Below are 70100 nucleotides of genomic sequence, written 5' to 3' on the forward strand. Positions count from 1 at the left end.
GAAGTGACACCGCGGGGCAAAAGAACGATACCAAAAAAAGGACACTCTCTGAGACCGAACACGGCGCAACACAACGATGTGTATTTTGACTGAGAGACACTGAGAGAAAATACTTGGTATTCCACTTAAACGACGCAGAGTTTTGAGGCCGTGTTCACACTTGGCATTAAATTACATCTTGGCCACAGCTTTGAACACAGCTGTGACTGCATCCAAGATCGGAGACACAGTTGATTTAGCACTACCCAACAATTTGCTATGTGACTTTTTGAGTTTATTTTTTTCGGTAAGATGCAGTTGCAGTTTCCCAACGGACAAATGCAAATGGGAAGCAAAATTCTTGATTCCTTGAGAGATTTCAGATGCATTCTAATGCCAGGTGTGAACTTCAACCTATGTCATCTTGATCTCAACACAGTTTGGGTACATGTGGAAATTAGATATTTGGTCAAAACAGGGCTTGAAAGAGGTTGACCCAGCAGGGAACTGACCCCAAGGTAGTATAACACCACCTCATCCTCTCTACCCCTCTCGAGTCACGGCCCCATTGAACACCTCCACATGCCTATATCTGAGATGGAGGTGCCCCAAAAAGACTCTTTTTATACCAAATCCTCCTCCTTCTGTTAGCTCTGCCTTGTTTAAGGACAGGATAGGGGGACGACTGGGAACGGGGCACCCAGATCCTTCTGAATCCCTCTCTATGAGGAGTGTTTTTTTCTCGGCAAAGAGTACCTTTTCTTGTAAATCTCTTCTTGGTTCTGAGTGTAAACTCAGAAACTCGGTGAACAAGACTGACGTTTGCTCAATCGCCCATGTTGAATATTGCGAGGCATTATTTAAAGGCAAAGTTCAATAATTATAATGATTAAAAAGAACTCATATGCTGAATTTGTGCATGCATCCTCAAAGACTATGGAGACAGGAGAGAAAAAACTATGGAAAATCTGACAAAAAAAGAAATGTATAAGAAAGAAGCCGAGTTAGAAGGGTATGTTCTCCTTGTCCACCTCCTTTTTGTGTGGGAGTTTTTTAGCATGTCTCATGGTGAAGAAAGAGAAAAGAAACACTGTCATGAGATATGGTCACGAGAGGTCCCAAACGCAGTAGAGGCTCTGACATACAGTTTGGCCTCTGCTCCTATGCACACACACTCACGCACCCACACAAACACAAACTAACATGGTCACGCCCATCCACCCACACACACACACACACACACACACACACACACACACACACACACACACACACACACACACACACACACACAGGTAGAGTTGTAAGCTCAGCTGTAACCTAGCACACTCCTCTACAGGGAGGGGGCTGGCTGTTCTGACCTGATGGTCAGAATCCAAGATGAATGTTATCTCTCTAGGCACAAACAGTTGAGCTGTTAGCTTCATCGCTCCTCAGCCAACTCACCGATCACTCTTCAGAGAGAAATCCCTCTGCCACAGACATACACACTGTTTCCAGTGGCTGCAGTTAAAGCCATGGTGTGTGTGTGTGTGTGTGTGTGTGTGTGTGTGTGTGTGTCTGTTTGTGTTTGTATGTGTGTGTACATTGCGCGTAGGTCTCTGTATGTATGTGTGCGCATATATGGAAACTCCTCCGTGTGGGAGGAATAGGTCTTCTTTTATTCGCTCTCTTCCACTTGTTCTCTGCTTCTTTATCCCTTTTTTGTCCTCACAAATTGAAGCTAAGTCATGTTTAACAAATAAATGGCCTATATATATAAAATATAAATATGAATATAAATATATATATATATATCTTTTTTATGACAATTTCTAACGGGACTAAGTATGTAAAAATCAACATCTCCAAACAATATTCCATTGATTTCTTTGGGTAATATTGCAGTTTGGTTGTTGAATTTACTCACAATCCCATTTTATTGTTGTAAAACGAAGCAGAATGCTACATGGAAACAACTGAAGCATTCTCGTTGATGTAAAGCAGACCTCACAGTAGAGCTTTGAACTCACATGTGACACGTTCTCGTGTGCGTAGAAAACTAACTGAAACACATGTATACAATGATGCTGTGTGTGTGTGACTGTGTGCATGTGCACATGTGTGTGTTTGCGACTTGTGTGGGAAGCATAAATGATACTATAAGAGACTATCTAACCATCCTTTATGGCATCTACTGGTGGCGGCTGTGATGTAAAAGACAAATTGGTGGCGTGCGTATGTGTGTGTGCAAGAGCGAGAGAGTGAGACACGTACATGAAGACGTAGTGCAATACTGCTATGATGTTATGCAATCAAGATGGTTTTATGTATGTGTCTAATATTAAAACAGAATTTATTAAAGTTTGCACTGAGGCTGAGGCATTATATGCCACCGGTATCAGCAAGAAAGAGACGGTGAGGAAAAGGACTCCTAGATTTTATGAGCATGTGTTGTATTTACTTATAATTTGTTTCTGCATTATAAGAGTGAAGGTGGAAGTATTGATGGAAGTGACCATTCATATTTATCGTTTGTTTTTTTGCTCACTTCACTCGACCCAGGGTGGAAACAGCTGAGCCTTGTGAAAGTATCAATTTCTATTTTCATTTAAGATGTGTTATTTATTTAGAGCTGTCACTGGTTCCATTAGAATTCGGTATATTTTCGTTTTGGGTTTGTTTGTTTTTTGTTTGTTTTTTACAATCAGAGAGCTTTTGGGTCCTAGCCAGAAATTCTGTAAATATAATGGAGATGATGGAGTGCTGTGTGGCTTTAGTTTTGGCCATACACACTGCTGAATTGATGCACAGAGTGCAGATTCCATCAGAGCCATAGCCCAGTTTAACTGCTCCAACACACATAAATGTTGGCACACATTTAGGGTGGGCAACACAGACACACACCAATGCACACACAAGTATATCAGCACATTCACACATCCATTTACATTTACACATTGACAGAATCACAAAAAACACATGGCAACACATCAATGAATGGAAATAATTTGTTTTCAATTATTTTATTTGAGGGTTCAATGTATTTCTTAATATCTCTCTCAGCCATCGGTATCATAGTGTGATATTCCTTATAAAATATATGAATTTTTACAGAAAAAGACTGATTACAAAGTTACAACAAAGTCAACTGATGCAGAAAAATATATTTAACAATGACAATATCAAGCAAAATAAAAATGTTCAAGTTCAGTGAAGCGCTTGTTGTAAATTAGCTAAAAAATAATAAAAATTAATTTAAAAATGCTTTCTGAAAATTGGTTTCGGGCAGCCTTGTCTTTTTTTTGTTTGTCTGTGATTGATGATTAGAAAGCCTCAGTTCCACAGGTTGAAGGATGCAAGAAAAGAAGAGTGCCGCCAGGGGAGGGCGCTCATTGTCCATTTTGAGCTGCATATTGAAGGTCCTCAAAGCTGCATTGGCCATACATGCTAGGGCTCTTATTTGCCCCTCCTCCCCCTCATTCTCACCAAGGGAACCATTTTCTCTTTGGAAAAGCATGCAGTGAGGAGCTTTTTGGTTGATTTCATGTAATGCTAAAGTGTGTGTGTGTGTGTGTGTGTGTGTGTGTGTGTGTGTGTGTGTGTGTGTGTGTGTGTGTGTGTGTGTGTGTGTGTGTGTGTGTGTGCGTGCGTGCATGCGTGTGTGAGTGTGTGAGAGAGAAAGCAGAGGAGATCATTCACACTGCGTACATGGCTGTCCTTGTGCTTCCCTCTGGCTTTTAACATGTTTGTGTCATCTGTGCAGCTTTTAAAGGCACAATCTGTGACAGAATCCAACCACCTACACACCAAACATAAGATTTGATCTGTCTTTTAATGCCCACACACCTAAGTCTGACTTAACCATGTTTTCTGATGCTGTGTGGTTAACATCAGCATTGTATAATAACCAAGGGAGAAACAGAAATATGAATTATGGAATGTGATTGGTAAAGGAACACAAAAATCCCACATTTACTTTGTAACCCAAATGATTTGAGTTTCTGAATTAACTTTACATTGAAAGAGACTATAATTGCACTCTGCACCTTTAAAATGTCCACTCTAACACTAGAAAGGTGATTGATAAAGAATCCAATAAGCTGTTAAAATCTCTGAAACCTCAGTGACCTGCCATTGTGTAAGTCATTACAAGCTCAGGCTGTGCAGCCTTTAATTAAATGCTGGTATAGATCCAAAATGTTTCTAAGATCCTGAATATGTCTGGCTGACATTTGGCGGACGCGCTGACATTTGAGGCGGCAGTGGCAAAGTGGGTAGGGCGGTCGTCTTCTGGAGTGCAGGGCCAGAGATTCGATCCCCCGCCCTGTCGAAGTGTCCCTTGGCAAGACACTGAACCCCAAATTGCTCCTGATGGTTCAGAGAGCGCCTTGCATGGCAGCTACTGCCATGAGTGTGTGTATGAATGGGTGAATATGGTAAGAAATGTAAAGTGCTTTGGGGCTGAGAAGATCGGCTAAAAGCGCTATATAAGTCAAGTCCATTTAACATTTCATTTAAGAATGCACAAATTATCTGGTGCAGACTTAAGAAACATGGAGTATCACTATGTGCACCCATCATAAAGCTACAATGAAGAGCCTGGACATGTTCAGACAGTGTGCGCAAGGGATTCTTTTTTGCTATTTTTCAAAACTGTTTATGTGAGAAATGGGAAATGTGTATGTTCAGCGGTTTAAGTGGCCAAGGTAAGATATTCAACCACTTCAGGGCTGAGGGGGGCTGAGGTATTTCCACGTGTACACATCAATCACCTCGTTGACCAAAGCCTGGCCTCTGCTGTGTTATATCAACTGTAAGTTATAGAAAGGGCTTTACAGGGAGAGGGGAGAATATCCATCAAAGGTGTTCAACAGGATTTCAACCTGCAAACTGGTATGGGTCTGTAATCCTGTCAGCCTTCCTTGACAGGTGTCCACTCCACACACAGGGTATTGAATGCATTTACCCACAAGCTGGTGGAAGAATGCACAGTTGGATCCTTTAGCGAGACAGATGCCCGACAGATGGAGCGCTGAAAAGATTTTTTTTGCCAAAGTAATGTGGTTACTTCAAAATTGGAACTTGAAATTTCCTCCCAATTAGGCAACTGACTCTGTGGATAAAGTCTCTCTTTAATCAATAAAGTGATTCATATGTTTTGGAAAAATCTTGAAACCCTATATGTCTCAGATGTACACACACACTATCCATTGCAAGAGTTCCCATTTCTCTACTGCCGGAGCAGACAGTCGTTTTAAATGCTTCCACATGGACTAATTCAATCAAGCCAGTGATTAAAATCAGATTTCACTCCAAAGTGGGCGAGATGAGGAAGCTTGCCGATTGAAAATTAGCAGGATAATTGTCAGGCAGCTCGATCCCCACAGCTCTCACAGGGATCAAGGTGGCGGTCGCCGCTCCAATCACTGTATCAATATATTCAATATCAATATATCCGCAGCCTATTTCACAATACGCTGATAATGAAGTAATCTACTTTGGAGTAACCTCTTAATGCCTGCTGGTTTCTGGGGTCCAGAGCTGCAGGGAAAGGATGTGGATGAAAGAAGAGCTGACGTGTGTGCCTTGCAACTGTCACCCGAGAGTTATCTCAAAGCATTCAAAGCAACCTCAGAACTGCTCGCATGCATGTGGATTGGGAAACTGGTAAAGCATTTCGGTACACAACATCAGCTTTCACACTGCTCAAAGCCAATATTGTCAGGAGACCTGAAGGCATGCCAGCTAAAGGTGTTTGAAGCGTAGTCATCCCTGAACCGTTACTTTTAGTCTTTACTTGCAGTACACAACACGCCACAGGCTTCAAGATGATTGAAGCCAAAATCTCATTGCAGAGTTATTTTGGAAATATGTACTACGAATGGTAGTACACAGGAATACATGCAGTACAAAGGTCCACATGTGTTTTAATTAATTCCCTACATTTACAAAACCGCTGTACCTTTCCATAGCATGACTGAGCAATGGGTGTGCCTGGATTCTTCCACACAGATTTCCCTCTTTGGTCAAGGTAATCCTCTTAGATCCAGGATGATTATACAGCAGACATGTTTCTATCTGGGAATTTCAAATAGCTGCAACAGGAACTCTTACTCATAGACTTTACAGATACATTTCAATCAGGCTACCAAACTCGCACAGGACGTTGGCAGTCTCACTTGCTATCATCTTTACAACATGACAGCTACAACCTGGGGTAGTGGATCAAACACAGATCCTTTCCATGTTCATATTGTATTATTCATTTCAGCCCTGATGTGTGTTCTACTCACTGATTCTTCGTCCCCTCTTTTCTTTTTTTTTGCTTACCGGCACCCGTATGGTCCCAGCTGGCACCCATCAGACTCTCTATGTATAGGGTAACTTGAGTTCAACTCTTTTGTTTACATCTTGTGCGTTAAATGAATACATTTCTGCAAGATGTCACTCCGGTGGCTCCACTGCTCTTTATCCGTGTATCAGAGTGGCTGCGAAAAGATCAGATGATTCATCCTCAGCTTGGTGTACAGCAGGGTGTGGTGGTTCAGGGTTTTTTACTGAAGCGATGCTTCTTTGTGCTGTGTGAAAAGAGCTCCATTCTTAGGCTTAAAGACCAAGGTAATGCAGGCTCCAAAGGTTTTGTGCCAGAGCTTCTGACTGATGTTGTATTAAACCTTTTTGTTCTGATTCTTAAAGGCTTTTCATAATAAACAACACACCTCGCTGTAACCACAGAAAATATTTCATGCTGAAATTATGTGAGAATAAAATACGATGAAATGGATGTTGGGCAGTGTTTTGGCCTATTCACTTCTGTTGAAACATTCCAACGCCATGGGGCGCCCTTAGCTCAGTTGGTAGGTCCCCCCCCCCATGGGCCTCGGCCAGCAGCGGACCCGAGTTCGATTCCAGCCCGCGGTCGTTCTCTGCATGTCACTCCCCTCTCTGCCCCATTTCAACTCTGTCTCTACACTATCAATAAAGCATAAAAATGCCAAAAAAAAAAAAAAAACATTCCAACGCCATGCCCATTCCACTCAGTACAAAAGGAAAGCTACCTTCTGCACTTAATATTCAATGACCTTGAGATTATTTTTGAGCGCAGACGAATAACAAAGATTTTTGTTTTGCATAGTGAGGTTTTAGAAACCAAGAGACTTACAGCGATTTTAAGACACTGCCTTCTGGAGTCACATTATAAGCTGCATCTGCAATGGCAGAGCTTAACCCATGAAGGCTTATAAAGTCACCCTGGGCCAAATGCACACTTTCATTTTGTAGCAGCAAAGATGACATTTGGTCCCAAAAATTAGGATGATATATGCCAGCATTATAATTTTCGAGGACATTGGAGGCAGGGTATTCAGTAGTACATTGTTGCGCTTATCTAAAATAGGAGTCAAAATTGGCGCTCATGCATTGCAGCTTAGCAAAGAGAGTGTTAAGCTTTATTTTGACTAGTTGCTCCTGGTGAGCAAATGTACAAAAAAGTTCCAATTGTTTATCTCATTGCATGCGTTGTGCCATCGCACCATTATGAATATTCAAAGTTGATGTTGTACCCAAAAAGGACGCAAAAAAAAATCGTTTAACTTCTCATTGTGTTTCTACTTTTAAAGAGCCACCTTTTCTTCTCTTCTCTTTTACACTCAGAGCTCTTCACATTATAGACTTACTGTGAAGCAGAATAACAGAACCTCCCCAAGGACATTTCTCTGTCTCGTTTGTTTCACAATTATTCTTGTTGAAGCTCACTCTGCAGCTTGCCTGATCTGGAAGTGAGAGTCTGATTGAAGCTTATGAAGAAGAATTTCATGCACTGCATAGACTAGAGTATACCGTATGACGTATGAAGACCTTGAGCATCACCCTTGTGCATGCTGTGTTGAATTTTTCTCCACTTATGTAACATGCTAACACATGAACAAAGAAACTGAATGGAAAAGAGAAGACTTTTCTGTTGCAAAAGTGGCAAATGACATTGACTAATGTATTACAAGTCATGGCTTGTGTCATATAGATGACATCATGGTTTGATATCTTTGCACTTTGAAATTCCTTCCTTCAAGGTTGTGGGATATACAGCATTTAATTGTTTGGTAGCCTTTGATTCCAATGATTAGGATGGATACAGTGAAGGTAACACGGTATCTCACTCAAATGTTCTGCTATTTACAGAAGAAAAACCTAACAACACAAGTTGAATCCAGCGAACAAGAAACTCTAGCCTTGCCAAAATTAAACACTGGTCTGGTCTAGTTAGTGAGCTTGAATTGCAAATTTCTGATTTACATCAAGTCATTTAGACTAAAACATTTGCATATTCTCTTATTTATACCGCTGTCTCTCCCAGATCTTTTAAAAGCGATTCCATCCAGTGCCCCTTGAGGACAAACCCCCATTCATTAGATAAAGAAAATAGGCTGTGCTGCCACACTGATGAAATGAATCTCTAATGTTATGGTTGTCATTCAAAATATGCTGTTTTCAGATGGTTAGTTGCCGAAATGTAACAGAGAGAGATGTCATGAAGCATTAGCTTGAAGAAACAAATGCACAATGACAGTTCTTCTCATATCATAGTTATGCATGAACAATTTTTTCCATCAGACTGCAAGAAAACAGATAGATTTATCTGCAAAAGACCATGTGGCAGTAGGGATGCATCAAACAGATCATGTAACCTACTAAATTGCAACTATCAGACAGACCAACTTGAATCTATCTGTGAAATGCAGATAGACTCTATCCACATTTCTCAGACCTCAGCTTCTTTGACCGGCGACCAGAGAACTGAAATCCCCCGTGGCAGAAGTTATCAGGCCTGCTGAGATGTCCTTGAACGGCCTCCATCCTTGGGTTGTGCTGCTGTGTGGCTTTGAGTTGCCCTAAATGAGATGTCATTACATAGTATATAAAACATATTTCAGCAAGGAAGAAAGGTGATTTTGTTCAGCAAAGGAAATGGGTCTGAATGCTTTGCTTACTACCTGGCATAGGTTGGGCTGAGTTAGGGCCATATTTGACATACATTGGTACGTTTAATCCAACTCTGAAGGGCTAAACTGATGTTACCACCACATAGTTAAAGGTTTCATCAAGATGAGAGATTACTGAAACAGCATGTCAGTGCTTGTAGATTGGAAGAACCTCATTTTTGTTTTGGAGTCAGGACATTCAGAAAGTGTAAATAACACCAGAAGTCGTGTGAATCTTTTGTCAAAATAAAAGCATAGGTCTTTCTTGTGCCTGTGTTCTGTTTTAATCTAAATTGTGATTTATGATCAAAAGAAACAATAACGTTCCATTGGGGTTAGACTCCAGTGAGGAAAAGAATACCAGAAGAATACCAAAAGAATGCAGGCTAAGTCCAGTGGAATTGTAGCCTATAGTTTACTGTCTGGGCTGACGTGGAAGTGTAGGCCTACCACCTTGCTGATGTTGTTAGAAAACAGGTAATGGGATAAAGGACTTTCATACAGTGCAATCGGCCTACATGAGTGCATTTATGACCAAATTTAGATGCAGATTTGTGTCAGCAGAGCTTGCATGGAAAGATGATTTGACCAATGGGTTCATACTGCAGTTGAATTCTCACTGCATAGGCCTACTCAAGTCCACTAGTATATGACTTAGCACATTGGCTAAAGATATTGTCAAGACAGCACATATTGTGCCAAGCAGAGTTGTGGCATAGGGGTCTAGGAATGTAGGCCTATAGATGGATCCCAGTTTAACTGTAGATTAGGGGAGAACGGGGTAAGTAGGCACACTTTTTACTCTAGTGGGAATTGCTTATCACCTAAACATCTTTCAATAGTCATTCCTACATTAAATTGAAGCTTAAGGTGTTGGCTTGAAATGTGTACCCCTCACTTTTTCTATCTTATTGTAATAAAGAAGAAATTAATCATCAAAGACACCCTTACGCATTGTGACAACCAACCCCATCAAGGGGTCGGTTGTCAAACACTATGGGGTTGTTTGTCACAATGTTATCGTAATGGGAATAAGGCAAGAAAGTAGAACTAATTTGAAAGTTTAATTGCATTGTCAAGTTGACAAATAGGCCTACATAACTTACTCTACATAACTTGGCAGCTGGTCTAGTTTGGGATGCACTGGGTTGTTTTGATTTTGTTGCCCTTTTTTCTTTTGCATGCTAGATGCCTTTTACTGCTCTATTCTTTCCTTCTCTGGGGTGTCAGTGAGGAGGATACAGCTTGACAATTTATTTCGTTATTGGGTTCCTTTTCTGGCTGCAGCCTTGAGATAACATGTGACAACCAACCCCCAAAAAAATGTGACAACCAACCCCAACTTGAATTTCTTGCTATCATCAAGGCCAACAACCATCTGACAACTAATTAGCTTTCTAACCACAATCTAAACTATAGTTTACCCTTCACACTTTGTATGGGTAACAAGTGTTTTGTTATAAACCCATTGTGTAAAAGCCTAGAAGAAAAATACAGAGGAGCTAAATATTTTCAATTTGACATGAAAAACACAAACAGTCGTCTCACCTCAAATTCAGCAGTTTAACTCCAAGGAAGACTATGTAGGTGACCTCTGATCCCAATTCTGGATATTTACATACCAAAATATCACAGACAGCGCCTTCTGGTTCCGAGATATAACAATTGTGACAACCAACCCGTGTGACAAATTACCCCGTTCTCCCCTACCTAGGCCTATACCCCTGCCTACACTGTTAAATGTGTAGGCCTATAGCCTACCTCCATTTAGATGTTTACTTTACTTTCTTGTAGGCTATAGATAGCCTATGTGCAAAAGGCATTCTTGTTTTGAATAAGTTACTTACGAAGCTATTCCTCAGTGTGTGAAGCCTACTTCTGTTTGCTGCTGTGACACTTTAATCTCCCTTCTTTGGATCAATAAACTTGATCTTATCTTTATAAAGTGTGCCTATCATAGGTCTTGTAGACCTGGTGCAAAAATGGTGCGGGTTTAAATTGCACACTTGATCAAGATGGTCACTCCGAGGAAACAAAACAAAATTAAACAGTCGCCTTAATTCATACCTTTATCGGGTCATTCACTTTCTTTCCAACTGTTATGTGAGTTTTACTTTGCAGGCGCTTAGCGGAAGACTCGTATCGGACCGTGCAGCGTGCGCTTGACTCCGCTGTTATGGAAACGGGAGTGGGCGGAGCTTGCCGCCGCCAGTCGACTCCGCGTTTGAGGTTTGATGCGGTGATGGAAGTCCTCAACGGCCAGCTTTCTATAGTCACTCATAGTCCTACGAGCAACTCGTGCGCCCAACTTTTGATATCCGCCGTGCGTCCGGTCTGCTGACTTATCCGCAGAACAAACTCGACCATTTTCTTCTCAGTTTCAACCCAATTTTGCCTCTTAATCTAGGCCAGGCTATACGTGTCGCGCGGCACCCCCAACACCTTTCGTGGATTTTTTTCTTCTTCTCACCCGTTCCAAATTCTCAAATTGTCTGGTGCTAGAAAAAGGAAAAGGAAAACAAAACACACTTGCGTGAATGGTTTCCCGAGCATGAAGAGAGGATGTGGAAGCAGATAAGAGTGTTATCTCTGCCGCTAACAGAAGATATTTTGTGAGGTGCCCTGGTTGCGGATATAGCCTTGCTGGGTCATTGAGCTTTAAGGGGAGATTTTGGGAGAAGTCGCGTGGAACACAAAGAGCTTATTAAAGCCGAGGAGACAACAAGTTTTTCAACCATGCACTCCCCGTGCTTCTGACAGAGGACCGAGTTGGCAGAGGAGTGGCAGCACTGTGCTTTGTTTCTGACTCTAGTTCTCTTGCCAGACTTTCACCACAACACAAAGTTGGAAAATTGGGAGAAGTTTCTAGTCCGTAGTGGGAAGAAAGAAAAAAACACCTGCTTTTCGAGGAGCTGTCTCGTGCGACCAGGCTGGTGTGCTTTATATTCACAGCCGACAAAATAACCGCACTTAGGCAAAGTGTAATTTTTCTACTGCAGTGTGAGGCTCTCTGAACTGAAGTACTCTTTAAATGCGGACTGGTCTGCGGTCAGTGAGTGCACAGCCGAGCTGCCAGTGCCACTTGATTTTGAATTCTTCTTGGCAACACAAAAGTCGTTTCGTTGTTGACCATTTAGCACCGACACCATGGAGCTGACATACAGGAGCGTTGTCCTGCTGGGGTGCCTCTTCTTCCTTCACTGGGCTTCTGCAGAGGAAGGTGAGTGTACAGTTTACATTTTTTCTTGCCTAGACTTGTTTTCTGTGCTTACATGGCTGACAGAGATGTCCAATTAGCATGACATCCTGCTTTCCATCCCAAAAGGAAGCGCAGTGAAAGCCACGAGATAATTTACAAGCCTGCTATGCAAAGATCACACAAGAACTTAACCTACACCTCAGGGGAATAAAATCGGGAATATAATGGCAGGATATGACTACAGCCTCTATTTATTAGGAGTAAGCTACTGTATGATAGGCTACATGTCCAGCATTGAAACAGCCAGTAATGTAATAACGCCCAATAAAGTAATAATGTTTCCATTTTTAATGTAGCCTAATAACAGCCAATAATGTAGCCCTAAAGTTACTGGCCAATAGCCCTAATGCAATTTGTGAACTAATAACATAATAACTTTTTGCCCATAATTCAGAGTAGGGATGTTTGTGTGGTTAGGTCTATAAGCAGGTATTTGAAAGAGGCAATAGCTTAAATAAAGAAATATGTGTAGGCTATTTTGTTACATTATTGGCTCTAGTTATTAGGCTACATTTTTAAAGGATTTTTATAAAAACCCAGCCAATAATGTAACAGCCAGCCAGCAAAATAGGTAGGCTCATAAGTTAGTATACATGATGGGCAAATATGTATTACGTTATTGGTTCAGAAATGTTATTACAATGATGGCAAGTAACTACATTATCAACTTTTATTACATTAAAAATGTATTTTTTCTTTTACATTATTGGCAGTTATTACTTGGCTGCTACAATATGGAAATGGTCATAAGATTATGATATCCTCCTTACTGTGGCATTTTGAAATAGTTTTCTTCCACAGTGTTTGGCAAAGATATAACACAACTGTTGTTCTTTCCGTCCTCATATCTTCAGGCAGGCTTATTTCATAGACCTTCCTAGTCAATGTTACTTTCCCTCTTAATTTCATCAGAAAGGTTCTCAGGCTGCGCCCCATTAGGGACCCTAAACCAGTTCACCTTAAGAAGCAATAAAACATGCTGTGAATTGAGGCTAATAAAGGGCTGATGTGGTTCCTGTGGTTTGATGTAGAGATCATACAGTACACGACAAGGCCTTTATAGCTTTGAGGGAAAACATGTAACACGTTGAAATCAAACGTGTAATCTAGTCCGTCTCTGACAGCTGACTTGACATTAACTGCTAAATTGTCCTGAATCAGCTTTGTGAACCCCGAAGGGACACATAAATGAGATTAGCTGTCACCACAAAATGATGGATTCAGATTGTCTGGTTTCACAGGAGAGTAGAGCTCAGCATCATCAGCATAACAACAGGGCCGTAGTCTGGGTAATTTGCTTAATGTTTTTTTTGTTGGTGGGGGGGGGGCAGTGAGTTTCGGTGATGTGGTGTGAACTATAAACTGATTTGTGTTTGTAAAGAATGCTGCTGAGATAACTTCCTGTTATACCTTTTAATAGAAAAAGTTTCTTTGGAAATGGTAGGCCTGTATTTTTATTGCGGATCAAAGAATCGTCACCAGGCGTCTTAGAGAGTTTAGCTCCTCACTGCTGTACTGTTGTGTTCCCGTGGTGAAGGCTACTTCTCCATCATGTTTTTTTCTGGCCGACACTGTGTTAGGCTTTTACACAGATGACTGGGGGTGTTGCTTCATTGTAACATAACTAGCATGTTTTCTAGATGTCATTTTCCCTCAATACTTGGCCTCTCAAAAGGAAGAAAAATGGTCATATAGCGACATTAAAATAAGATTAAACAGTCATTTCCCATATCCATTTAATTCCCAGGGTGTACTGCTACATGATGTGTTTTCTAAGTAAGAAAATACCTTTGCTGTGAAAACAATGAGGACTTTAACAATGCTACTTCGCCCTAAGTCTTTTCCCCCGATCAGTAGCTTTGCTGTAAACAGGAACATGAACACGCATGACTTCACATATTCTGTGGCAGGAACATGAATCTGTCAACTGCCTCTGGTTTCAGGCTGGACGCCATATCCGCTGCTACTAAATGCCCCTCTGTTGGAGTTTGCGGACTCCCACAGTATGGCTTCTACTGTAGACTGTGCAAACACATGGGTTATAGCGCACAGTATGTGATCGACCAAGGGGTTTTCTGTGTGCCGTTTTCTTGGATTTACCGCTTGTGCACACACACCCATCAAAAGGAGATGTTAAATTACCGCAGCTACAGAGAGGCTGAATTCTTGTGGGGATGAAAACGTTGTTGACTTTGTATTTCGGGAGAGGAGCTTGGGATTTTCCCACACACTTAACATTTGCTCAGAGCTTTCTGGCCGCCATAGAGATTAAGCCAGTAGAGGTATCGTAGCTTCTTCTGCAGCTGGGGCGGCAGGTTTTCGCAGCTGGGATCTGGCCTCTGACTAAATGTTTTGTTCTTCAGCCTCTTTCTCATGGATGTAAGAGATCCTTTCAAGCTATAGTGCATAACTTTTATAAATGAATGTCGGTAACATTCAAGCCATCGCCAAACGAGTTGATCAAGCCTATCGGCTCCACAAAACTCTCTGTTTTTCTCAGTATGGCAGCCTTTACAAACTGCTTTTGCCCCCTCACACTGGCGCAGACGCTCAATAATTGCCCAATTTCAGTTGTACTGCTAAGAAAGAACCTAGGCATACAGCAGAAGGTATAAAAATCCATGGGCAATCACCTAAGGCTTAACTCGCGTAGATGCGCTGACATTGTTGATGTAATTACTCAGACTTCCTCATGGGTGCGAAAGAGGTTACACACTTAATAGCTCTAACCTATGTGTGGGAAGCAATGCTTGGTAGGTTTTGGGTGGCAGACTCATCAAACATGTCCCCCTTTTAGTTATAGAAAAAAAAATCAAGAATAGTCTCAGTAGGACCTGGCTGGCTCGTTTTCACCCTTTTGCTGATGTTTTGGAGAAGCTGGTTCCAAACAGGTGCAGCGCCGGCTGTGTTGAGGACACATGTAGACGGGAGCTGAGGAGTCGTAGGGCCTTGTTGAAACAAACTCCAGAACATCTGTGTCCTGCCAAGTGTGAACAAGATGTCTGCTTTGCGTGTCTTGGGTAATGGCCCAGCAGCTACCTCTGCCAGCACACTCTGGATCAACCTCCCTCCCTTGTTCTGCACCTCGTAGGGAATTCTGTAATGAACTGATGGGAGGGTAGATGAAGCTCACAGCTGCCAAATCTCTCCTCCTTTTTCAACTAAAGGATAAATGACTCACTTACACAGACCACTTGCTCGTTCAGTGCGCTGGATCTCTCCTCCGTCTGTCTTCACCGTGAAGAATAAAACATGGGCCCGTGTTGATAATTACTTTGGCTTGGAATTAATAGCAAGCTTTGGGTGGATATTAGTAACTCATTTACTAAACTAAAATTAGGAAGCACACACGTTGTCACACGCACACAAACACACACACACACACAGAAAAGGAACTCACCCTCTTTGTGGCCTTGCATAGATAAGATTCACCATGTACAGGAATAACCAAGGCCTCAAACTAAAAAGGCATACGCTTTTCATCCCGTGTTAATAATTCTCGCTAATGTAGCTCCACCACATTTTCCAATCACATTTTACTTTATAAAGGTAAGCCATAAATGTTACTTATCCTCCCACACACACGCTCAACCTTTTAAAGTACCCATTTTGTTTTCCTCCCCCCATCTCGTTTTTCCTTTGCTTGCACACACAGTTTTATCTCTCTTACCAATGGCAAGAGGTAGCCAGTGACAACAGCACTGCAGTCTTTCTCCACCTGTACAGGTCCAGAGCTTAAGTGATGCAAACTCCACGGCACTCATCGAGACTCGTAAGACAATTTTCCACCCAGGTGGGCGACATATTCTGTTCTGTTCCATCTCATTTCCATGGCTTGAAGGCATTTCTGAGAGCTGGCCTTCTGAATCATTTGTGTCATCAGCTGGGGTGTAACAGGTTGGTGGGTACTGGCAGCTCCACTCATGGTATCAGCAGTCGAGTTTCCTTCCGAATGTAGTGCAATCAGAGAACAGGCAAAAGAAAATGCTAATTAAAGCACGTTTCCATCCACTGCTGATATGCAAATATTACAAAAGTGCCTGCATCAATTTTCAAGCAGAGTGCCATAAATGATTGCAGAGGCAAAGGATGGAATTAAAAGAGCCAGTCAAACCACATATCATCGAAATATGGCATTGGTTTTTGTTTCATTCATTTGAGTCTCTTCATTGGTCCGGACGGATGGGATGTGTTCTTCACTTTAGCAGTTGTGTCGGAGAAAAAGAGCTCAGATTCTCTGCTTAACATTGCTGTCAAGTTAAGTCAGTGTCTCTGAGCATGATTTGTTTATATTGTTTATTTTGTGCCGGGAGGCTTGTACTAAGTGCTTATAGTCCTTACAACGCTGCAAATCCATCTTTGTATATACAAGGCAATGGGGTGTATATCTCCTTCGATATGGTATGTTTCTGCAGCTGCCACTTTTTTATATAGTGTGTTCAACAAGAGAGTGCAGCTGCTGGCTGCTGCCAGTTGAATTTGTTTAGCAGGAGGCCGTCTTGTTGTCAGGGATGAAAAACATGGACAGCACTCTGTAGCTTGTTGATGGAAAGAGGGGTGAAGTGTCAACCCCCTCTGTTGTGAACTTTGCACACAGTTTGCTCCATATCGCACACTCCCAAACTGAAAGCAGCCCTACACAATAGAGTGGACATTAACATCTTTTGTTTGGCACTGGAAATGACACACGTGCAACCTCCATCCTGAACAGTGAGCTCACACGGCCGCAAATTGGTGGGAGTAGTGAAATAACTTGGTAGTAAATGAACTTTTTCCATTACAGTTACATTTAAAACGGATTGCGAATTAAGGAATAAATATTTCTCTCCATACATATTTGATGTGAAAATAATTAATGAAAGCTGCTCTAATGTAAGTGGGTTGACAAAGATGCCCAAAGCTTCCCTCAAGCCCAGGCAAACTGAAAATGTTTGCTCAGCGCTGTTGAAATGTACGGGTTGGTTCTCAACTTGAACAAATACAGCAACACTCAACAGCAGCTCAATCTCAGTCAGTAAAAGAACACATAACAGTCGTCTTAATGTTGAGTTATACAAAACATTCATATGGAACATGATCTGCTGATTGACTGCCATTAGGTGGAAGGCGAAATGTTATAAAAGGGGCCATAACTAACATGATGAATAGCATAATCTAATCTTAAACTCACTTAGTGTCCCAAAATGCAGAAAGGATGTTTTTTTTATCCAAGAGGCCTTACTTGAGCCTAAATCCCTTCTTTCAGAGACATGTAGCCCTTTTTTTCCTTTTGCTACTGTTTCCACGTTCTCTGTCTCCTTGATGTTTAACTGGTGGTGCTCTGCTGTGTTCTGTTGCTGACTGTCTCCCCTACTGTGGAAAATGTGGATCGTTTCCCAGAAATCCTTTTAAACGGAACCGATTTTTATAAGAAAGGGATTTGCATTTAAAGCAACTCCCACCCCACCACCACCCCTCTCTGAAAGCCTGTAGCACATCATCCTCGGTACCTCAATCCGATGATTAGCTTCCTCAAGAGTTAAACAGGCATCCGAGTGCCACAAGTACTCTCAGTCCGTGTCCTTACCCCCCCACCACCCTACACACACACACACACACACACACACACACACACACACACACACACACACACACACACACACACACACACACACACACACACACACACACACACACACACACACACACACACACACACACACACACACACACCACACAAAGGATGCATATGGCACGGGGAATTGCAGGTGGATGCTAGTTCAACTCAACGAGTGGATATACACCCCCGGCCCATACATCCATGTCAGGCATTCACTTTGGAGAGCCAGTCTGTCCTCCACCCACACAGAGCCGGGGACACAATGGGGACAGGCTGCAGCAGAGAGGGAATGAGGCCACAGCCTATCAGCCATAAGCACCAAGGAGAATGGCACTTTCAGAGGGATGGGGTTCTCTTTGAAGTGAGTCAAGGAGAGACCGGCATGAGTCAACGAAATACAGAAAGCAAGAGAGCATGCAAGTATGTGCACGTCTAAACTATCGATAGAAAACATTGAGAAAAAAACAAGCACAATGTAAACCATATAGGTTATAGCGTTTTAGGAGCCCTTTCGCCTTATAGGCCAGGCAAAGTAACCCATTTTTGGGCCAAAAAACAGACAAATTGTAAAAGAATTTTTTTCAGCTCAGATAATTTCTATGAGGTGTCCAGAACAACATACTAAAAGTCCTAAGAAATCCTAGTTGAGGAAATATGTTTAATTCTCATCAATCCGAGATGTGTGCCAATAAGGCGAAACACCAATAAATCCCAATAGGGCTATTTTTTTCCCTTAGTCCTATCAAAATGAAACTTTACACAATGAAAGTATCCATGAAAATAAAATAAAATTGTATTACAAGTTTCTTTGAAAATGAATTTTAATATGCAAATGAGCTATATACTAATCGTACATGCCCAAAATAAACCCAAATAGGCTTAATTTTTTCCTTTACTCCTACCACAATAAAACTTTACATAGTAAAAATATACTTGAAAAGTCACTTTTTTTGTATTACAAGTTTCTTTTTAAATGAATTTGAATATGCACATCAGCTCCACACTTATTGAATATCCAATCATCCTACTGCCAATGGGTGATGGCAATGCTGCTTTTAGACTGGCCTCAAACCTGAAAAACTGCCTGGCTTACCTACCAGGGGTGCCTCTCATGAATTAGATTTGTCTCTTCAAATGCCACTGCACGCAATTTGATAGCACTACAACCAATCAGAGCAATGAACAATGTGCCGTATTAAGCCCCGTTCATTTAGCGAATAGCGGGATTAACTGTTAAATTTAACTTTTGCCGTGGTCGTCTGCAAAACAGAATATTCCTCTTACTTGCTAATGAAAGATTGAGTGCCGTCTTCCAAATTGTAAAGGGTCGAGGCCAAAGCCGTCTCAAACTCAAACAACATATCCGCAGCTATCTTTGATGTTTACTATCACGGCTTCGACGGCGCACTGTCGTCATTCGTTTACGTCCGCCCCAGAGCACCATACATAGGGCTCTGGCCCGCCCATATCAGATAGAACCAATTGAAATGTAGCTCAGGATTTCTTGACATATTTAATGAGCTTCAATGGAGAGTGCCCAGACCAACAGGCGCAGCACATTTAACTTGCCAGCGCTTAGTGGCAGGTCTGGATTTCCAGGCTAGTGCCATTCCCTTTCCTATGCCAAATAGACGAGACGTAGAATCACAGCCTGCAATGGCATGGAGAAAGAAGAGATTGTCACACACCTTGGGACCAAGTCTGGTATGATGCAGATCCTGCATCTTCTAGATTAACACCCTGGGAGAGCTTCAGTAACATTCCTTCCAATGATTGATCTTGATCCCAGTGATTAATCCTGCATATACTCAACATTGAGGTTTGTGGCAACTCAAGCTCTGCAGTATGATGTGACCCCTGTTCTGACGTTCGACCAACCCCTTCTGGAAAGCCTTGACCATTATAGGTTAACTTCTAATACAAATGTTTTACTTTTCATGTAGACTTTCATTGTGTAAAGTTTTAATGTGGTAGGAGTAAAGGTTCAAATTAAGCCTATGCGGATATAATTTGGGTAGCCTATATTTGATAAGTGTATAGCTCATTTGCATATTAAAATTCATTTTCAAAGAAACTTGTAAGACACAAAATGGTGTATCACAAACCATAAAGCACGATGCAGATGTGCTCATTGTCCAAACTGCCATTGCCTCTGCCAGAACAAAAGACACAGTCTCAGTAGGTGATGACACAGACTTGCTAGTACTCTTGTTTCATCATGCTGATCTTAATGCACACAAGCTGTTTATGGCACAAGAACCAAATAAATTAATTGATAGCTGTCCCCAGACAAATGTGCAACATCACATCTCTCTTCCTGAGATCCTCTGAGATTGTCTTTCCCTTTTGGCAAGTCTGATCTGTATGGGTTCACTTTGGTGGGCCTACACTGACCTGGTTTGATCTCTGTTTTATCTAGTGCTGCCCAATTTCTTTATTACATTGGTCCATTTCATCACAAATTTGGCCCACCTGATTACCAATGCAGCTCAGGGTTCACAAACTTTTTCACATACAAAAGTTGGCAAATAATTTTTTTAAATCTGTTTTAACAATTGATTTCTGGAAAAGAAAAATGTTTAATTGATAAACAAAAATCTGTTATTTCATATAAAAAATACTGGTATTGATAAATACAATTCATAAAGGCTCAAGGGGTTCACATACTTTCAAGCAGCACTGTATGGTGCATAAAGTAGACAAAGGAGTTACTTGGTCCCAAGGTGTCTGACAATCTCCTCTATCCATGCCATTTCAGTCTCGTCTATTTGGCATAGGAAAGGGAATGGCACTGAAAAAAGTAAAAAATTACACTAGCTAAGGGAGGGGTTAATCTAATTCATGAGAGGCACCTGTTATACCCCTGGCAGGTAAGCCAGGCAGTTTTTCAGGTTAGAGGCCAGTCTAAAAACAGCATCGCCATCACCCATTGGCTGTAGGATGATTGGATATTCAATAAGTGTGGAGCTCATGTGCATATTCAAATGCATTTAAAAAGCAACTTGTAATACAAAAAAAGTGACTTTTCTAGTATACTTTTACTATGTAAAGTTTTATTGTGGTAGGAGTAAAGGAAAAAATTAAGCCTATTTGGGTTTATTTTGGGCGTGTACGATTAGTGTATAGCTCATTTGCATATTACAATTAATTTTCAAAGAAACTTGCAATACAAAAAATGTTAATTATCATGGATACTTTCATTGTGTAAAGTTTCATTTTGATAGGACTAAAGGAAAAAAATAGCCCTATTGGGATTTATTGGTGTCTCGCCTTATTGGCACACATCTCGGATTGATGAGAATTAAACATATTTCCTCAACTAGGATTTCTTAGGACTTTTAGTATGTTGTTCTGGACACCTCATAGAAATGATCTGAGCTGAAAAAAATTCTTTTACAATTTGTCTGTCGAAAAACGCTATTTTGCCTGGACTATTAGCAGTCTTCTATATATTAACCAAGCCCCTAAGGTGTATGCCGTTGTAATGTGCACCGCTCCGTTTATTATTAAGGTTTTGCACATTAGAAAACATGACAACTGACTACATAAAAGTAATGAAATTGCATTTAAAACAAAATAATTGATGGTGATTAAAGGACCGAAAAGGCCTTTTAATTGGTAAAAAAAACAACTGATATGAGAAGGAGCTATTGATTTTAAATTCATCTCTCACATTTATCTTGAATTGAGGTATTTTAGGATTACACTGCACTGTTTTCGGAAAAATCTTAAGTGAAGTGTTCTTACGTGCCGTTGTTGCCTTATGCCTTGTGATGCTTTTGTGGTTACGTTGAAAAATAGAATGAAATCTTGAAAGGGCAAAATGCAACACGGGCCGATCAAACGTCTGAGGCTGGATGTGGAGGAATTGATTTAAAATAAAAAAGCAACCTTGATGTGAAAATGCCTCAGCTTGAAGCACGCACCATCAGCAGACAAGGTTCCATTTAAGTCTGGGATATTTTCCTCACTGCGTCATAGGTTGACCTACATCCTGTGTTTTGAAGTGCGCGTTTTTTGAGTTTAGCCGCTATTCACCTGTTTTGACAGCAACCTAGAGAACATGTTGTTTCCACCTTCATGCTTGCACACGGCTTGAGTACGTCTCCTAGGGCCCATGCTTTTCATATACTGCACTGAATCAAGTGGGCTCTGCTATGTGCGGCGTATAACAGAGACATTCCTGTGTGCTAGCTGCTCTCCTGCAGCTAAGAGCTTTTGAGAGGGAGTCATGCTCCAAAAAGGAGTGGGTCAGCTCTGTTAAAGAAGCATTAAACACCTTTTTTTGGCAGCTTGGTATCTCATTTTTAAGGAGTACTGCACACAAAATGTTCTCTCCCTTCTTGCCCTGCCTCATATTCTAACATATCGCCAGTATTTCCCTGATGACTGATTGCTATCTCTGCTCAACTCCGTCTAATCACTGTATACAATGTTTTCTGAGATTGGACAAAAGTGTGATTTTGAAATGTAAACAGTTTGTAAAGCGCTGAAGAAAGGAAAATGATGCTCTTTGTACTCAAATAATTAAACACATGATTTCACATCCAAAGAAGAATCTATATTGGAGGAATATATCGGTCACCACCACGCAAGAACAGCAGTCCCATGCGTGTAGGAGCTATGCACAGACTAATGAAGAGAATTTGCTCTGTGTGTCTGTTTTGGTCTAAATATGAAAAAAAAACAGGATGCGTCACAGTGAAGGACAGAATTCTCAGAGTCAGTTTTTTTGTATCTCTTCTTAGATGTGTCAATTCTTAGATGGTTTATTTAGCTGGAGTCGGCACTGTTAGCTTCAAGCTGTCCACCTCCCACAGCAGATTAGTCACAGAAAGCTGTGTGTGTGTGTGTGTGTGTGTGTGTGTGTGTGTGTGTGTGTGTGTGTGTGTGTGTGTGTGTGTGTGTGTGTGTGTGTGTGTGTGTGTGTGTGTGTGTGTGTGTGTGTGTGTGTGTGTGTGTGTGTGTGTGTGTGTGTGTGTGTGTGTGTGTGTGTGTGTGTGTGTGTGTGTAGACTTCCTCTTTTCTTCTTTTCCCCAATTGTTGATTCTGCTTTAGTAAAGGCTTTGACAAAAAACTCTGTTTTAAGTAGAGCAGTAGACAGTTTTGGGGCTCATAGAGAGTTTGTTAGAGCATGAGATGGAGCTATGTGTGTTTTTCATCAAGGCAGATTTGAAACAAGATCTATCATCTATTATTGTATAAAGGTTCACATTTCTATGCTTTTTCCCACTCTAATAAAGGGGAGTACATTTAGCTGCTGAAATTCTATAGGATATTATATAACTTTAGCCCTGTAAGTGAACCCACACATTGCAACATGTTGGAATGGTTCCCAGTCTTTTCTTCAAATGACAAAAGACAGAAAGTTTATAATGGATCAAAGTCTTTTAAGTTGCAAACTCTATGGCCTAATTATTGGAAGACACAGCTATCACGGGGGTGTCACAGTATCCTGCTGGTTAGGAAGATCATCCCAGATTTCTCCAGAGTGTATGCCCTGCAGGGGCCAGTGACCCTAACCGAAGACCTCAAGACAAGAGGATGAATATCCTCTTAAAGGATTGAGAAAGTGTTTGAAAGCCAGCGCATTGCCTGCACTTTCCCATGGTGCTTTCGGTGTGGTGACACATGGCTCAGCTCAGCTCTCTGGCTTCACAGATGATCAGCTTCTATTAAGGAGATGGCGACTTGTGGCAGGTTGGTCTGTAGGGGCACATCGGACCACAGGGGAATGAGGTGTGATAACTCCCAATTATGGAGCAGCAGTGTCTGTACAAAGTTGTCAGGGCCTGAATGTGGTCCGTGCTTGTTGTCAAAATCAGTGAATATCTCCGAGATCCACTACCTGTCCGTACTGTGTACTTTCAGTCAGACTCTAGCAGAATCAATGTTATTATAGGTCAAAATGTGTCCGACTACACTCATCAACATGTGACCTACGTTCCAAGGACGTATTCTCTTCATGTCTACAGCAGTCTGTAGGATTTAGTGTAGGAAATACTGTTGATTGGTGCATTGGGAATATTGGGGGATCTGGTGATGTGTTTGTTCCTTATTTAGCTTTACATTTTAATTTAGCATTTGGTTGATTTTATTTAGATCAGAGGCATGTAAAGCTGGTCATTGAAGACAAATTATGATGGTGAAGAAACTATTGATGATGAGGGAAAAGAGAAAATATAGTGAACGATAAGTGAAGAATTAAAAATATGTTGCACAGGAGAGATAGATTGTTATATCATCACACCCCACTAGTTTGTCTTCCTTCTTATTTGGGCATGATCTTATGTGCTGTCTCTTTTTTCCCTGTATATTATTCCTTACATAAAGGCGGCATGTTTTGTGGAAATGCAGAGGTTTTTAATAGTGCAGTAAACCCTCCCCAACATCAAATTATTTGATAAGTCTTTTTAACTTTCCTTTGTAGTTCATTCCTCCACTTAAAGGATTCTTGGAGCCACCAGGGAGTCGGCGTAGCCTGCAACGATGTTCTCAAGAAGTCTTTTAGTTTTTCACAAATGGGGGTTATTTTTGAAAAGGGCTCGCAAAAGTGGTAGCCATGATTGGAAGTAGCAGGAGGTGAAATCACTCTGTGGCAGATCAATATTCCAAAGGAGCTGAAATATGCTGTAATGCTAGGCAATTTAATCAGTCACACTGTATGAGAGAGAGAGAGAGAGTGCAGGGAATTTAATGTTTAAAGCCTGGCGTTATAAATGTGTCTACTTAGAATTGAATTGTCAATTCAAACAGATAACAGAAGCCCCCCCCCCTTTCCTTGCATCCTGTTGAGATGTAATAAAAAAAATTGATTGCTTTCATTTCTTCCTGCCAATATTGGTCAGTTTCTGTTGTACACAGATGTCCAGTAGCCAACACTTCTTATTATAACAACATAATCTTTTGTACAACAGTCAGACATCACCCATTGGTAAATATTGTTAACTTTTCTTAACTTATCTAGTGAAGCCTCTTTGGGGATATGTTTGGCCTTACAGCTATGTACATTTTATTTGTCTGTGGGAGGGACAAAAAGCTCTTTGAGTACAAGATGCAGGTTAAAACTCATTAGTTGTAGGCGGTGAATGATATGAACAAATTACAGAACCAAATCATTGTCTTCCTCTTAACCATAACCTTACGTTTTATGTGACGCTCAGGGCCGGATCTAGGCATAGGCATTCTAGGCACGTGCCTAGGGCCCATTTCCACAAGGGGGCCCAGTGAGAAGGATTTTTTTTTTTTTTTAATTTTTTTTTTAGGGTTTTTTTTACGGTATGTGTTTGATATTAACATCATATTATGCAAATGTAAGTTATCATACAAAAAAAGGAATACAATTTTTTGGTCTGGATAGTTAATAGCCTATTAATTTAATCAGTTCATCCGAGGTTAACTTATCACTCGGTATTGAGTTTATTTTAAAAAATTGGAAATTGGGCTGCCCTCAGTTGCCTATGCACTGTGTATACTGTAGTCTATAGTCTATTTCAGCCTCATCTGTGGAAAAAAAGATAGCTGGACAACAGAGTTCTTCTGCTTCGTTCCTCTCACTGCATTTAAATGCATTCATAATATTAAAGAGAAATATGTTCCGTAAAAGAAAAAAAAGCACCATCCCAGAGGACACTGAATTATATTTTTAATTTTATTTATATATTATATTTTTCTATTTTAATATTTTTATGGAAAATCCATGTCTTTCTTCGATAGCTTTTATTTCTACTTCATTCGAGCCAGTATCTCCAAATTATTTGTTCACACAAAATTCCTCAGATTTAGCCTCTTAATTTCCCTCTCAAAGTGCACCAAATTCATGCATTTCACTTTAAAAAGGTAAAAAAAAATCTCCCGGGGGGGCATACCCCCGGACCCCCCTAGGAGAGTCAGGATCTCGACTGGCTACTATTTTCACTAAGCTGGACATTGGAGGCACTAGGGATGAACTGGGTGTGTGAATGACATTTAACAATAGTCAATCATTTGGCCACGATAACATTGGAGAGGGGGGCCCTAATCAAATTCGGCTTAGGGCCACATGAAGGCTTGGGCCGGCTCTGCTCCCCGGTTGTAATTTTAGTCGTCAAACCAGAGTTTTGCTGTGCGGCGTCTCACACTGGCGATGTCTCACTCATAGGTCTCACTGTGAATTTCGCCGTTACCCACCACAGAGTTCCACGCCAGGTTTCACCAGGTGAATCGCTGCTTCGCTCACGCAAGGCTTTTGTGTTAGATCAGGCTTGCACAAGCGTTTTAACTTTATGCTGAATAAAGCATTGCACTGCACTGTTTTTCATCCAGTTGGAAAAATTGCTCCCACACTGGACTCTGCACGCACCTTACAGAAATGCTCCTGCAGTGAGCTCGCACACTCAGTTACGTTTCTCTTTACTCCCGTTTACAAACGCGCAACTCTTAAACAAATGAATGAGCATAATACTCTTGTGGCAGTTCAAATGCATGTAGTTTTTCACCAAATCGTGAAGTATCCGTTTGGAGGGGGCCCGAAAAAATGCGGTATGCCTAGTGTAATCTTTCTTCTTAATCCGGGCCTGGTGACGCTCCAAAGTCTTCCTAGCACTAGTGCGAAGGAAATATTCACTATAAACATAAGGGATTTGAATTATGTGACAGTGTCTCTTCCACTTGTACCATAGGAAATGGCAATGAATCACAGATGCACCTTTGATGCTTCTACCCGTTTTAATCAACATTGTTTTGTGCTTCAACACCACAGTGAATCATAAACAGTAGTTTCACAAATCTGACCTCTGTTACAAGCTCTCCTGCGTCAACTCTTGAAACTGTTTGGGGAAAAGACACTGGAAATGATCGATTGTAATATATTTCTGAAACCAAAACATCCAGAGGTCATGTATCTTGGACGCGTACTTAATCTCTGTGTTTTGGGTCAGTCGGTTTCATTATCAGCGCCACTGATCCTCTCTTCTAGCATCTTTGGTTTCCATCCAATACGAAGCTTCCTCCCTAACTAGGTCATGTCCCGTCCTGGGACAGAGACCAACCACAACACGTATTGATATGTGTCCCGAAAGACGAGAAAGAAAGTGTCGAGAATTCACACCTTTTCTTCATCTGGTCCCCTCGTTCCCTTTCATCTCACTACTCCATACTAACAGTGGCTGAGCTCATCCACATGTGGCACAGGAGGCTTTTGTTATACGTTAGTCGAGGAGTTAAAACAGTGTGGTGCTCGCTTTGTCATGCGTGTTAATATTTAGTGAGTTAGTGTGTGTGTGTTGCCGGCTATACCCCACCAGACCAGGAGACAGGAAGGGGACAGGAACTACAGGAAGTCGAGGTCTAATCTCACTAGACACAACTCTTGTCAAAGACACATGGGTTCAGGGTTCAAACAAACACACACACACACACACACACACGCTCACACTCACACTCACACTCACACACACACAGGCACAAACTCGGACACTCTCACCTACACTCAGAAGAACAAAGCTGGAGAGCTGCCACGTGAAGGAAAAGCATTGTTTCTTTTCATTTGCATTCTTCATATGCACCATGGTAGATAACCCGAGTGCCAAGGACATCCAAAGTTACCTTTTTAAAAAACAAAAAAAAAAAAACAATAATACTCTTCGTAACATGGTGTAGTCATCTGCGAATAATTTACCTTAATAATATTGTCATTGTAGCAGCTGTAGTCCATCAAACTGTTGTTAATCCAGACTGCCTCATTACTTTTACCTCTAGTTAGCTATGTATGGATATTGGCCTCACAACAACTGCTAATGTTTATATGGAGAGATGGGGACCAAAATGTATTATTTTAAAAAGGAATTGTTAGAACAAAGAATGTAAACGAGGGAAACGGCGATCTTGGCTCCGACCGAAGGTAACGAAATGCAGTTGGTAGGTGAATTTCTTTTTTCTTTTTACCCTTTGGAAAGACCCTGGCTAGCTTTTTCCAGTCTTCATGTGGAGAGTGGTATTGATATTCACATCTAATTCTTGGCAAGAAAGCACAAAGCATAGTTCCCCAACTATTCCTTTAACGTAAATGTGAAACATGGAGCTGTCAAATTGCCCGAGGCACCAGAACATCCCATAACCACGTCTGATTTCAGGGTATTGGCTTTGCAAAATTTAAAACATGTGCAAGCAGTATTCCCTGAAAACACATGAGGTTTTCAGTTGTACCTGGAGGACAATAAACTAGTCTCCTATCAAGAAATGACTTCAAAAAAACAGAACAAACCTTCAAATCTAAAGTGAGTTTATACAGCCTTAAGTCCAGCAGAGGAAATCCCTTTCCTCATGATTTATTAAATGTTTAATGTGTTGTTGGATTAAATTACTTTATGAAGCAGAAACAAACATTTTTAGGTTTAGGTTTTGCAAAACTGACTAAACATCTCAATATTATCATTGTATGATGAGAACGAATATGTGATGTAAAAGGAAAGTATTTAGTGCACAGAAGAACCCCATAATGAAACCAAGATGTTATCAGCCTTTCATGGATTCATGTTAGCTGACAAGAAGAAGAAGAAGAAAAAAAACAGAGAAACCCAACATTTCCACCATCACTTCACCCTCTTATTTTCCTCTTTTTCCATGTTCCCTGTTCTACTCTCTGTCTCTTTTCCCTAAAGGTGTATGAGGGTAATTGGCACTGTGTTTCTCTAATTAAAATGTGCTCTAATTGTAGCTGAAGCAGGGCAAACGTTCATGGCCCTATAATTTCCCGATCACACTTCACTAGAGAAAGTGGAAAACAGGGTGGGAAAGGGCACACGGGAGAGACACGACGAACAATGAGGAAAAATTGCGAAATTGGATTTCGGAGCAAATGTCTCCTGCTGTCTGATTTGAGGTCAGTTATCTAAAGCCTGAGCCCGAAGGTTTTTTAATTTTTTTTAAATAGAAAAATAAAGGTGTGATATGTGCAATACAGCCCCCTTTGTGAAAATAGGGTCAAGTTTTACATTACAAAGGGAAACCGCTCCCAACACCCTCTATTGTTGTCCACCTTTCACACAGCAAAACGTAATACCTTCCCTTTGTCTTTTACCGACAAGGATTGATAATTACAACAATAACCGAACCATCACTGATACTCAAATCTCAACGCACCACCTGTTTTCAGACCTGCTCTCTTAACTTTTATTTTCCAAGGGCTCAGTCCCAGTCTTCTTGGCAGCGCCAGCATCCGTTTAGACTTCTCCAGTGTCTCCCTAATGCGGACGATTGTACTGTAATTACTGTACAATCGTTTGTTTTGGGTGTTAAATACGGCCAGATGACGAATTCTCATTGTTTCAGCATTACTCTAGCGCTCCCGGCGATTTTCCGGCGGTGGGTGGCCGTCGCTGTTGTAAGAATGTAGGGGAAATGCCAGCTTCCTCTAACAGGGCTTGAGTCTGAATCTACTTCAGTGAAAGGCAAGGCCATGCATGCACATAATAGAAACACTCACGCATCCTGTCTCATAAACCTTAATGATAGAGCAGTTATAAACAGTGATTACTTTGCCTGGGGGGTTGGCATTTCTTTTCCAATTCTTCAAAAAAAAATAACTACAAGATAGAGTTAAGTGTGCATATGAAAGGTGGAGGTGGGGCGGTATACAAGCAGGAGCCCGAGTATTATGAAGGTGTTTTTTTTTTTTTTCTTTTTTTTTTTTATATATATATGATGAAGCTGGATTGAACTAGATGGAGACTAAATGAGGGACATGAACTTTGCCATCCAATTATCCTCTGCGTACTTTCCTTTCTTCCTCTTTATCGCTAAGATTGTTGATATTAAGCTGGTGGGCTTCTGTGGATTTTGAGTGGAGGAGGGTGAGAACTAAGCATGTATGTTTGTGTTTCTTCACGGGGAGTTAGCATAGAGGGGGTAAAGAGAGTGCACATTGTAAAAAAAAAAAAGGAAAAAGCTACTGCAGACTAGGGAGAAGTCTTTGATTTAACGGTACTTTTGCTTCTCAGTGTGATAGAATAACGAACCTGCTGCACACGCAACTCAGAGATTAAGTGAAGTCAAGTCCCCGCTTTCATATGCTGTGCATGGGAGAAAATGACATTTGAGATGGAATGCGTCGGGAAAGATTTAAGTCGTTTGGCTGTGCAGCGTTGACAGTGGGATCAAGAAGCAGAAAAAGCGAGAGTGTGATTTGATTAATTTTTGAAATTATTTCTGAAAAGCAGCAAAACAGAGTTAGATATGTATGTGTAGACTACAGCAGATGTATTCAACTGAAAACTCTTGCCTTCTTGCGTTCTTTTTGTATTTCCACTATATATTTTTTGTATTTCCACTATATATTTTTTGTATTTCCACTATATATTTCGTCTTTTTTCTCAAAGCGCTTTTTTTTCTTTTTTCTTTTTTTTAACCTTTATTTATACAGGCAAATCCCATTGAGTCCGAAGACTCTTTTGCAAGGGAGACCTGTTCCCATTTACACGTTACCATTCACACACACATTCATACACCGATAGCAGGCTAACTATTGACATTCACACGAGGCAAAGTGGGTGAAGTGGCTTGCCCAAGGACACAACAACTATGACACAGGTGGCAGGGCGGGGATCGAACCTCCAACCCTTTGATCATCGGCCGACCCGCTCTATCAACTGAGCCACAGTCGCCCCGCTTACTGATTTAAAAAAACACTTTAACCTCATTTATTTTCTGTCTCCCGTGTCCCTTATACTCCTAGCATTCTCTGGATAGCTGCAGCGAACATTTGTCTCGGTAGGAAGCTCGAATCAGATTTTGACTTCATATCAGAGTTTTTGTCTGTGCCTTCATGCGTATTTCATCAGGGTGTGGGCTGGTGAGTGGTAAATGTGATTGCCTCTCATTTTACACAGGATCACAGAGATTAGTAACTGTAGGCGTTGCAGTTATTTTTGTAAAAATACTACAAGTGTGTGTCTATGCTGAGCGGTGTTGTGCAAAAATATATTCATTCATACAGCACAAGGAATCCCTGAAAGCTTTCAAATCTTCATGCTGTTCTTTGCAAATGCTTTGCCCAGGTATCCCTTTATCCTATTTACAGTATAATTTGCAACCAATCAACCTACAGGTATTCATTACACAATCTAAATCAGAGGAAAAATATCAAATATAAATGGATTGAAGCAAGTCGTAGGTGGAAACACCACATTTTAAACAGGTGAGAAGAGCAAAACCAAATGCAACCCTAAATTCAGAGACTCAAAATAGATAACCTGTTGGAAGGGAAAATATGGCTTATACTCACTAACTATACAACAAATGGTTGAAAAATCAAACTGTGAAAAGATTAGTTTTTTCTATCTAATGCAGGAGCCGTTGTTTGTGTGTTGATGTGTGGGGTTATTGGATGCCAGACTTTACTGTCGAGCCTTATATTGGGAGCCAAATTCAACAAAACATCTTAATCACCCCAAAGACAAATTTCACAGTGAAACCCCTCCATTCTTCCAGCATCCTTTGCTCTCCTTGATCATGGCAAACGGAGAGCAGCATTAAATCCTGTTTATAGGTAAAACCAAACGGCCTCACCCTTGAGATGGGCTTCTGCAGTGGGAACATATAGGGCTCTAAAAGGCGCTCTGTGACAGAAACCTCACCCCAGATCACAATTCAACAGAGACCATCTGTTAAGACGGCCAGGTCATCTCATGAAAAGAAGTCCCTTCACCCTAACCTCACTCTGCATCAAGTGACATACAGTTCCGGTCCTGGATTTTATTTGGATACTCAATCATGGCAGCTCAGATTGTTCGTGAGCTAACGGCTCGTCCCTCAAAAGATTACAAGTGAATCAATTATATTGTAAGCAAAGATCGGGACGTGGAAAGGGCCTACATCTTTGTAAACTATTGTCTGTGTGTGTCTTTTAAACATTGGATTCTTTTGAGCGCATTTCCGAGGAGATATATACTGATTTAGCCAAGAATAACTTTACAACAAGCATGCTGCAGAATCGCTGATTCCACCTTTATGTTTCCTCAGTTCTTTTGTTCCAGCTTCTTGGTCCTACAAAGGCAAACAATTTTTTTTTTGACCGGGTTCTGTGTGACCACAGGCATGGTGTGTTGCTGGGAACACGAGGGGGGCATGGGGGAAGTAAAAACAAACATGAGAGGAGGGACAATTTTAGGGGAGTGGGAATGTTTCAGAAGATTTAATTGACTGGTGAAACTTCATCTTCTCCCCTAATCCCAGTATAAGCCGTAGATGATACTTGGCAGAGTGCTTGGGACTGGAAATATGTTCAATCTGTCATTTTAAATTCATGTGCGTGTTGCTATGAATGTAAATAAGCCTCATGTGCCGTATTTTCCCTCTGTAAGTGATTTCTTTTAATATCCTCATTATTCACAGAGGTCCTGATGAACACCAAGATGGAGACTTCTGATCTGAAATGGACCATCTTCTCAAATGCCAGAGCCGAGGTACGTAACCACAGCTTCACCATGTTATCTGTGTTAACAAGGACCGTGTGGTGACTGGGTCTTTTTTTGGCTTCCAGCTATTCCTTTGTTACTTTGGCTACAAAAGAACTCCATATATGGCAGGTAACTGACAGAATAAAAGGAAATACCACAGTGAATGTGGCCCTCACAGTATATTGAAAGCAGATGCTTTGATATATCCCATCAACCTTGGAGTTGAAGAAACTGGCTACCCACAGTTTTGAATACAGGCTGCCAGAAAAAGACATATTTGTAATTTGATCATCTGAGGAGTGGTTGCTCGGGTAGTTTTGCCAGCAGCGTCAGTGACCAAAACTGCTCAACTTGCTGATAGCTCTGACGGAAAAGCGTTCCGGTGATGCTGGCGGGGAGATTTCTGGCACTGGACAGAAATACTCAACAAATGCATCTGTGCTTTTGATTAAGATCCGGCCTACAGTCTCTAAATAGTTTACACCACCATCATCACCTGAAGCAGTTTATCAAAAGATTCACATTGTGAGATATGTGGCTGGATTGTTTTTTTTTACAGTAAAGAGTATACAGTACAACAGTGATTTATGACAGGCAGCAGATGAGTGAGAGAGGATCATTTATGGTTATGTATTTTTTAGCATTAAAGGAGTATAATGCTTTCATTGTAGATATATTTTAAGCAAATCTAACCCGTCCGATACCCGTCATTGTTAAATGTTAGATGTTACATTAACTTTTTGTAAGGATACCACATAGAGTATGTGAAAACCTTTAGTGTATGCGTTCAAATAATCAATATCATTTTGTGGTTTGACATTGTTGTGTATCAAACTAAAGTTGGAGTTGTGAACATTGATTGTATACACAGGTTAAAAGTATGTGTCCTCATTAAACACACCTGCAGAAATTAATTCTTGTTGTTCACTTCCAATGAATTATGTTCTCAAATTTGATTGGCCTCAGATATGTTATGATAATTCATATGATACTAGATATCTGTAGGTTTGTATATTTACAAATCTCTGATTTGCTTTCAAAAGACATTTCAGCAATTTCTATGAACGATTGTTGCCTAATCCAGATGATCCATCTGGGATATTTTTGTGCATTGTCATCACAGAAAAACTTTTTTTCCACAGAAATATGTGCTGCCACAGTCTTGTCTATAGTATTTAATTTTTTCTAGATTAAAAAGGGAAAGTCTCCCCTCAAGACATTCAAACCTGGCTCTCGGTGCTCCGCTGCACTGTAATTCATTCAGACCAGTATTCTGCCTCACTCAACACATCATGTGCAAATGGATTTTTAAAGATTTACATATTTACATAACTGAATTTCTGAGCCTCAAGTTCAGCAAATCTACTCAAATTCGGCCCCGAATATGTTAATTTCTAGCTTGTTTCCCGCTCTTGGGATCATAGTGCTGGTAAACATGTTTGCTGTTGACTCAGAAGTCAAACATGAAAGAGTTTGTTCTGTCACATTTGGCTCCACAATACATGTAGGTTTCCGCTGAGGGTTTTCATTTGATACATATTTGTTATATTCCCTCTATAATCTTGTGTTTTAGTCTAAACATGTGAAGGACGAGAGCTGTGTCCGTCTCAGATGCTTTGTGTATTAGTGTGCTCTGTTTGACAAGTGACACTTGCATTCCGAGTTCCGGTTGGGCTGCAGCTCAGATTGATGATTTAACAACCTTGATTCTAATTTGGGCTGCATTAGAATCGAGTGCTACGCAGATCTGTCCTACTGACCTCGGACAGGTGCAGCACAGCAGAGGGCTAACAAAGATTTACAACATTATTATGATGAATATGACTCTTAATGTGACCCATTATATAAAAGACCCTCATGAAGGTCTATACTAAAAGGCTCACAAAAATGTTTACAAGTTTTCTGGGTCAGGTGTCATTGTAACGTGCAACCCTGACAACCCTTTTGTTCTCCTCTTTGCTCTCAGTGGGAGGAAGTGAGCGGTTTAGATGAGGAGAACAACATCGTGAGGACCTATCAGATCTGTCAGACAGACAGCTCATCAAGCCACTGGCTGCGCAGTGGTTTCATCCAGCGACGGGGAGCGTCTCAGGTTTACGTGGAACTGCGATTCACCATGATGGAGTGTTCATCCAGAAGCACCCATCACCGCAGCTGCAAGGAGACCTTTAACCTCTACTACTACCAGGCAGACTCCAACGAGGCCACGTCCACACACCCCCCCTGGATGGAGAACCCATACACCAAGGTACGGCCACACCCACTACTCTGATGTTATATGTCAATAAATCATGAATGCCACTGCGTTTGGTTTTGTCATATCATGTCATTATTATTGGAGAAAAAAATCTCTCCAAGGTTGTTTGAGAAAATACTTTAGGTATTTTTAAAGGCTTTAAATCCAAATTCACAAAATCCCTCTAACTATGTCATTTGGAGAGTTAGACGCATGAAAGTAAGCATCTGAAAATAGTTAGGTTTATCTTTTATCCAAATAAAAGATATCGTCATTTAAGTTTGATTAATTTGAAAAATATTTGGTTTAGATGAGGCGGGCTATGCTCTGGTACTTACTGGTTAATTACACAATATATATTTTGAACTATCGCTAAGCTAGGTTTTACAATATTTATGATGATTTATTTTGAATCAGGTTTTTGTAAAAGCTTATCGAGACACCCTGCTTTGATATCATAAATTAATTTATATTATTTTAGAGGCTTTAACACATTTCGAAAATCTGCATTAAATGGGTCCTCCACCTACCTTATCCTTGAAGATAAGTTGTACTTGCCATAGTTACTATCATTCAGCCTGTGAGAACCACTGTGACATTTCCTATTTGGCTCTGGAGGAAGTTTTTCACGTCAGAGAATTGAGATTAATTGATCGATGTAGCTCAAATTGATTATCTCAGGCCATGACAACACTGATGTTTTCCTGGATTAAGCCTGATAATTGAAAGCTGAACATTTTTAAATGGTAAATGGACTTGACTTGTATTGCGCTTTTTAGCCGATTTTCTCAGACCCAAAGTGCTTTACATTTCTTACCACATTCACCCATTCACACACACTCATACACGATGTAGCTGCCATGCAAGGCGCTCTCTGAACCATGTGGGGTTCAGTGTCTTGCCCAGGGACACTTGGCGGGGGAGTCGTGGGATTGAACCTCCGACCCTGCAATCCAGTGGACGACCGCCCTACCTACTTCGCCACTGCCGCCCCTAACTGAAACTGGGAGTTTTATACTAAAAGTATGGACATTTTGGCCATTGCTGCATCAATTTGACCATAAAAAACACCCACAGTCCCCCAGCCTTATGGTAGATCAATATGAAATCACTAAGGTACCCTTTACAGTGCATCATTTCCATATTATTGGGAATTGTGTCTTTACATAAGGTTTCCCTTTGACAGTATAAGTGAATATCCTGAAAATAAGGCAGGATTTGCGTGCCCTTCACCACATTTCATTACGGGACTTTACTGGTTGTCTTACATTTTTAGTCCAATTATTTATGATGTATGTGTGCTGTTAGATACTGCTGACAATTTATCAAAGCATGGCCAAGTTTTTAGATTGACTGTCAATGTACAGCTGGGCTCCATTTATTAGTTTACAAAATCTGCTTGCAGAGTTGCCTTAGTTATTTGTGTATCTCAGTTGACATTTGATCACTTTTATATTATTTCGAAGTTATGTTGGAGGACTGTTTTGAGAAAACCCTGCTTGTCGGTGCTTTAAATCTGTCTCCCGGCCTGCGTGTTTGCATATTGTTTATCTTCTGAGATTCATTTTCCAAACACATAGCTTATGAGTTCCGTGCCTCTTCGGCATCTCGTCGTCAAACCTCAGGATTTGCAGCGTCCTTAAACACACCGCAAACGAGAGGTCTTGGAACAGTGCCTGCCTGCTCCTCGACTTCATCACCACTTAATAATGTTACTCTGACAGAAAAATAAAAGTGATGAAATGTTCGCTGTGATGAATTACTTTCTCCCAAGCACGTTTCAAGCCCCTGCAAGTTTAGTTTCAAAGCGCACTGTTACAAATGGGGAAACAAAGGCTGCCAGGAAGGTAGTAAATCAATCTAAAACCACAGTGTTATGCTTTGGAGAATGTTCAATAATGTAAAGCATATGTGATGTCTAGTTAATGGGGCTAAAATGGCTAAAACATGCAAAAGCGCCAGGCTGGTCTGTTCTAAGACTGAACTGTGTGTTGGAATGTGGCCCATTATGTAAGATCTGTTCTCTTTCTTCCTGTCCTAGGTGGACACAGTGGCTGCGGACTTTCTCCTGAGGAAGGGCGGGGAGCGGAAATTTAATGTGAAGACCTTAAGACTGGGCCCTCTGTCTAAGAGAGGCTTCTACTTGGCATTTCAGGCCCAGGGCGCCTGCATGGCCCTGCTGTCTGTCCGAGTGTTCTTCAAGAAGTGTCCTCCCCTGGTCAGTGCCCTTTCCTCTTTCCCTGTGACTGTTCCCCGCACTTTGGTGCAAGAGGCGCAGGGTGTGTGTGTGGAGCACGCCGGTCAGCAGGGGCCCCGACCCCGGCCGCCTAAGCTCTTCTGCGGGGAAGATGGCCAGTGGGTGGGCCAGCCGACTACCTCCTGCGCCTGCCTGCCAGGATTTGAGCCAGCAGAAGGACACACAAGATGCACAGGTAAGAGAGAAGGCTAGGTTTGGCCACATGTACAAGTATGTATATAGAAAACACCCCTTGTACACTGCAGAGCAGGCAGACTAAACAAGAAAACAATGGTAAGATGAGGGTGGGGTTCAGTTGAGGGTCGAAAGTGTTCAAGAGGAAGCCAGAGGCTGAGGAAGTTAATGGGGCAGGGGGAACGGCTGTGACACAGTGGGGAGGGGGACGGAGAGGGGTCAGGTGGAGCAGCACTTATCTCACAGAGGAAGTGCAGGGTCAACTGCCGACTGCTGCGACAAACTAATGGTTGAGCTGAGATAGAAGGAGCACAGGAGGGCTGTGGAGGTGAAGGGAGCCACAGAAGGGAAAAGGTGAAGATCAGATCGCTTTGAGAACTTCAAAGCAAAGCAGACAAGGGGGGAAAAATGAGCAGGATGATTCTCTCCGGAGCCCTGCTGCAGCTCCGCCTAATGAGTCCAATTAACAAGCCGCGTGTACCAACACTGCAGACGCACAGAAACGCACACACACTCTTGTACTTCTATCTTTGTGAGGACAGTCATTGACATAATGCATTGCGTAGCCCCTTACCCTAACCTTAACCATCACAACTAAATGCCTAACCCCAACTCTCACACTAACCCTAACCACCACCTTAGGGCCCACTCACACTAGGGCCGTTTGCCTGTTCCGTGCTGCAGGAAGATTCAGCACGATTTTTGTATGGGCAGAGATCGTTTTTTTTAAGTGTCTTTATGAAGTTTCTTGTTAAACCTTAGTGTAGGCTACTGTTTCCTTATCACCGGGCCGCGGAGTCCCGTTGTGTGTTGTTTTGTGTTCGTCTCCACCGCCATGCGTAAAGACAGTATTATGACAGCTGACGGGAGGAAAAAGAAAAAAACACATCTGACGAACGAGAGTAAACATGAAAACCTTTTTGCTTTGCTTTCTGCGCTCACCTATTTAGCTTTCTCTCTCTTTTATTAGCCCACACCTAGGCCTACACACACGTTAATTCTCACACATTTTATGTAGCTACAGTCCAAGTGGTGGGCAATTCTGGTGCCGACTAGAAAAGCAGCGGACGTTAACGGACAATGCATCCTTAATAAATTCACGTCAGGAAATTTAAAACCTAATCTTAACCCCACAAACAAGCCTTTGAAGAAGTGAGGACCAGGCTTAATGTCCTCACTTTTCAAACATTTCCTCACTCCGAGGGTAAAAGCTTGAATTGGTCCTCACAAGGATGCCTGTACAAGCATGCACACACACACACACACACACACACACACAGACACACATCCACATCCACAATGCATGACACCAACACAAGGATAAATGTGCATTAAAAAACAAAGAAACATAAGAAGTAGTGTTACATTTCCTCAGGAAAATGTGTGTTTGCATTGTCTGCGTTTGAAGCTGCGATTCGATTTGATCTCTCTGGAAGGTATAATGATTTTTCATGACAAAAAATGTAATTTCGGACTTTTTGCTACTGGTGAAGTGAGTTTGGCATTTTGCAGCGTTCAGCGACACCGAAGGGTGCTGTGTGGAAGAAAACACTCACTAGAACATAAAGGGAAATAGCCTTCACGGTGAGACTGAACAGTTCATTTGCTTCGTAGGCTGGCTAATTCAGAAAATGGAATTGACTCATGGGTTTACAATCAAACTAATTTTATAATCTGTAATGACGTTATCTCCCACAGACAATACATTTTCTGGTTCAAGCACAGTCCTTGTGAATGCTCTCAGGTTGATGCAGTGTTTATAGATGTGCTTGATTAGAATATTTAAACTACATCTCTAAAGTAAAGCTCTAGCAGGCAATACATACTTCCAACATGTGCAGGAGAGCTTTACCAATGTAATATAATACAAAAGGGTGCAAGATGACACCCTAAATATTCCCAGATAGATGTAAAGTTACCACAAAGTGTTAGCTGCTGGCAAAAAAATAAAGAACTCTAGAAATGATTCACATCAATCTTCACAATTGAAACTTCCAAGGCCAAAGTGAAAAGTTTGAATAGTATTTTGATATTGTTATTTAATTCAGTCCCTTGATAGATTTCAGAACAAGTGCTAAATATTTATAGCCTACAGCTGCATTCATCGAGGTCCACTCTTTAGTGACCAATAGTAACAGGCTGATGCTGTAATTCCAGCATAATGTGTGTGAAATATGAGCTCAAAAGCATCCTTCCATTTGATTTTCCAACATGCATCTACAGTACAGTATGTAGTATATTTTATAACTTTGAACAGGTAAAATTCGAATGTGGGAAAAATCCAGTAGGCACAATGTCAGTCTGAAAGGCCAGAGTGTGTTCACGCTGCGAAACATGACAGTTTGACTACAACAATGCTCCACTGGGTGTGAATGTGTATTGTATTATTCTTTCAACAGCCTCACTTAACACATACTGTTACAGGATTTCTGATTGTATTATATCTGGTGTTTTGCATTTAAGTGTAGGTGTGTTAAATCTTGTGTGTATCGTGTTGTTGTGCCGAAGCTGATCATTGGATCAGAAAGGAGACTAGAGAGGAAACTAACAACTATCATTATCAGTTTTTACGTCTTTTTTTTCTTTTTTTATATTTAAAATAAATAAATAAATTAAATGAGTCTATAAAATAGACACCAGTCTGTTTCTTTAAACTAAATTAATGGCTACTTTAATACTATCAAATGTATTACTATGATTTTCTTCTGTTTTTAACCCCTCGGTACACGTCTCCGTCTGTACCATCTGGCACCTGAAAGTGCTTTGAAAAAAAAAACTGAAATCTATTTGTCAATTCAGTTTGACCCAGGTCTGTCTGGGACGCTGTAGATGTTGTATTCACACCGGCCGTGGCCAGAATTAAGAAGCCATTTTAATTTTCCCTCCATCCTTTCCTTCCTCCTCAGCCTGTCCTGTGGGTCAGTTCAAGTCGGCCACTGAGGGTCAGTGCACAGGCTGTCCAAGGTTCAGCCAAGCCACCGACAGAGGGGCGTTGCTGTGTACATGTCGTGCGGGGAACTTTCGCGCAGAATCCGACACTCCCGACTCCCCATGCACCAGTAAGTATACTGAAAACAGTACTTGTGCACGAATCCACATGCAAATATGGAGGTGCTAAGCAACACAAGTACTTCCTTGCTTGTTTTCACTCACTACCTTCCCCTGCACATCATCACTTTGTTTTCAACGCCTCTGGTGCTATTTCTGCTATCCTCGGGTGTCATTAAACCAAACCCCTCTAATCTGCTTTGAGTTCTTTGTCCCATTGCTGGGCATTGAGATGCATGTCTTTTGTGACAGGTTGTTGGGGGAAGGGCTTCCACTCAAAAGGTGGAGGAGGCATTGATGGTCTTAAGGCCAGGACACACCAGTCCGACATGTTCCGACTACGCAAAAAATGGAGTCGGCCGTTTCAGGAAGCTCCAATCTTCCTGTCGCGGCCAAAGAACACACCGAGACGACTGTTTATTTTCCGTACACTCGCGGGACGTATGTCTCCACAACAGCAGGCGGCGCTAATCTGTATTGTGGCCCGAAAAAATACGAAAGCCGGAAATGATTGGACATCTCTCTAGAGCATAAACATAGATAGAAATACGTATTTATATTTATGGACCATAAGAGCACAATTTTTAGCAGAGAGTGTCGAGCATGGTGTCGAGCAGTCAACAAGGGTTGATGCATGTGAGTACTCTCAAAACGAAACGAACAAACACATTAAAACGATGGCTAGCTGTTGTTAGCTGTTTGTGCTACCCGCCTCACTTCCGGGCTTCACTGATTCGCTAGCCCTCCACCAATCAAATTGCTCCAAATGAAAGACGGTCGGCCGCCGATTGAACATGTTCAATCGGCGGCCGCCAGGCTCAAAACAAGCCCGACGACCTCTACGTCGGCCGACGTCACGGCACACACCAAACAGATTCGTCTTTTTTTTTGACGACGGCGATTATCGGGCTGGTGTGTCCTGGCCTTTAAGTGACACCTCCATGCAGATTTTCAATTGAGCAGCAAGTTAGTTGTGTGAATAGTAGGGACTTTTTAATTAGGTGCTACTCTTTAGGGATGGCCATAAAAACAATGTGAAAAGGCGTCTGGCTGTTGACAGTTCCTGTTTTTAACAGGTGCGATATCAGTGCCAACTAGAATTTAAAATCCACCCTTTTTACTGATAATTTTAATTGCAAATGCTTTATCTTAATTATTAATCACTTAAATTAGGCAATTCCTATTATATATTCTGTCATTGTACTGGATTGCTTCTGAAATTCCGCACTTCCCTTGTGCTTTCAATTTGTATGCAAAATTGCCAAACCAGCTGCGCCATCTGTAAATCCCATGGACCTTTCCCCCTGAAAATACGTGTTTCACATTACTGTGACATCCCTGGTGATTTTAATAAAGTGGGTCCTGATTGTTAAGTCATAAAATGTATCGCCTCTAAAAAAAAATCCCCATTCCCACTTGCTGCGTTCAGAATTCATTCACACCCAGATTGACTATGAAGCTGCCCCACTTGGGTTTCCAATGAGAACACTATTAGCACTTAAGTTAGCTGCAGGCTCAGTGACAAAGCTCTGTCTCCTCGGCAAGAACAGAAATTCATCCACTCAGTCGCAGAAGTGGCATTGCTGTTTAGCTATGCTTGGCTTGAGGCAATAGCTATCTCCTTACAATTTTTCAGACGGTGATCATTATCATCCAGTTTCAGACAAATGTTATTGCACCAGTTAAATTCTGGGACACGTATGCTCGGGCTGCAATGCAAAGCCACTGCAGGAGCATTGTTATGCTTGCTGACTGCATGTGCAGACTGAATAAAATGTTTTCAGCTTATACGGATGAACTCAAACAAATGGTCTGTGTGGGTCATGGAAAGGTAAAGCCGCAGCAAAATGACACTGCAGAGATTATAATTTGCTTTTAATAGAGACACTAAACACTATGATTTCAACAGGGCTAAACGATACCTTCACACCAGAGTATGCAGACATGTTTTACCAAATAATGTGGGGGATGAGTACTAGTGCTTTCTGGAGGGATTAAAGGTGGAGTCAGCGATTCTGGAGGATGCTTGTTGTCAAAAATCTCTTCTCCAGAATTGCTGACATTTTGAGTTACGAGAAGAAAGGAAGAATCGTCATATGTAATTGTGGGGTATGACTGCTAAATGTTTCCAACTAGTTGAGAAATTTGTGAAACCTGTGTGTGACACTTAAGCTTCTATTTGGCCCAGGAAAAGACAACATTTAAAGTAATAGTTTGATATGTTTGGCAGAGACGTGCATTAGCTTACTTTAGAGGCTCATGAGAAGACCAATAACATAGTCATACCTGTATGGTAAATATGAATCTACAGCCAACTTGGCTTGTATTCGTAAAAAAGACTGGAAACGAGAAAGCAGCGTGCCTGGGTTGTCTTAAACAAGAAAAAACCACATACCTTCTCCTCTAAGGCTCACTAATGAACATCTTATATCTTGTTTGTTTAATCAATCAAAAACTCCAATTATTATGGTTAGTCCAATCTGTATCCATCTCCTCATGTCATTCTCAGCAAGAAAGCGAATATGTGTATATAATCCCACAATGTTGAACTTTTCCTTTCATCAGGAAGATTTGCTTTTAAAGGAGCGTAAAGCTATAGTGCGTAACCTTTTCATATACATGAATGCCAGTTACAGTCAAGCCATCGCCAAACGAGTTGAAACAAAGTTGGTTAAGCCTACTAGCTTCACAAAATTCTCTCTGTATTTTCTAAATATGGCAGCATTGACAAACTGACGTCGCCCCCCCCCCCCCCCCCGACACTGGTGCCGGAAGTCAGGAAAATCCCAAGAAGCGCCCAAGAAATATTTCAGTTGATTCTACTGCAAAGAAAAAAAACGTACAGCAGGAGTAATAAAATCCATGCGCGATCACGGAAGGCTTAACTTATGTAGATGTGTTGTTTTTAATTACTCAAAATTCTTGATGTAGTTGACAGAAGTTACACACTATTGCTTCGAAAGATATTCTGCTGCTGATTCCCAGTATTTACAATATAGGATCATCAAAACGAAAACATTTTTTGGTCTTTCTCTGTCACTGTAGGACCTCCGTCAGCCCCGCGCAGCATTGTCACCCAGATCAACGACACCACGCTCAGCCTGGAGTGGAACGAGCCTCTGGACGAGGGCGGCAGAACAGATCTGCGCTACGCCGTCAAATGCTCCGTGTGCCGGTCACCAAAGGGCCAGTGCCTCCCCTGCGGAGACAGCGTCAGCTACCGGCCCACGCAGCAAGGCCTGCTGGGGCGCAGGTTGGAGGTGTGGGGCCTTCTGCCTCACACAACATACGCCTTCACTATCCAGGCACTCAACGGGGTCTCCCAGCTCAGCGGCAAGGAACCTGCCAGCGAAAGTGTCAACATCACCACGAGCCATGACGGTAAGCGCTGCAGCAGAACAGGTAGAAAAGGTTAAACAACTGTCTGAATTGTCTGGTATTCATAGTTCTTCTGCGGGTCTGTGCAGTGCCATCGCTAGTGTCTGTGATTCGCAAGAGTGACTCCACGGAGAGCAGTCTGACCCTGGACTGGTCAGTCCCAGATCAGCGACACTACACCATCCTGCAGTACCAGCTACGCTACTGTGAGAAGGTGAGTGCTGCTACCTGACACGTCTTCTGGTAAAAGTCACATGCTATTCAGTTTTTACAATTTTATTTTCAGGTGTGCTGAGGCTCATGATTAGAAAACGAACAATAGAATAACTCAACATAATGGGGTAGTGGCTAAGTGGTTTAATTTAGATTTCTTCACACAGTCAAATCGTGTAGTTTATAGATCATCTAGTCAAATTAGTATGCTTCCGTTGTTTGGCATTTTAAAGCCATGAACGCCACCCCCTTCCAAAAACACTAAATCAATAACACAGGAACTGATTAACCATTAATGATATATAATAGCAGTATAACAGCTGAAGACATTGACATTACATTTCTGAGATTAAGACTTTTTTTGTGTGTGTGGCACGTGTCAACTGTTCAACATCACTACAGTGATAGTTTACAGTACACAGGGGTGTCTTTTTGACATTTCTATGTCTAGGTTTGTGTTTTTGACCAAAACACAACACCTGACTCCGAGGCGCCATCGTACCACTGATGCACAAGACACTCAAAACAAGTTTTCCCCTCCAAGACTTAACAATGATAACATTGAATATATAATTCCCCATACATGACCCTTTTAGCTAACTCATCTTTTCATATGGCAGGAGCGACGCAGTGAAGACCAGTGCCACTACACCGAGAGTAACAGAAACCAGGCCGTGCTGTCTGATCTCCGCCGGGCCTCGCAGTATGACGTGCAGGTTCGGGTTCGCACCATGGCCGGGTACGGCAGCTTCAGTCCTGCTGCCACTTTTCGCACGCTTCCTGACGGTAAGATAGGGCCCACTTTTCTCACACAAATTACACAATTTATTTTTTCTTTTACACCTTTTTATTTTATTTCCATTGGGAAGGTTTTTCAGATTCCATTCTGCCCAATCTGTCCTTGCATGTATTAAGTTATTTCTGCGTCCTCGTCTTGAGTTGGTGTCCTTGTCCTGAGTCTCTTTGGTATTAAACAAATCCTGTCATGTCCTTTCTTTCCTTCTCATACTTCTCTCTACTGCCAATATAAACCACCTGTCATGTTTTAGTCAATACATTACTCTAACTCCCTTTATATCTGTGTCATTCTCTTTCTTCTTCGTCTCTTTTGTCTGTCCCCTTTCTCAGGGCAAGACGCCGCCACCCAGTTCTTGGTACCTGGCATCTTTATCGCAGCTGGGATGTTGCTGCTCGTCACCTTCGTCTTTGTGGCCGCCTACTGCATACGGTGAGAACGAGGGAAAGGGAAAAGAGGCAGAGAAATAGATAGATTTGAGAGGGAAAGAAGCTGACGGAATAACAGGAAACGGAAAAGAAGGGAGCATTGAAAAAAACCAATAACAACCGTGACCCCAGTTTTACAGCTTTGCACTGCTTTGTTCTTTTGTTTATACAAATCATATCTTATCAACAGTAGATTCGCAGTCTGTTACCCACACCATTTGTTTTCTGTGTGACTTAAAGCAATGCTCGTGATATGCCTTTTGCTTACACAGCGAAAAGTTATCCTGCTCATTAGAACGTTTTCCTTAGGCTTCATTGTTTGAGTAAATAGTGTTGGATGCCATCAGATGGAGTAAGGCAGAGAGACTGTGTGTGCGTGCGTGCGTGCGTGTGTCTCAGAGGGAGAGAGAGAGATGGAGGTAGAGGGCAGGGAGAGACAGGATGCAGGCGTCCCAACCCTGTTTCCACAGGACAGGAGAACAATAGCAGTGACCTTGTGACACACACACACACACACACACACACTTACACACGCACAAACCAGTGGCGGAGGCCCAGATCTGCCACTAACCGAGGGTGGTGCATAATTGCTATTTTAGGCTTATGAGGTGGGAGAGGGAGAGAAATGGAGGAAGGCAGGGAACCAGTAGCTACAGGGTTGTAACAGTGTTGGAGGGATGAGTTTGAGCCAGCAGAAATATAATGGAGTCGCTTCTCTCACAGCGAAGAAGCTTTGGGGTTGGCTCAGGAATGTGCCATCACCACAAGCTATCGTGTCTTGTGCGTTTGAGGTAGCTGGAGATGGTTTTAGGTCAAAGGAAGCTGTCTCCTCAACGAGGCAGAGTTGTTGTGTCAAAACAACAATAAAAGGATGGCAGTGTTTTAGCAAGGCGTTGTGTCTCTGTTGACTAGATGGTATTGGTCTGTAGTTAAACTGATGTCTGACCTGTGTGTGTGTGTGGAGAGCCAAGAGAGCAGAGCACTTCTCCAGGGGATGAAGAAATGACCATATTTTTCTATGCTTGCCTGCATCCATCAGATACAAATAATCAAAGTGTTATTTTTGTTTGTACTTTAGTGAGAGATATATATCTTACATCTTGCATATTGCAACGGTGACATTGTAAGACCACTGATTTGCATCACATCGGGCTGATAAAGAATAAGGAATGCTTGCCAAAGAAATAAGGTCCGACATGATCCATTCCTCATTTAAATGCAATTCCATCCTAATCTTGTTTGATTTATCCCCATCTCTTCCATCTGCAGCAGACAAAGCCGGATGAAGGATCCAGAACTGAGCGACAAAAACAGCCAGTACCTTGTTGGCCAAGGTAATGCATCAAGGAGCAGCATGCTAAACCTAAGCCGTGATTTTCAACTCACTGACGTCAAAATAAAAATAAAAAGCTTCTAATGTGACTCATTGCTGCCCATAGTTCTCTAACATTTCGTCTTTTTCCTTTCCCACGACTCTCTTTGTCTTTCTCTAGCAGGGGTCAAGGTCTATATCGACCCCTTCACCTATGAGGACCCCAATGAGGCAGTACGAGAATTTGCCAAGGAAATTGATGTTTCCTTTGTCAAGATTGAAGAGGTTATCGGTGCTGGTAAGCCCCACCCAGCCTTATGCTTTTATACAAATGTGTAACCTATGTCTCAGAAACGAAATGTTTTTTTATAGCCTTACTTATTGTCCTCGTTCAAATTAAAATGATTAAAACATATCCAACTTACTAATTGATTCTGTGACATTTAAAACCATTGTCTGTGTCAATGTCTTTTTTTTAGTAGACAAAATCCAATATTGCTGCGTTTAAAAAAAAGCAATTAACTGATAAATATGTTAGCAACATTACCAGCCCTTATTGAAAAAAACAAATGGCAAAACTAGCCGCAAGCACATTTTACTCTGCCAAAGACAACTGTCGTTCTACCAATTTGTTTGAAAAGTGTTTAAGAAAAAGTTCCCCTCGTTAATGTGTCTGGGTGCTTGCAGGAGAGTTTGGGGAGGTGTGTCGGGGACGGCTGAAGGTCCCAGGGAAAAAGGAAAACTACGTAGCCATCAAGACACTGAAGGGAGGCTACACTGACAAGCAGAGGCGGGATTTCCTTTCCGAAGCGTCCATCATGGGCCAGTTCCAGCACCCCAACATCATTCACCTGGAGGGGATCATCACTGCCAGCTGTCCAGTCATGATCCTCACAGAGTTTATGGAGAACGGAGCTCTGGACTCTTTCCTACGGGTCAGTGTGCCGCACAGAACACACACTGATACACTCATACAGACATCTAGGCATGGGCAAGGTGTCCGCTTTCAAGGAATAAAAGTCAAGGTTTCAAAACCACTATTATTTGTGTCATACCCTTCTAGGATACAGGATGTTATAAATCTAGTTTATTAATGACAAGAATAGTACTGCATCATAACTTTACTAAAAGAGAAATGTGCAGTAAGTGAGCATGTCTCTAAAAGCCTTGTTGAGCTGCTCACTTAAAGGACAGCTTTTATTTAAAACAAATGTTATGGACTAATTCAGTAAGGTACTGTATTATGTTTTCATACAAGTTTATTAATGTTTGGAATATTCTGTTTAACTTTGGCAATATATTATAATATGTTGTTCAACATTTAAAAACAATATGTATTCAGCCAGGGAGAGGAGGGGATGGTTGTATTTTACCCAGACATTTCAAACCGGCCTATGCTTAAACACCACCGCTCCTCTCAATGTTTTTTTTCTGCTCCGTAGTTGAACGACAGCCAGTTCACACCCATCCAGCTGGTGGGCATGCTGCGAGGAATCGCCTCGGGCATGAAGTACCTGGCAGAGATGAGCTACGTCCACCGAGACCTGGCCGCTCGCAACATATTGATAAACAGCAACCTGGTGTGCAAGGTGTCCGACTTCGGCCTCTCCCGATTCCTTCAGGAGAATTCCTCTGACCCGACTTACACCAGCTCTCTGGTGAGATGACAATCCTCTTGAGATAATACAGGAGCAAAAAAAAACACTTTTATTATATGCTACAGTATATGTGCTTGTCAGATGGGATTATACTGTACGTTTCTGTAGCAATTCAGATTCATACATTTATTTCACAAATGTTTATGTGAATGTGTACAAAACAATACAAAGTGCTTTGGGTCTGTGAAAAACCAGGGAAAAGCGCTTTATAAGTGAATTCAATTTAACATTTACCATTATTTGCAGGGAGGCAAGATCCCAATCCGCTGGACAGCACCGGAGGCTATAGCCTTCAGAAAGTTTACTTCTGCCTCAGATGTGTGGAGCTATGGCATTGTCATGTGGGAGGTCATGTCCTTTGGAGAGAGACCATACTGGGACATGAGCAATCAGGACGTAAGTTGAAGCAAAAAGTTATTGGTTCTGTTGCAAGTTAATTATGAGATTGTCAAGCAACACAGTCATAAAGGCCACATTTAAGGTCATGGTTGTTTATTTCTCTCCTGATTGCAACTCTAAATAGATTTTGAAATAAGATTAAGTTAATGCATTGGTTTGAATAGTGATTATTTTTCTGCCAATCAGGTTATCAATGCCATTGAGCAGGATTACCGGCTGCCCCCGCCTTCCGACTGCCCCACCCACCTGCACCAGCTGATGCTGGACTGCTGGCAGAAGGACCGCTCGGCGCGCCCTCGCTTCGCGGACCTCGTCAGCGCTCTGGACAAGCTGATCCGCAACCCTGCATCGCTGAAAATAGTGGCTCAAGACGGAGCAGGGTGAGTCTGCAGCTGTGTTTGCATGACCCTGTTGGCTCACTGGTAGAGTGCGTACCATTTAGGCTAATGCCTCGTTTCCACCGAGTAAAGCGGGTCGGGTCGGAGTGGTTCGATCCGATTATTTTGGCTTTCCAGTTGCCAAAAGTTGGGTAATGTACGGATATAAGCGAGCCTAACCGCTCTGAGCCGCTCCCATTTTTGGTACTCCTCCTTTGGGGTACCAGCCGCCTGAAAAGGTGCCGAAAAGGTGGCGCTACACACTGCCGTCCATTGATAGGTCGAAAGAATCATTTCCGCCGTGTGTAGTCACCTCGGCAAGACTGAAGAGAGTTTTGTGTTTTGGCGAAATAGTGAGCGCAGCACTGTTTATTGTGTGGTGTTTTTCCTTTTCATTAAATTAATCCGTCCCAGTGCTACTATGTCACGTAGCTGCCGCAGCCAGCGCTGTTCGCTCACTGTCTCTGTTGGCTTGCACCGAGCCGTCTCTGTGCATTTACCGGCGTAATACGCTCACAACACGGGGGGAATAAATAAAGAAGCGACTGGTTTGACCAAGCAAAAACTAGAGACCGCTGGCTTGACCAGCAGTTGTTCCACAGCCCGATAGTTTGACCCATATTCTGGCGCCGGCTATCGCAGTCCAGCCTAAACCCCGCCCTACTAGTAAGGGTAGGGTCGGCGGTGGAAACACCACCAAGATTCTTAAAAGCGAGCTGTCCCGCTCTGAGCCGCTCCGACCCGACCCGCCCGGTGGAAACGGACATACGTCCTTGTTGCAGCTGACCAGGATTCAACTCTGGCCTGGGCCGTTTACTGCATGCCTTCCCAATCTCTCCCCATTTCAACACTGTGCTTAAAAACTATCCAATAAAGGTGAAAAAAAAGGAAGAATGTCTGTCCTTTCGTAATGTGTCTTGTCTAAGTGTCCATTTTAAGTTCTCGTGTCAGAACTGGCATTGCCCTCCTACTGTCTGTTCTTATGTAGTACCTTAGTGTCCTGCTGTGAACTGTCAGCCACTTGCTGGGCCCATTTCCCTTCCTCCACATTCTGCCTGTCATCTGCTTGCATACAGCAGAGGACACTCCACCCTCCTGACAGAGCCCTTTGTTTGTCCCTGTCAGTCACTCAAGCCTCAGATTATACCTCTGCCTGTGGACTGGAATGCTGCTACAGGATATATATATAAGCTTCCTCACCGTTGTTGTCGGCGACTGTGTGTGTAAATTGCTCTTTGTTTCTCTGCTCCGTTATCCCTAGGCCGTCCTACCCCCTGCTGGACCAGCGTGCACCTTTAGCCCTGTCGGCGTGCGCCTCGGTGGGGGAATGGCTCAGGGCCATCAAGATGGAGCGCTACGAGGACAGCTTCCTGCAGGCCGGCTTGAGCTCCGTGGACCAGCTGGCCCAGATCACCACACAGTCAGTTCCCTTACTTGACTTTTGTCTTATCTAAAGTTATACTTATCTCTGAGGGAAAAAAATCCCTTTTCAATTCACTCTCCCTTGCTATAATTACGGGCAGCTAGTCCCATAGCTTGTTGTAGTCGACAATTGCAAACTAGGTAAAATGACATAAATAGGTACAATTTCCCAAAGTGCAATTTCTTTTTAAATCTTAATATGAGAGACTATGGAAGCCCAGGGAGCAAAGATTTTATAGCTGAAATTGTTTTCATTATTTTATTTTATTAATATATACAGTATATAAATGTGGATCAAATTCAGAGCTTTTAATAATTTGTCCGTCTGTGTTTAGGGATCTGCTGCACATGGGAGTGACTTTGGCCGGCCATCAGAGGAAAATCCTCTCCAGCATCCAGACGATGACCTTTCGGAACAAGAACACTGCAACTGTGGCCTTCTAGCTTCCCTGTCTCCTCACCTGGAGGTGAACACCAGCGCACACAGAGAGCACTCTGGATCCTCCTCTGTGACCCACTTTGAACAAGGAATCTTAGAAGAAAAATCAAAGACTAAAGATGACTTTCCCATCAGGATGAGAGAGTCGTCCAGAGTACACGCGGAGTCCCGGTCTCCCACAGTGACCATGGGAGGAAGCTGACTTGACTAATTTTTACAGTTTGCGGTCAATGTTTTTAAATCCACCTGTGGTTAGGACCCAATAGCTGTGCTAAACAAAGAGAAGACTGCTCATACATTCTGTTGTATCATGTCATACGGAAAACAGTCAGTTGACTGCGTTGATGTCCCAATAAAAGAAAAAGTTGCAGAATGAGACGAAAAGAAATGCCAGCGCTAAAATCCCAGGATTTTATTTTCATATTGTTGTGTAATTATGAATGAGAACTGCTTTCACCCTGGGCATCTTGCATTAAATCCATCTGGATTATGTTACTACGATAGATACCTTTCACAAGACTGAACATTTTAACCGTTGGATTTTTCTTTTTTTCTTCCCATTTGAGTTCACCATGACCTACTCTTTACTCAGGTGTGATGTGTAATGTGGACTTTATGGGGAGCGCTTGACGTGACCTAACCAGACTTCTTATCTTCCCCAGTCTGCCTCTCCCCCTCACCAACATGTGAGGGGAAGAGAGACACAGACAAACATATCTGCACTTTTGACATTTCAGGAGTGAATTGTAATCTCCATTCACTCCATATGTTTCTCTTGGAGTGTGCTGGGTGATGTCTACTGCCTGTGTTTCTGCCGGCAGCTCACTTGCATTATAGTCAGGCTGAATTGACGGACCAAGTGGACTCGGAACCAAGAAAACGCTGTATAGTTCCTTCGAGGAATCTACCGTCAGTCTGGCCTCAAACTGTTTTTTCTTCATATAACGGACACACTTTTAATTACCTTATTCTGTATTCCGCCATCTTCCAGTGCCATTCAGTCGTCTTTGTGGACTTAAATGCCAATTTTATCGAGCAGAAATCACTCCTAAGTGATACTTCTCATTTAAATGTACATTAAAGGGTTACTTTGACATTTGGAAGTTTAGTACAGGATTTCCCTTCATCAGTTGTGTGGTCAGTAAAGTGCTTCTGCTTTTGACCAAAAGCTACACAAACATTTGGCTTGGAAATCCCAACAGAGCTACTGGCCGACTTTCAGCCAGTAGTATCCATTGGTTTCAGGGCGGAATGCTAATAACAGTGCTGAGCTGCTGTTTGATTAGCAGAGTTATCTCCCCCCCAAACACTCACACACACGTTATTACAAGTGCTTGTTGAAGAGGAAAAACAGACTGGAGTTCAAAATGTCAAAGTATTTCTCAAAGACTTTGCAGCATCTCTTGGAAGGATAATACCAGCCTTTTTGACATTTCAGGGGTGTATACTTTTCCCAGGGTAGTAGGGTAGGGTGTGAATCAGGAAAATGAAGTCCAAACTGTACTTAAACAACAGTGTTGAATACAAAATGCATATTCCTTTTTTCTAAATGGTTTTAACCTCATGCTGTTTTTGTGTTTTTCTATTTTTCACTTGGCCATTTGGATTTCTCTCTGCATCACAATCAAAATTACCTTTCTTAATAAGAAGTGACAAATGTTAAGATGGCATTTTCATCATAAGTGAGCATTTTCTTGGGGTTTATAGGGCAATGCAAAGGCATTAAAAGTCCATTCAAATGTGATGATTACGTCTGGTTAAGGCAAAGAAAACATAAGGTGGTGGCAATGGCTGCTAACATACCTTCATGTAGGCCTGTATCAAAAACACTGGTATTGTCATGCAAGAGTCTGAGAGATCCCTTAAACGATTGTTGGAAATGTGGTCCTCATATTGAAGATCTCAATAAGATTATCTTTGACATAATGAATAGATAAAAGTATGTTTTGATTACTGTTCTGTGTGTAGGCTCATCTGTATTCAGTATTCATAATAAAGATACACACCAGTGTTTACCATCGAGGACTCATTTTTCTGCTTATTAACATTTCTGATTGTCTCTGTAGATATTCAGTCTCATCAAAGTCAATCTCGCTTCAAGCAGAGCATGAAGACAGCACAAATGTATTGTGGACGCCATAGCGCAGACATCTTTGGAAGTTCCTATCTCACCTGACAGAGAAAATCAACCATAATTTACCTGACACGCTGTTGTTTTTCCAGTGAACACACGGCGACTTGAAATTCAAAGCGAGTCGGCACACAACAAAGCAGCTCACTCTTTGCCAAAACACTGCGTTTCTTTTCTGTATTTTTTTTCCTGAGCCTTTTATTGTCTCATTGAGTTTCATCTCTGTGCCCGCAGATGTGAAGTTCATAAATTGTACCCTGATGTCTTGCTTTTATCTTTGGTTCAATAATACACCGGCCTTAACTGTCAACCGTCATAGCAGAACTATCCAAGTCCAGTGTCTAATGGGGTATTTTTTCTGTCCTCTCTGTGGCTCTCGTTGCAGCCTCTCATCTATACCGTCGGCTTTCTAATAATGAGGGGGAAACAGGAGACTGCAAACGAGGAGTGAGCCCCCTTGCATTCCCCCAGCGTTGCTTTATCGAAGCCTTTCCTCTTTTGCCTTCTGTCTCTGCAGAGAGCCTTTACCCCAGGGGCTCAAAGCTTGTCCTCTCCTATGTTTCTTCTTCCTGGTCCTTAGCCCTTTTAATCATGAAGAGATGTTCTTTTATTCTCCTCTGCCTCAGGCTAAGGAGCAGCTTATAGCGCAACATAAGCTTTAACTACACACACACACACACATTATTGTACTTCTATCTTTGTGGGGACACTCATTTACATAGGGCATTCCCTTGCCCCTAACCCTGACGATCAAAACGTGATGCCTAACCCGTACCCTAATTTTAACCTGAACCTTAAAAAATCTACTGTTAACCCTGAAAAAGCCCTTTGAAGAAGTGAGGACCAGGAAAAATGTCCTCATTTACTTAAAAAGTCCTCACTCCGATGGTTAGAAGACTGGTCCTCACAAAGATGCCTTTAAAAGTGTGCGCACACACACACACCATTTTTTTCCCCTGTTTCTCCAAAGCTGCCATAACCAGGCGAGGCTGCCAGGGTTTCAAGAAGTGTTTAGGTTCATTGATTAATGTACTTTGATTATTTCTGTGTTACTGACTCATTGCTCTTGTTCTACGGCTCTCGTGTGGCCCACAAAGTACAGACCTGCGCTTGTGGAGATAAATAACAATGAGTAACTGGTCTCGTAAGCATCTGGGGGGTTTTTGTTACGTTTTTTGTACACACATTGTGATTTGGTTTGCACAAATCACTGTGTCGGGACTCGGGAGTGAATCAGTGTTGGAAAGAGAATCGGGCATTCATCTCTGGTTTCTACTTCTGTCAGTGCTTTGTGTGACCCCTGACCCCGCCGTATAGTACAAATCTAGCCTCAGCTTTGTCTGCTCGTCTGAATAGCCATTCATTAGGGCGGCTGTTGAGCCCAGAGCAGACCATGCAGGCCAGGTTTTAGCATTTGGTGGATTGTGTCATTCCCCTTGCATTCCTGTGTGCATTCAAGTGTGGAGGGTGTGAGTGGGTGGACGGGTGGGTGGACGGATGGTGGTGGTGGGTGGGGGTTAACCAGTGGGACAGGTACATGTGTGTTTGCAGGCAAGGAGGGGGGATAAGAGACCTTCTGAAATGGTTTCACTCTGTCCTTGGCAGAGAAGTGTGATCCTGCATAGAATGTGACGTGTTTAAAGATGTGCTTCCCCAAGATTTACTTTCATAAAGTTGGAGGACTCCCAGGAGACAGATTTTTTTCAAAGTGAATGCATGGTCAAATTGGAAACAGCTGAAATATCTTGAATTTTAGCTTCTTGTTTGGGTCAAACTCCAAATCCAAACCATTCCCACAATGACATCATCAGGGTTATTTGTTGAAGAACCGCCTAAAGCAACTGAAGACTTTATGCCACTGTTTCACAGATTAAAGGTGACAATTGAAGGGCTTGTCATATGGTCAAACAGCACCTGGAACCCCCTCCCTCCCTCCCTTCCTCCCTCCCTTCCTCGGAATTTAAGGGGGGGGGGGGCTGCGTCTGACAATCGTTTCAGAGATAGGCCAGGTTTGCAGGGATGAGAACATGAGCAGGGTTGGAGCTTCTCTCTTTCAACAAGGTTTTTTTGTGTATAAAAACCAGCACAAAACTATGAATGCCTTTTGGAAAGGTCTGTCCGAAAGTGTGCGCCACTATTTAATCATCTCATCATACTATAATCTCGCTCAGATGTCATTTCACCGCAGTGGTCGAGTGAGACACTTTTGAACAACTACAAAACAATTCTGCTTTCCAATACAGTCAGACGCATGCCGTACAAACTAATGAAAGTTAGTTTTATTTCACAAACTTAAAAACAATGATAATACATAAGTACATGTACATTGGAAACCTGTACAGGCTTGTATGAAAAGCACACCCAAAAAACATTTGATTATTAGAATACAACACACAATCAAAACATAAAATACATAAAAAACATACATAAACTTAAAAAACTCATTTGTTTTACCACAATGAGTTTTGAGCATATCCTTGCCTTGATAACAATCCCTGTAAAAAGTAAATAGGTAGAAAACACCTCTAACTATGTACTGCAAACTACTGACAGTCTTCTTCTTGGGTCTGCATCATTGCTCTGATTTTCCACAACAGCAGGAGCTTGAAAATGGAGAAGTTAGATTGGAGATTGTGATTTCTGAGCCACTCTCCCTCTGCCTGAGGTGCCACAGACAGATGACTCACAGACAGACAATTTGATTGAAACGGCCCAATATTTCTGAGCAAATCCAGCAAGCAGCCAGCAAAGATTATTGTTCACCTGTGTACGCAGCATGATGGTGGGGAAAGATGGGAGGCACATTGCTCGGTGGAGCGCTTCCATTCTGTTTCATATTAGATCTGATCACCGGGAAACTTGTCGCGCCCCGCTGTCCTACAGCTTATCTGTTGACTTTGCAAGGGCTTGTGCAAGGCCTTTGCAGTAAATAAGAAATTGTTCTTAGCTGACCCATCTGCTCAAATAAAGGTTGTATGAATTGAATCATACTTTCATGCTGCAGTACAGTTTGACGTGGAATTAGTTTTGTACTTTTCATTATGCACTTAAACCCAGTTAATCAAGGTAAACCTTCAGAATACAGGACCCTGCTGTCCCCGCAGTCTAATTAATGTGCTTGTCTGTTGTTGCAGAGGAACTCAAATATTGTCAAATTGTCTAACTTCTAGGCTGTCACCTTCAGACTTCATTTATTTCAGTGAAATCTCAACAAATTAAACATTTCTGAATTTCTGGTTAAGAGAATAGTTGGCCTCAGCTACGGTTATACATCCGTGCCCAGTCTGCTGCTTGATGAATCTGCTTGTTCATAAAATTGGATTATTCATAAAACCAAATAGTTTTGCCGATACATATTACGAGTCCAAAATGTCCATGAGCCACATGTAAAGCTGCTGTCCACTTGTCTTTCCCCCAGTCCTCAAAGAGCAGATTGTTTTTTTGGAAGGAGTCGTTAGCCAGATGAGGAATGTGTGAATTTGAACACCTTCGGGACGAGACCCCCCCCCCCCCCCCCCCCCCCCCCCACACACACACACACACAACCCCAAAGGTGTTAGCAGGTTCCTTCTCAGCTTTCAGCACATACACACACACACACACACACACACACACACACACACACACACACACACACACACACAGCAGCAGCAGCCATCCGTCTCCTCCTGGCGCCCTTTTGTTGTCCACCCAGCTAAGATGTGCTCGTTGCCTTCTGTGAGGAAATGAAAGAAGTGTGACCTGCCATGCTTCTTTTACGCTCTCTGTGTGTGAATCACCCCATATTCTGAAACCCAATCCACATGCATCATGGCCTGCTCTTAAAGTCAGAAGAAAAAGAAAGTAGTACAGCGAGGCTTCCCTTCGACAGGAAGGATTGGGAGTGTGTGTGTGTGTGTGTGTGTGTGTGTGTGTGTGTGTGTGTGTGTGTGTGTGTGTGTGTGTGTGTGTGTGTGTGTGTGTGTGTGTGTGTGTGTGTGTGTCTGAAGTGGAGGAAAGTTCAGAAAAGAAGACCATGATGAGAGAAGACAAACATGTCCTGTTGGAAATGCTTCCTATCAGTGTGATTTATAACCTTCTGTGAACTGGTGCCCTATTAAAGCTCAGATTGATGAGTTCACTCTTCGGTGTTGTGGTTAACCTCTCACACAGGCCTCACCTCCTTGTCCTCACTCGACCTGACTTCTCCACCATCCTGAACCCTCTAAGTATAAATCACAGTTACCCGTCACCAACCGACGAACACAAACACAGGCCTCTGCACACAATGTTTGTAGAACTTTCAGGATTTGGGGGAAAAAACTACTGAATAACACCAGATCAAATCTACGGGTTGTTTTCTGTTCTGCGGCAGAGCCCTAAGCTTTGTCTGTTCTGTTTTTGTGGGATTACAGTGAAGTCTGGTATTCTTTATATTTGCATGGTGGCTATAGATGTTTACTTTAACTTGATGTTTCCCACTCCCCTCTCCATTTATTGTTTGGCAACCTATATAGGCCTTTTCTACATTTCATAAATATGAAATGAAACAGGCAAGTGAATTGTTTGTCGAAATGTTTAACTAAACAATTATACACACAAACGAGTCACTGCGCTGAGAAAAGATTTTGCTGTTAAATGCAAAGTCTGAACTCAATTCAGTCGCTGTTTTTGGCTGCGTGAGTGCAGCTCCACACACACAGCATGACTGCAGATTAAAGCAGCCCCCCTACCACCAGCCCTCTCTTCTGTTCCCCCGTGGCCCCCTTACCAAACCTACACACCCGCTGTTTCAACCTGGTTTGGGTTAAATTACATCCATCACATCTGTTGATTATACTATAAAAACATGACCACTCACGTTTATTACTGACCCTATGAACAAACCATATATTTTCTGTGCTCACATTGTGACAACCTGCAGGGCAGTCAGGAGATTGTGTGTGTGTGTGTGTGTGTGTGTCTGAGTGAGAGAGAGAGAGAAAGAGAGAGAGTGTGTGTGTGTGTGTGTGTGTGTGTGTGTGTGTGTGTGTGTGTGTGTGTGTGTGTGTGTGTGTGTGTGTGTGTGTGTGTGTGTGTGCGGGCATGCGTGTGTACATGTGTGTGGGAGTCTCTTGTTCACTATGTGCACAGTCCACTCAGAAATGTGAGGAAGGGGCATATGGTTATGATTTTCACCAGCATCTGGATGCAATACAACAAGGGTTTACAAAGAGTGTAGGTGTGCAGTATTGAATGTAATCACATTACTGCAGTCAAGTAACTGGAATCGACCTTGGGCATAGCCTACTCTAATAATACATACTGAATGAACTCGATTCATATGCAATAGCAGCAGTGACCACCACCCCCACCCCTCCTCAAATAGGCCTACATAGCATACCTAGGATAAAAGGACCCCTCCCCTCCTTAAAAAGAAAACGCATTGGCATCATTTACTGTGTAAGGAGCGCCCTCTGGTGCTCAGAAAGTCAAGTTTTTCCTAGTACTAAGAGAAAATATTAATTGATTTTCTCCAGTTATGTGTGGAGAAAATAAGGTTGATAGGCTATCTGAAATGCATCCTGACCTTCGTGCATATCAGACATAGGTGTAGGGTGGGCTTCTGCCTGTGTCTCTCAGCAGATTTTCTGATCCATCCGACACACCAGTCTAACCTGCTGCCTGCCTGGATCGATTAGCCCGTGTCACGCATGCAGCACGAGCATTTCAATGCCTGATTATTTCCGCATGCCCGAGTCTGTCCACGGTCAGTCAGTGTCAGCGCTCTCCAAACTACAACAAGGTGCTGCCGAGGCGCCATGAAATCCACATGTCTGGTTTGACTAAAACCCGACCCAAGTCTCGTGGACCACAGAGAGCAGCATTTGTGAAACAAATGTATCGTCTGTGGTGTTTGCAAGTCATGTTAAAGCGTAACACAAGACAGCAACAGGATTTTAGCTGTCGCTGAGATGACAGTGACGGACTATGTCTCCTCCACACATCAAAGGGAGTAGGGAGGAGTCGACCACTGTCTCAAATTAAATGGGATAAAGCTTTGTTTCTTATGACTCCCACATGGTAACTTTGAATCAGTGTCAGCCGCGCTGTTTTGTCGCCCCCTGGCGGTAATGGGAGGACGTGGGCATCCTGATAGGAAAAGCAGAGTCATGTTTCGCTTGGTCGAGCTCAGGTGGAGAGGGAGGTCTGAGATGTTTGCCCATTGAGGTGAAAATACACAATATTCACTCCAGTTTCTATTTAGCCTATGCTTCATTATATATATATTTTCACAAGACCAGTAACAGAAACAATACACACACCACACACAGTAAGAAAGGGAGCCCGACTGCCCAACCCCAGCAACAGGAACATTGAATAACGCACCAAATGAATGCCTCATTGTTGCCAAGTAATAAATAATGTTAATGCAGTACCACACAAGAACATTTTAAGTTCATTATTTTGTTAATAAGATTTGAAAATAAGACATTTAGTCTGCCCCGACTTCTTGGGGACTGTATGAAATTATATTTAGGGAAGTAGTGTTCTGAAAAGGGGGAATGTTAGGTTTTTTTTTCCTACCTTTTTTCTTGAAGAGTAAAAAAAAGTTTGTATTTTATTTTATGTTATTTTTTTTGGAGCATATGGGAGGGTCTTAAAGGAATAGTTCAACATTCTTAAATTCTATCTCTAGCCTTACTCTCCGGCTCAAGAAAAGGTGACAGAAACCATTCCTTGAAACTGCGTGTATTTTTGATATAGAGATGGGCAAAGGTCGCTCATCCAGGTTAGCTTAGCTCAAACACTAGGAGACAAGGGGAGCAGGTCAAAATATAAACTTTACAACATCACTAAACGCTCAAGCCTGCTTGATGGGACTTGTTTATTTATCACATTATGTTGCGCTCTATATTTTTATACTTAATGTCATTTCAGAAGCAAATACATACCTTACCGTCACAGGCACTTCCTGTTTTACTTACAGTTAGTATGTTGTTTTTAAAGGTGCTGTAAGCGGAATGGTTCTTTTAGCTAACTTCCTGTCAGTTACTGCAGTTAGCAGTCCCCTCGCTCGTCCCTACGCCACCACATTGATGCACTGCGGTCTTCAAGCAGCGAGTTATCTAGCGTCATCTCAGATCCAGAAGTGTGATAAAACATGATAAAAACCATCAAAACAGACATTGGGAAGGATTTTTACCTGCTCCGCCATTGTACGCGAATAAACATTCACCCATCTGTTGCTCTGTGGGTGCACCGGCAGTGAGACAGGTGCAGGTTTGTAGCGTTCTTTCTTCTGATTGGATACCACTTTCGGGATCCCCGAATAATTTAATTTGCCGATTACATGCAGAGCGGGTGGCTGAGAGATCGGAGGTATGAAACGCGCACACTATATAAGTGATCACTGTATGAATATAGAGCGATTTAATACTTATATTAACCTAAATATAATGCTAAATTCACCTATAAATGAAATAATGTGTACAAATATAGAGTGCAACATATCGTGGTAAATGAACAACTCCCAACAAGCACACGGGAGGATCTTGTTAAGTTTATCTTTTGACCTGTCCCCCTTGACTACCAGTGTTTGAGCTAAGCTATCTTGGATGAGCAACCTTTGCCCATTTCATTATCAAAAATACATGCACAGTTACAGGAATGATTTCTGTCACCTTTTTTTGAGCCGGCGAGTGAGTCAAAAAGCTAAAAATTCTGAATGTAGAACTATTCCTTTAAATGACTGAATTTCATCTCTCCATAAAGCATGTCATCTGTCAGCAGCTCCCACTTTAAGCGACTGTAATTTTGACGCGAGCAAAATGAGGAAGCCGGGTGAGGTTTTTGTACAGGGACATAGTCTGTGTTGGAAGGAGTTCTGGTGGACCAATAGGTCAACAAAAGATCATTGGATTTGAACACCGGACAATGCTTTCCACCAACAGTCAAATGTATTTTTAACCCAAACCATGATGTATCCCTGAGCTGTAACAATACAAAGAAATGGTAGAAAAACAAGTTATTTTGTCCTTAAATTCGGTTAAACATCATATGTATGCGTATACAGCCCTAATATATACAGCCCTAATATATATATATATATATATATATATATATTAGGGCTGTCAAGCGATTAAAAAAATTAATCTAATTAATTACAGGCTCTGTGATTAATTAATCTAAATTAATCGCATACTTTTATGACATTTTTATACCTGTTTATAAACAGCTGTATAGCCTGCTACAGTTTGTTTCTCTCTCTCTCTCTCTCGCTCTCCGTCTCTCGTAACTTCTGTCTCCACAACAGACAGCGCTGCACTTCCACAGATGCCTATGCCGATTAATTCACCATCGTCGTACTCATAGGCAGAAATATTGACACACACACACACACACAGGGCGGGTGTCCATTTACGGGGGAGACGAGTCGCGGGAGACAAGACAGCTAGCAAACAAAATTGAGACACACGGAGGAAGATTGAGAGATACTGTTTTGAACCTATATTGTTGCACCCACTAAATCAATAATGCACAGACACTGCGGAGAATAAAGTAAGATGTCTTCCTACCTTCATGCTTATTTGCCCAAAGCATCCCATAAACCGTCCATAGAGCCCTCGGCCTCGCCCTTTCCTCTGCTTCTCTCTTTACTTTTCTCCCTTTCACCCGTGCGGGCTGTGTATGCAAGCTACAGGTGCAGCTCGGTGCAACTCACCGAGCTGCGCACCACTTTTGCACCGGGTCAAAGGGCACGATAGAAGTGTGATTAATCTGCGTTAAATGTTTTAATCGCGTTCATTTTTCTGTGATTAATTAATCGAAATTAACGCGTTAATTTGACAGCCCTAATATATATATATATATATATATATATATATATATATATATATATATATATATATATATATATATATATAGTTTTATTTTTACAGGCCTGCCAGTCTCTGCTCCACCACTCCCACGGTTACGGTAAAATTATTCTTCACCCTTTGGTGCAACAGAATATAAAAAGGTGCTAGTGGGTGAGAAACACTGGAACAGTGGTGGCCTGATTTCTGATTCAAAGTTGTATATTTTTCCTAAGCATGGGAGGAAAAAATGCCTTCTGCAGTAAACCCACTCCTCTCACAAACCACTGAGGTTGCCACCGCATCACTGCTGTAAAGCACGCACTGCTGCATAAAAATAGCATGACTCCATCTTGGCGTTGTGCTCTAAAGTTACTATGGGCCTATAGACAGACCGACTGAATCTATCTCTGCACAGTTATGCAACACATTGCTAAAAAAAACCTCAATTGTTCTAACCTCGGTGTCTGACAGTTATACAACATGTAGGCCCAAGATCGCTCACACAAACATACATTATTCCATTTAGTACTTCTCCTACTGCACATCGCAATAATCCCCCAATCTAGCACTGTGGGGAGGCCAGCATGGAGCCTCTGTAGCCTGGAAACACTCAGGGTTGTAATTTCCTCAGAAGATCAAGACTGACCCCCATCAGCGGCCTGCGTGACTGTGGTCAAATCGAAAGAGCGATTATGGCAGCTTAATCCCAGATGATCTCTGCCTCTAAAAGCCACCGCAGCAAAAGTCAGGAAGGGCCGCCCGTCGCTTAGGAACAGTGCCTGGCCGCCATGACAGCTGGAAGATGATGGAAGGGGGCCAGAATTAGACGAGTGCATGAATGGATTCCACTGCAGTCAATGAGCTTGGCTTTTGTGCACTGACGCACTCTCGCCCATTCATTGGTCATCGAAGGTTTGATCCCGTGTGCCCATCCTTAGACCTACTGTAGCGAGGATGTTAGCAGTCATTTTCACCAAGATCAAAATGTCCATCATGACTCATCTAGTTGTTTTTGAAAGGGATATCTAAATTGGGGGGCGGGGGGGGAGGGGGGGGTCATAATAACACCCTGCTGCTGTTTTATGGAGGTTGAAATGTTTATTTTCACGTTAGATACAATGACATCTTCCCCCCCAGTGTTGGTCTTTAAAACTGGGATTTAACAGCCAGGAGATTAGGGGGTGGATTTATTTTCATGATACACGGTAGAGAAGAAAAGTAATCCTCACCTAGCACCATCATTTCATAAACTGCAACCCCCTTAGTTTCACCACTATTTCGGTTGGTCTTTAATTGTATTTAATTTCATTTTACAGATGATCATATATCCTAAGAGAGAGTACCACATTTTATTTCCACCTCCAGTGGAGGGTGGTCCACACATCCTGTTCTCCTTTATTGTTAGGACTGCACATTAAAGGTGGAGTCAAAATGAGTGAATATCTCCTTATCTGCTACCTGTCCGTGCTGAGTGTGCGCTGAATAATTAAATATGTTAATACAGCCTAGGCTCTATAAACTGGTATGTTAACAAAAGATATGTAAATAAAGGGTCCCACCGTAGCGAACAACATACCCGTTTACAGAGCCTAGACTGTCTATTAACACTGGATTTTCTTTTCAGTGCACGCACAGTACTGACAGGTAGCGCAGATCGTGATGAGATATTTACTGATTTTGACACCTTTAACCCTCCAGGTTTTTCAAAAATCGCAATTCATTTTTCAGCATTTAAGCCAATTATTTATATACACAATAGTCTAGGACATAAGTAGACCTCAGAAAACAAAGGCCTAATGTGTTCTGAACATTTCCATATAAAACACTTTGGTATAATTTATCTTCTTGCACATTTGAAATAGGTATTTATAGAAATATGTAAAATCGGAGAAAATACCCCTAGACCTCAGAGGGTTAACCCAGACCCCGACAGCAACCCTCCTCACTGGCCTGAAGCCGGTGCCAGACTTTGGGTGCCTGCCCACTGCCACTCTGTTGGAGCCAACAGTAACTGGACTTATAAGTGAAGTAAGCTATTTATTTATGTTAATATAAGTGTAAAATTGCTCTTTATTCATACAGTGATTACTTATATAGTGTGCGCATTTCATAAAGCCGATCTCTCAGTCACCCGCTCTGCATGTAATCGGCAAATAAACTTTTCAGGGATCCCACTACTGATAACCAATCAGAAGAGAGAAAGCTACAAACCGGCACCCGTCTCACTGCCGGTGCACGTGCAGAGCGACAGATGGGTGAATGTGTATGCGCCTTTAATGGAGGAGCAGGTACAAATCCTTCCCAATGTCTGTTTTGATGGTTTTTATCATGTTTTATCACACTTAAAGATCTGAGATGATGCTAGATAACTCGCTGCTTGAAGACCACAGTGCATTAATGTGGTGACATGGGGATGAGGGAGGGGACTGCTAACTGCAGTCACTGACAGGAAGTTAGCTAAACTGACCATTCCACTTACTGAACCTTTAAGTTTTGATGCCAATGCCCCTGCAGACCAACTGATTATTGTCCATGTGGGTATAAAAGGGGTTACAACTCTGAAGAAGGAAAGGTCACAGTGCCTCCACTGACTCAGATTATTGCAGAGCACAGGCAGAAGAACTGTACTTCATCCGGGCGCTCTCTTAATCTGAACAAATGTAAGCTGGTGGGGCTTCAACATAAATCCCTCCTTTTAGAGATAAACAGAAAAAGATTGCTTTCCCCGTCCATTTGTACTCAAAGAAGCACTTCACCTCAGCAGGGAGCCATTGCATGTGACTGGGTGTCGCCGCTGACATATCGGGACTTGATGTGTCTTATTTTGGGATTTCGACTCCACAAAGGAGCAATCAAGGCTTTTTTTGACATTTTTACAGATGCTTTAAGTTCTTATTTCCTGCTGTTTGATGTCTGACGTCTGACATCCTCGGGGGCCGGATGTTTCAAAAATATTCACCATTCTCTTTTTTTAAATAGCACTGCCTTGTTGTTTTGTTTTCTAACCCATCAGAAGCAGAATCTTTTCTTTTTTTTTGCCAGAAGTTAGATGTAGCGGACCAAAGGAAAAAAAAGAGAGAAAAGGAGCTAAAGAGAGGAAACTATTTTTTTTCTCATCACTTTGCAGCTCTTGATTTTCCAGGTAACAATGTTTGCGAGCCGTGGTGGCAGCGGAGGAGGCAAGGGGGGCAAATACTCAGTGGAAGACCTCTATGGGATCAGTAAGAAGCCCAAGGCGTCGAGCTCCTCGGGGAGTATCGCGGCCAAAGCTGGGGCCCGGAGCAGCAGCAGCAAGGCCCCAGCAGACCAGAGGACAGAGTCTGAGGCCCTGGCTTCACAGATACTAGAGGCGGCACACAGGCTGGTGGAGCGCAGACGACTGGAGCTCTACCTCAGAGAATATGGCCTCTCTCTGGCCGAGTGTGAGGCCCAGCGCGCTGCCATGCCATACAGGTGAGAGAGAGAGACAGAGAGAGAGAGAGACAGAGAGAGAGAGAGAGAGATAGGGGGATTCTTAGTAGTGACAGGTAACATTTTCTTGCATTCATAGAGATGCATTCACTGTTTCAGCATTTCATTGTAAGGCGAGACACTGCAGGTGAAAAGTAGGACATTTGTACTTATAGATTTGATCTTGAATCTTTGCCAGATGATAACATACATTAAAAATATTATTTCTTGTGACACATGTTTTTTCAGAAATGTTTCAATAAATATGCAAAATTGGCAATTTCTAACAAATTATGCATTTATTTGCATAATCTTAAAACAGTAATATAGATATTTGATAAAGACCGAATTTATAACTCAACATATTTCTCCAAAGTGTATACAGAACAAGATTTTGGATAAAGTCTTATTTCATTTTATAAATCAAAAATTACTATATACAGTCTTAAAAATGCATTTTTTGCATGTTTTATGAAGGACGTGTATCATAAATTAGATCATAAAAAAACATAATCAAATCTTTCTGTAATAACCATCAGAATAGTGCTAAAAAGTGTAGTTGATGTAAGTGCTTTACATGTTAGTGCTTTTTAAGTTGAGATTTGAGTATTGAGTATTGAAAAAACTAATGTTGATAATGGCCGTTAAAATGGTTGTATGACAGAAATATACAGACACAAACAGTGAAGGCTTAGTAAAATAAACACCTAAATGTACATTTAAGACCTTTTATTTATACCATTATTATGAAAGAATACATGTTATGGTAGCAAATTAGCCAAAAATGTTATGTTTTTGCCTGCTGTGTCTAAACCTGCACGTTTATGAGATCAGGACGAGAACATTTAACAAAAGCGACTGCAAAAAAACGACTCAACATGTACATTGTATTGTAGACTACCTCACCTTCAGATTCAATTAGAAGTTAGATTCAGAGAGTCCTAGAGAGAGAGAGTCCTAACATCGGACCGTGCTGAGCACTCAGCCATCTAAGGATGATCAATTTAAATAACATGATTCATAATTTTTAAATATATTACTTATGCATGAATGTAGTTGAGTGTTTGAAGAGGACTGCAATTGAAGGCAGTGAATGGAGACATCATTCATGGGTGAAAAAAAAGAAAAAAAGGTATTTGCATTGTTTCCCCCACTAGTGAATAGCGATTGAATACATTTGCGAAGCTGAATAAATGTGACCGGACTATAGAAACATGGGGTTGTTCAGGATCAACGTAGACTTGTGTGTATCGAAGAATATATGTGGCTTATTCGTGAATGTCGCTCGCTTAGACAAAATATCCCCTCATGTTTAGGGGAACAGGGCTGCCATGACACTGTACCCAGTATTTATTCTGATACACTACCCCCCAGACAGACTCACACAGGGCATTCAGGCTCCAGTAAAGCTGCCTCTAGGTGGCAGCGTCACCCTGGCGTGAGGACAAGTCAACCCAATGACTGAAAACCTAGAAAAAGAAACATATGGGGTTGAAAGAGTATCACGTATGAACACGTAACATTTGCAACTTCAGAAATCAGAATACATCACCTCATTTACTCACATATTTCTTTTGTTGCATTTTCTAACATTTGATAGCTGAAATATATACGAATGACACACCAACACATTGTGCAGTTGTTGAACAGATTCCCTCCACGTCTGGCTGTTCAGCTTCCATCACTGGAAATGGCCCTCAGGAATATCTTCTCACACTTCATGTCTGTAACAGCAGCAGCCCCCCAAAGCGCCTCTGAGCATGTCATATACGTTAGCCATGGTTCATTTGTGCAACAAAGCATCAGATCTGAACTCCCTCAGGACTGAAAGTGATTACTAGTTGTTATCATCACAAAAGCCAACAATTTACCTCGACGTTTTCTCTGATTTGCTTATTTTGCTGAAGACGACAATGCTCCTCATCAGCTGCTCTCCTGAGTGCAGGACAACAATTGGGAAAGAGAGACAGATGCTTACATTTCAACGGCTTATGAGGCCTGTGTGCATAATCTGGTTTTTGAATTACATAAAGATCAGAGGTTGGACATACTAGGCCATAAAAGCAATTCTGCTAAAACTGTCCTCTGACTGCCCTCTCTCTGACAAACTCAGTGTGAAGCTGAATTGTTTCAAGATGAACAAAAAAATCCACAAAACAAACAGGATGTTTTGGGGAATACTTCATGGTTACAGTTACAGTGAGGGTTAATGCATTCAGCTCTGCTAAACTTCATGCACATTTAATGTACACGCAGGCCGCAAACTATTCTTTGCATTCTTCTCTTGCTTTTGCTTTAGTCCAAGGAAGTCATAACCATGCTGTGAGCATCTCGGCAGCCACCGGAAGAACGGCAATGTCACTGTGGGAGATGTGTTTGATCACTCCATCTACACTTCCTACTGTAAGACATCAAAAGGAAAACTTAGCTGAATGCGATACGGCCATGGTGATGAAAGAATAACACACTTTTCTGACATGTACTAAAAGATATAGTGCGTAACTTTTTCATATGTAATGAATGTCGGGTACATTCAAGCCATCGCCTAATGAGGAGACACAAAGTTGATGCAGCCTATCAGCTCCACACGACTATCTCTATATTTCTGATTATGGCAATGTTAACAAACTGATGTCGCCCCCTGACACTGGCACATGGGCTCAGAAAAAACCTGGACGTACAGCAGAAGGTGTAAAATCTGTGCACAGTCACCGAAGGCATACCTCATGTAGATGCAGTGTTGTTGTACTTACTCGGAATTCCTCATGGGGGCAACATAAGTTACCCACTATAGCTTTAGGGAAATCACCTGAAACTGATTTCCATCTTATCATTATATAGCATTCACCTTACATCTATTAATGGTCCTATTCATTGGCAGAAACCCCCCCTCAAATGAGAGACTTACTGCACTTTGTCAGTGCTGCAGATTCGGGTTCCGTTCTGGCCAAGATTTTGTCAAAGGGAAACATCATTATGCAAATAAGTGTGAGCATCTAATCTGAGAAGGAGTCTTGGCAGTGCATGGAGGATGGCAGAGAGAAGGCAGGTGATTTGTAATGAGCTTTGGAGTCTGATCGCAGACTGAGATGTATAAAATATACACACACTCTCAAGGGCATTCTCCTTACACAATCTGTTACATAACATAATGCATATCATCTAGCTTTCGGAGACTGCAGTTTTATACGGCCTTTTTTGGAAAAAAGTAGATAGATGTATTCAAACAAGAAATTTTTATTTTTGTTGTGTGTCAAATCAGGACTTCAAGCGGAAGCAGACGGTGCTCCAAAGTGTAAGTGATATGCCGAGCCATCAGTTGAAGTGCAATATATCAGTTGAAGTGCAACACAGTGTTGAACAGGATGAGCTGTTGATGATGATGGAAGTAGTTTGGAGTGAAGGTAAAGGTTGAAACCATTGTGTTGAAGAATATTTAGCAAAAGCAATTAGGTAGATCTGTGTCTGTTCACTTATAATGGGAATTTGTTTGATTCTTGATGGGGAACTTTCTCTCTGCCTTCACAGGACAGGAGATCATTAAACCTTCTTCTCTTTTCAAAAGTCACAGGGGGGTGACACTCACGTTTCCTCTCTGTCTGTGTGGCTGGAAACTTCCCCAAACGTCCTAACTCTAGTCTGCACTGAATAGCTCTTTAGAAAAGAACTGATTGCCAACTCCAAGTCTGACTGCCATCAGTGCAATCTGATCAACCTGGGACTGCAGATTGTTCCAGAGCAAGATTTCATTAGACGTGACTACTGAGAGCAAATTGACAAAAATGATTAATGTTGTGTGTGTGTGTGTGTGTGTGTGTGTGTGTGTGTGTGTGTGTGTGTACTTGCACCAGTGAGGTATTTTGCAGATTGGCCCACTGTGCAGTAAATTAACCGACTGCAACTTCTGAAACTTTTGGGATTGACAACCCTCTCAGGAGGACAGGATGTGGCAGCGCAGTAGTTTAGATGGTAAACACAGCCTTGAAGGAGCTATTATCATTGATCGTCCACCAAGTGACACATCAGGTTTATTTTAGTACGATGTGATCTAATGCAATGTGACATGGTATGCTATGCTATATGCTATGCTATGATGTGAAGTGACTGTATCTGCTCTTTGTTGTGAGATGATGGCACAGTGTTGCAATGTGGTTTTGTTGAAGGGCCATATGCATAAACACAGCAGATCAACTGTGTGTGTGTGTGTGGGGGGGGGGGGGGGGGCGGGGGGGTGTGACCGATATATGGGTGTGGTAAAAAGACAGGGATCCCTGCATATGGAATATGCATAGGAAAAAACAATCTGTTGCATGATGATGTAACAAAAAAAAAGGTTTTATATCTCACAGCCTAATAGTATGCGTATAGGCTCCACTCACATAGCGTGACGATGAGATGTGTGAGATCACACCCGAAAGAGAGAGAGAGAGAGAGAGAGAGAGAGAGAGAGAGAGAGAGAGAGAGAGAGAGAGAGAGAGAGAAAGAAAGAAAGAGAGAGAGAGAGCATCTTGTAAAATAATCCCCCACATTGCCCATGTCGTTAACAGTCATTGGAGCCTCTGGAAAGAAAGAGGGGGGAAGAAAAAAATGACATGACAGAATGATGATGAAGATGAAAGGCGGAGAGACGGCAGGAACGTGCGCTGCCTGTAACTGATTTTTGGACCAGTAGTTTATACCGGCATTTTTTTTTTCTTCAAATCCAAACACCGGGAGATTCTGTGGAATACCGGCCGGGAGACCTCCACTGCTGCTGTCAGTATGTGAACGATTTCGCACGCAGAAAAAGGTAGTAAAAGACAAGAAAGAAAAAACGGGTTTAGTGTTGTATTTTGAATCTGTTACCGCTTCTTTCTCTCTCTCGCGCTCTCTCTCTCTCGCTCTCTCTCTCTCTCCCTCTCTCTCCCTCACTCTTTGCATCAATTGGATGCTGCGCGAGGCTGCTGTGCAATGATGCATCGGTGGGGCTTGACTGCGTGAATTCGCATCCTATCCAAGTCCATTATACAGCCTTCTTGGACCTGCTCGCCTTGGCAATGTAAATTGGAACAATTAAAACACTTTCTTTTTTTTTTGGCTGACCCACCCTGCGACAAAAAAAATATATAAAAAATGCCTTATTTCGACGCGAGGTGCGAGGATGCCTGTAGCTGTGATAGTGCCATTGCTGCAGCGGCACACATCGGAGCACCACGGCTCGACACAGACACATCCAACCACAGCTGAAGAGAAGACAGCGAGCTCTCAAGTGATTCACCACCACCACCAGCCAAACCCTAAAAGCCATACGAGCCTGTGTATGTTTATGTAGGCTGTGGCGATAGGGGCTGT

General features: G+C 42.1%; 1 protein-coding gene across 2 annotated transcripts; it reads left to right on the forward strand.

Annotated features, from left to right (window-relative positions):
• The first annotated feature begins 11207 nt into the window (after positions 1 to 11207).
• ephb4a (eph receptor B4a) lies at positions 11208 to 52364 on the forward strand. 2 transcript variants are annotated; one of them, XM_080041207.1, is made up of 17 exons: positions 11208 to 12159; positions 32168 to 32238; positions 34199 to 34480; positions 36510 to 36900; positions 39806 to 39958; positions 42993 to 43328; positions 43415 to 43539; positions 44159 to 44324; positions 44667 to 44766; positions 46032 to 46096; positions 46256 to 46372; positions 46762 to 47009; positions 47517 to 47732; positions 47979 to 48128; positions 48318 to 48511; positions 49770 to 49928; positions 50266 to 52364. In XM_080041207.1, the coding sequence occupies exons 1-17, from the start codon at positions 12087 to 12089 to the stop codon at positions 50372 to 50374; spliced, it is 2955 nt and encodes a 984-aa protein (XP_079897333.1). In that variant the 5' UTR covers positions 11208 to 12086; the 3' UTR covers positions 50375 to 52364. The 2 variants fall into 2 exon arrangements, with proteins under 2 accessions (XP_079897333.1, XP_079897334.1); XM_080041208.1 differs by having other exon boundaries at positions 46259 to 46372.
• The last annotated feature ends 17736 nt before the right edge of the window (positions 52365 to 70100 follow it).

The sequence above is a fragment of the Ammodytes marinus genome, assembly GCF_949987685.1.
Source record: "Ammodytes marinus genome assembly, chromosome: 14".
Taxonomy (NCBI): Eukaryota; Metazoa; Chordata; class Actinopteri; order Uranoscopiformes; family Ammodytidae; genus Ammodytes; species Ammodytes marinus.

Coding starts and splice junctions, on each gene's coding strand:
- ephb4a (XM_080041207.1), top strand. CDS start 12,087: ATGGAGCTGACATACAGGAGCGTTGTCCTGCTGGGGTGCCTCTTCTTC. Junction 32,239..34,198: donor TCTCAAATGCCAGAGCCGAG/GTACGTAACCAC, acceptor CTTTGCTCTCAG/TGGGAGGAAGTGAGCGGTTT. Junction 47,010..47,516: donor CTCTGGACTCTTTCCTACGG/GTCAGTGTGCCG, acceptor TCTGCTCCGTAG/TTGAACGACAGCCAGTTCAC.